The sequence below is a fragment of the Melanaphis sacchari genome, unplaced genomic scaffold (assembly GCF_002803265.2).
Source record: "Melanaphis sacchari strain LSU unplaced genomic scaffold, SCAv2.0 Contig1_pilon_pilon, whole genome shotgun sequence".
NCBI lineage: Eukaryota > Metazoa > Arthropoda > Insecta > Hemiptera > Aphididae > Melanaphis > Melanaphis sacchari.
In genome coordinates, this window is record NW_020270976.1 from 5,962,932 (window position 1) to 6,035,020 (window position 72,089).

Genomic DNA, 72,089 nt, shown 5'->3' on the forward strand with positions numbered 1-72,089 from the left:
TATATATATATATAAATATTTTAATAAAGTTACTCGCTTCACTTAACACGCGCCGTCACTTTTCTATGCTCTGCAAATTAAAATACTTTGAAAAAAAACTTTTTGTTGTAAGATATAATATTTACATTTTTAAGTTGGATGGTGTTATAAGTTATAGTCAATTATGAATCTAATTCCTTACAACTGTTTTCTATTCTTCATATAACTATATTTAACCATTATATTATGAAAATTAAAATTCACATGTGTATAGCACAATTTATGCATAGAAACGACAAAAAATTTTTTTTTAAACAAATTTATTTTTACTGAATACAAGGTTTTCAATTTAAAATTGTTAACACAACATGCGATGACTATTAACTATCAAATTTAGTTTAGATTGACTTCGGATTTGAAAATATAAAATAAAATTATTGTTGAAAATATAGACAGATTCATAAATTCTATAACAAATTATACACTCTCAATATAAATGTAAATTGTAATTCCTCATTTTATTTTAATATTATCATTTGTGTTGACTATTGAGACAATTGAGTTTGCCTAAAGCTAATAATTTCAGCTGTTTTATAACTAAAGACAACAGGTGTAATAATCATATAATACAATATTAATTAATGCATTATTTAATTTTTACTACGCGTTCTATAGGTAGATAGGTACATTCATTAAAATAATATTATGTAAAAATTATTATTTGTTTCTTATAGATACAATATACAGTTATTATTTTTTTAACTAGTAAACAGAAAATTAATATTTCAATTCAAAAACAAAAACTTAAATTCGATCGAAATAAAAATGTATTACCTACACTTATTACATGATAATGTATTATATATTTATATATTATATGAAAATAATTATATTTGTATTTATTTATAAATGTTTACTTACTAGTATATAATTATTCACTCCAACTATGACTAGGTCTTATTATTTTTATAGTTTATTATTTTTCAACCTAACGTCTTAGCATTATGAAAAAATTGAGTAAATTCAATGTTTATTAACTATATTTTTGTTTCTAATCAAATAACCGTTACAATTAAATGATGTATATAGATGATTATTTTTATTTCATTTAAATAAATTATTTAAAACAAAACGCATATCAGAGATTAAATGTAAATAGTTATTTGAAAAACTTGTATTGTTTACACGTGTAAAATTACAATAATAAATTATTTGAATAATAATGCATTATTGAAAATTAAGTATTTATGAAATAAACTAAAAGCAACAAAGATTTCATAAAAAATAACGAATTTACACTCATTTTTCAAACAAAAATCAAACACATTTAGATTAGGCATGTATAAATAAATAAACATATAATTTTAAACACAAAGTGTAAAAAAACAATTACTTTTATAGTAACTTTAATATAATCTAATTAAAATTACAAGTAAAACAAATGTATATACGTATCACATATGATATTAATATTTAGCTGTGCGCATATTGAATTTATATTGTATAAATTACATATTTCTTATTATATATTTCAACTTTCAAGTGAAGGTATCTATACCATTTCAAAATACAATTCTGCATAAAATATTTTATTCTATAATTTAATACTAACTGTCTTTGACGTTTAAAATTTAAATATGTTTATCATTTAATAATTTAAATAAATTGCTATATTAAATTTGTTTTCCATATTTTGGAATATTCTTGGTCGGATAAAATGAAAGGATTGTAAATATTCCGTTGTTATTTTTTCATTATTATTTTTATATTTTTAATTTTGAATAATTTATACTGTAATAAAAACCGTATATTAATGTAAACGACCCGATCGTTGAACTCCAAACATGATATAAAACCATGGCAATATTTCGTTACTTTATGTTTTATAACAGTTTACTAGTGTCCTCTAAATAAAACTATATCTTTAGATTTTATTTAATATTATGTTATCATATTTTAAGTAAAAAAATAACATTACGACAATCGAAGTCAATATTTTAAAAACATTTTTGGGGTGGACAGTTTTAAAATTTTTTCATGTATTTTATTTATATATTAAAACTAATAATAATAATATATGGGGATGGTTAGTATGCCATTAAATAATACATAATTCATAATATTATATAATATTCAAAATGTTATTATTGTTGTATAGATTAAATCTTAAAATATACATAATAATACCATGCGTTGTCAGATAATGTGCTTAATAATATATATAGTATGTAATTATTATTTCATTTTGAATGATACAAGCAACTCACAAACAAAAATATAAAAAAATATCTGAGGTTGCATTTACAGAAACCAAATACCTACATATATTTTTTCCGGACACGGTATTATTGAGGTGTGTTGTATCCATTTATTATAATATTGAAATTTCAAATGATTAAAATTTAAATTCAAAAAAAAGATTTTGAATGGAGCTTATAAAAGTTACGACTTGTAATGAATTAATGAGTAAACATTTTTAAATTAATTAATAAATACCCAAAATATTATAAGTAATTAGTATTTAGTAATTCATTACAATAAAATATGTAGAACAAGTTATTAATATTAGTTATTGTATACTTTTAATAATCAGTAAGTTGTTTAAAAACTTTAAATATCATTTTATTTCATGAAAATGGTTCAAATTATAAAATTATTCAAAATTAATTTAAATCTTGAATTTTAAGCCAAAGTTAAAAATTAGAATATTTATAATTACTTTAAATTAAATACATATATAATTGTAACATATAATCTATTAATACAACTTTGAGCCTGAAAGTAAAAATTCAGTGTGTGATACCTTTAAAATGCATTTCTGCTATCTAAAATAGAAAAAAATTATTAGAGTAAAACCAATAAATTTTGTATGACATTTCTCTTTTTTTTTTTTTTTGGTTCACTCGGAATCTAAAATAATATAAATATTATTATAATGAGTAATCAAATAAATGACAATGGCATTAGTATGTAATATATAAAAAACCGTTATAAATGTTCTTAAGTCATATATATATATATAAAAATATATTAAATTTATCATTAAAATTAAAAAGGGAAATTTAATATACATACTAATAATTTATATAAATTAAATACCTGATGCATTTATAACAGTTTAATTAATAAAGTATGTATATTCTGAATATTCATATAGATTAGGTATACGTATGAATAAATGTTATAAATAGCAAACATTCAGATGAGTCATCTTATAGAGTCTTATTTTATATTTAATATTTATATACTCATAAAAACCACTTAAAAATTGAAATATCGTAAAAATCCAATATAAAAATAATGCACCTATATACTTTCTAAAGTTTAATAATAGGTTAATTCACTCCAATTTTGTAGCTAACAACAAAAGTTCGTTCTATTGAAAGAAAATTATTATATTGTAAGTTTGTTAGATGGAGATACGCGTCATGCCGGTGTGGCATCATTTTAATAAAATAATTTTTTCACCAAACCAATTAGTTTAAAACAAAAAAAATTAATTGAGACAATCAGACACAAAATTTCATCATATACACACCAAATACCATATATGCATTAGTACGCCTACATAAAAACTAAAGTGTAGTCATTGTAAGTATACATAATATATTTGTTAGGTGATGTATAATATATTATGTACTTGAAGATACAGTAATATATATTCATATATAAAATACGATCTTTCAGTTCGATCGTACTTATCAATCTCCCTAACATAAATCAGGTGATATCGAAATATTCAATCTCATTTTTACACAAAATTATTAATATCCAGAATTATTTTCCAATCGGCGTAAACAATTTAAATTATTTATTTTCACTGTCTGGGTTTTGGATTAGATAAGCGAGTACGAATTCAGTTCAATTTAAATCAAAGAAGGAAATTAGAATCAAGGGGAGGGACGTATACGTTGATCAAAAAATACAGTTTTGGGGTATGGAAACCGTCCAATGATGGCACAGGTTTATTGGAAATATGTAACCTCATCTTAACGTTGCAGGGAATTTTCCCTGTAGGAAAATAAACAATTTTTACACGGAAGTTCACGCATTACTTGTCGTTGCATTTCCTTTCTCATACCAAGAGAAAATTGAAAATATTTATGATTTTTAATTAAATACTAGCATAGCTTACACACAATTTCATTATAAACACATTATTATATGAATGTATTCGTATATACGTTCAAATACAGGATAACAATTATTTAATAACGTGCTAAATTTTTTTTAACTTCTATAAATTATAATTTTAACTACTATTTATAATCTTAGCTTTAATAATAAATTATTGGCAATATAATTTTAGTTATATTTATTATTTTTTAGTTTATTACATTTATTATTCAATGTTTTTAATTATTAATAAACTGAAAATAATTAAATTTCATGAAGCACGCGACTCATGGAAGACCTATTATTTTATAAAAGATACAACTTTTATTTTAAGAAATAGTTTTAAATTAGCTAGGTATAAACTATAAATATTAAAAATATTATAATTAAAACCATAATAATAAATAAAAGAATAATGTATGAACATAGATAATTATTCAACCAAAAATATAAATACAGAACCTTTCAACATTAATAAATTATAATATTTAATATTATCGATTTCACGAATAAAAATATCATTTATATCCTTTAATATAATATCAAGATAACATATATTTATTGGTATTCAATGAATTATGTCTTCATATTTTAAAAATAGTATAAACAATCCAAAATAAAAAATGTGATACAAAAGTTAGGTGGATTATTGAAGCAGATATTTTCAAAATGCAATTATAAATTATTATATTCAAAAAACAAATATCAATAGGATTTATTTAAAATTTGTCAAAATATATAATAATATTTATTAATAAATATTATTTTTTTTACTAATATAAATAAATTAAACAGATAATTTTAAATTAAACATGAGCAATCAATCCCAAATTTCAATACCCTCAATGATTGAAACAAATAAATTATACTAATGCAGCTATCAATAATATGAAAATAATATATTGATACTTACGTATTTCAAAAATGAAACATTTCTATTTAATCAATTAAACTAACAATAGATAAAAATATTAACCAAATATAAAAAACTGTACGCAATCGTTTTCAATAATTTTTTCATTTAATACTCTTTTATGGTCAATAGGTAATTAGTATGAAATATTATTTTAATAGATGCAAAAAATAAATGATAACAATTGTCTGTTTAAATTTAATTAGTATGAAATACATAATATTATAAGCCTAAAAAAATTACAAGACATTATTATTTTAAGTAAATTAATGTTTATGTACCATACATTATACATATTGTAACTATACCCACAGATATAAACATGCATTTTTAAAGTTTATATGTATACAAAATACATACAAATTACTAATTGGACATGAAGTAAATACTATATAGGTACCTACTTGCATGTATAACACGTGAAAAACTGACAGCGATGCTATAACCATATTTGTTAATTATTAAGAAGATGTCACACCAAAATTTGTTATTTTAATCTCTCAGGGGCCCTATATTCTTGTAAACATACCTACACTATATACGAATATACGTTCGCCATTTATATTTATACTTCAAGGTTCATATACGAATATTGTTTCTATGGTTTTCACGAATAAAGGATCATGGGTGTATTACATATATACTAACAGAATCGTTCTACACGTCTACAACACATTTATATAAATTACAATTTATTGACCTATTATAATAATTAACACCGATAAAAAAATGTTATCATAGTATCATTGAATTTTTTGTTACTAGAACACGCAAGTTGAATCTTGAATAATATAAAATGTCTGGTATCAAATAGTCGTTTATAAAATACTAAGATTATTAGATTTAAGATGTGTTCTGTTTCAATATCGTATAGTATTAAACTCATCGCAGAAGTCTAATTTTAAAGTTTATATGTATATAAAATATATAAAAATTACAAATAGAACATAAATAAAATACTATATACCTATTTACACATTTAATACGTGAAAATTAACAACAATGTTGTATCCATATATTTTGTTAATATCATTAAGAAACATAATATTAAATAAACACAAATGTTTCGATTTTAAAATTTATAAAAAAAAATTTTTATATCTGTTACTGGCAATTATCTTATTCAATACATGATAAAAAAAACTATTTTAACTAAAATGATAAAAAAAATTAATAAATCGTGAGACTCATTTCTAATATTTATTTTTTTTTATCTTCCAACTTACTCACATTTTTTATTTGTTTATAACTGTTAAGCAGTTATTAATTTACAATAAAGTTATTCAATTATTTTTATTTTGGTTTCCATTCAGTAAAGCTCAATATAAATAAAACACTTATTTCTTAAAACACAATATTTGTGTAACTATTATTCTATTATTAAATTTTGCTGAGAATTTACCACAACCCAACGGTGAATGACTTGAAAAATTGTAATTACATTTTAATTGCATTTATTTTTATAACATTCTGTAGAATATAGATCATCACATCGTGAACATTCCATGTTTATACTTGGGTAATGTAAAAGCTCTGATTTTCGAACAATAAATCTCGTTTTGTTAGTCTCGTGCGACTTGAGAGGACCTCTAATGCTTTGTATTCTATTTATAAATCTCGATTTAATGCTATTATCAAATCAGAGTCCAGCCAGTCTAGAATTATTGGATTGTGTTTTATGCAAAGTTTTTTTTTGTCAAACTTCTGACAACGCTTTTGGATTACTATACAACGTATCATTATTCATTATAGCTTGTTCCGTGGTTTATGTAATCTTACAACTACAAAAATAATATTTTCGTATCACGAAATTAAGATATTACTAATTATTATTTATTACCTGTATAGCGTATTAGATGTCAAAGTAATACTTTTTTGATGATGGGCTGATGATATGTTATTTCATAGATTATTATTTAGCAGTAGATTTATAATTAAATAGGTATTAATAAGCTATACAAAAAAATATAGATACATTTAAAAAACACATTTTATTTTAAATAAATCTATTATAGGTAAGTAGATAATCTATATTTAAAGTAAAATTAATTTAAATATCCTTAAAACAAAATAAACGCGTAATTATAATAGTAAAATCTTATATTTTAAAATTGTCTTTAAATTAATTGTGTACATTGTTATATTATTATGACTTAAACCAATATATTATGTATTATATAGGTATAAGTATAAGTATGAAAAATGTAAATAGATAATCGGAATTTAATGTAAATAATTTAATTACTAGTTAATAACTATGTAGCTGATGCCTTAAATAATTTTCATGTTACATGAGTACATGACGTTATATAAACCAATAAAAACAAATAAATAAATGATATGACTTATGAACTACCTTTAGTTGTAGTCAGTTTACAGGACAACTCTTAAGTCACAAACTATGTTTTAAGTGCTATTTGATCTTATACATTTGTGTTATGCATTATTATGTATTTTTTTTTAATAGTTTACAATACTTGATTTTTTATACGAATTTTTTTATTTATTTTATGTGTAACACACCTTTCAAATACTAGTAGATAAGTAAAATTAATTTTGATTTCAAATTGTATAATACCTATCTATTTTTTGAGTATAGAAAAATAGCCAATATTTAAAAAAGGTATACACATAACTCATTATAAAGAATAGAAAAAAATTTAAAATACTATACTGAAGTATTATTTTATTTTATTTATCTTTTATTTATTTTAAACACGACATTCATCAAGGGTTAAAACTTTTTGGTTGAATACAATTTTAAATTATACAGTCTTAATAACTACAAATACTATAGATAGGTTAATGCGTATGTTTTCGGTGCTGAGTTTATTGATCATTTCGTTATGACTTAAAGAATGTCACTGATGTCAGTAATCAAGACAGTTAAAAAAAACCCTTTGTTTTTTTTTTTGCTGATGAATTGATTGAAATTGGTTAAGATTCATGATACTCCATATAATTTTGTTGTATACAAAGACCAAAGTCTGAAATGTTTATGAGTTTTAATGTGTTTCTTCGATAAGTAGTAAATTTTTCATTAGATACTTGATTTTTCAACAAAATGTATAATAATTTTAATTAAAGTAAAATGTTTCATTTACAGTTTTTTCAATTGATTTTTTTCATATATACTGATTATGCTATTCAATTTTCAGGTAGGTTAGATCATAAAATACTTTAACAATGTGTTGTCTTTTTTTTATCGTATCTATTATAATAAACTGTTGATTGTATTATGCTTTTAGTCGTCACTTGTTTTCATATTTAGTAACACCTACCTTGGTTTACTTTGAATAACAACAAAAAACAAAAATTGCAACGCCACTAACATAACAATTTTTTTAAATACATGTATGTTGTACAAGTTGATTATTTGTTAGCTATTATAATTAGTTTCTTAAAGGATTAAATTTGTAAATTGTTGTCACTAGTTATTTTTAATGCGTCCATTTGTGCGACAAATATATAGATTTCAAAGAATTATTTATTATCGACATGATAATTGCTGAATAATAATGACAGTAATTTTAATTTTGTATTATATAAGGAGTTTTTTTGAATAAATTTTATATTTATTAATATATTATGGTTAATTTAATCGATCAGTTTTAATAATTTGATTATATTATTTAGATATTGTAGTCTAATTACTAATTAGTTATACATTTAAGAAGACATTTGTAGATTAATAGAAATGAATAACCAAAGTGATTTGGAGATATTTTTTTTATTTATTTTGTTTTTATTTTAGGTATTTTTTTAAAATTTTAAACACTTAATAATTCCTTATATTCTACGAATTAAAAAAAAAAAATGCGATGAACACTATAGGTGCCCATAATTAGAACATAATAATATTCTTATATATTATATTTAAGCATGAAATAAGCATATTGAGCTATATAAATACACTGTTTAACTTAAAATATTGTAAAAATAACAAAATAGTATTATTCAAGTAATATTTCATTCAAAATGTATGAACTGTGACATGTCATATTCTACAGGTAAGTCAAAAAATTATATTTTGAAAATAATAATCATAAATTAATTTAATTCAGGTTCAATATTGTTTTATATTTGTCTAATCAATAACCATACAATACAAGACGAATATGACCGGACGACTAACCAAAGTATGTATAGGTATAATATTTTACACACTATTTCAGAATAATTATAATAATTTTAATTTTACATATGGGTATTAGGCAGATGTTATTTGTATTAATATTCGTATACCATTGTACATTTCTATCGTCTATCTATTTAATATATAAATAAATAATATTGCTAGTAATTGAAGTATATAAATTATTCATAATTTATAATTTATGTTTATATTCCGTATTCGTATTAATTAAACTGTTCATATTAGTATTTAAATGCAGTTTCATAGTAATTTATAATAATATAACGTAAACTATACCTATTACCTACCGACTAGGAATGTTAATAAAAGTTACATCGTTCTCGATGTCACATACTTGGTAATAAAAATAATATGTATTTCTTGCTATACTGTCGAATACTGTTTTACTGTTTTAATAACAGTAATAATAATAAACTGCAATAGGAAATTTAAATAAATAGCAATGAGGTTTTAAAATAAAATGACTAATGAATTGATGAAAAACAAATGTGAATAATAACAGTTATGAGTTTATGACTAACACATCTAATATGTACATTTATAATTATAATTATTCTTGGAAAATAACTCGTAAAATATTACACGTAAATGTAATTAAATTATAAAATTGTTAAACAGTAGGTAGTTGTAAATTGTAACTAGTAAAAACTAAGAACATTAATTTTGTCTTTTTTTTCAATTTTCAACCTGCTTAAAATACATTTTTAGTTTATTCATTCATAATACGAAATATCATTAATTGGTTTAAAAGTTAAACTTGCACAGTTGCACGTGTTAAAATAAACAAAAACATAATTATTCCTTCGGTTCGTAAAATGGTTATGCCAAGATTATGTTTTTGATTATTTGCCCAATAAAACTCATTTAGCTATTATATAAGTAGAATTATAATAATTACATTTACTTCCAAGTGCTGTATATATTTTATAAATAACTCTGAAACATAACATTTTGGTATGTAAGTGTATAACAGCCGTAGGTCTGAAACACTCGAATTCATCATCAAGCAGGCGAAATAATATACAAGATTAAAATAACTACTGATATTAGGTTGCCATCTTACTTATGAAACGAAATTGCATATTGTTATTTGTTGCAGTAACATACTTACCAACCTACCTTACATAATGCACATGCCACGTACCACAATGAATATATTTTTTATTAAAAATATAATCAATACAATATCTAAATTTAACTACCGTATAAACGATATGTCTATGTACAAGTTATTATCAAAACTAACACAAATAGAGAAAATGGTGTGTATCAAACATTCTAATATTTATTGAAAATTTCAAAAAAGTCAGAAGAATTTTTATTTCTTATTAAAATACTTATCATACAATATTATTGCTTAGGTTAAATTAAGCAAATATTTCATTCTTGCTTATACATTCAAAAAAAAAAAAAAAAATCAATTGAAAACATTTATAGTTGTAATACAATAAATTGTTACTTTTAAATTTATTTTTATTAGCTTTTATAATAATAATTATTATAGCTCAACTATTAATAATGAAAAAAAAAAAAATTATTCTAACTGTAAAATAAAACTGCCTACTTGTACACCAATAAATTTAATATTTTTACACACTACACAATATTATAAATTGATGTGGACGTATACCTAATGTTAATTAAGTAACAACTCGATGCTTTTACAATGTTCACTATCAATACAATCAATAATAAAATTATAATACGAAGAAGGTAGTAAGACCTTAAAACCGTAATCTACCGTGTGATTATTTTTAATACTAGACTAACAATTAACGGAACAACCCTACACGTAGGTATCACCACTTAGATCCACTTAACTAACCTTTAAATATTTACAAAACTAATTAACTACTATTTGAAAACTTTATTTTTATAAATCAAAATTCCGAGAAAGTATTCTGCTTCAAAATAAGAAACTGAAAAAAAAACAAGAAAGTTACTCTACTGTATAATAAGACAGTATCGAGTAAGAGATGCATCCATTGATTAGGTCATCGTCGTGATGGATGTGGTTAATTTGAGTTCAATTATAAAAATTATTTTGCATACGAAAAACGATTCTGAACGGTGTAGGTGTATCATCCTATATACTTCAGAGGATATTTCATAATATATGTATATTTATATTGCTATCAGTAATTTATTTTTCTATAGTAGTAATAATATAGCTACTGGGTAGATTTAACGAGTTATTGCCATAAACAAATCGTTATACGATTTGTATTATAAATTATAACATACTAAATATTAAAATATCATTAGTTATTTATAATAGTATTACTAGTTGTTCTTAACAAATAATTCAATACCAATTCCAGTTGTAGTCTGGTATAAATAGGTGTGTGGTAGAAATAGCTTAAAAAGAATCTAAATATTTTTTAAATGGCATTGTGTTAAGTTTCTATACGTACTTGCAAAAAGTTCCTACGAATAATTTTTTTAACTACAAGGAAATAATTATTTATTATTACATCTTATTTCATTAAAATTTAAAAATTCAAATGTTTATAATATATATATATATATATATATATATATATATATATATATATATATATGTGTGTGTGTGTATATTAGTTTTAGTATATGAACTACTTTTGAAAAATCTTATATTAAATTTCCAAGCCTTAGCTATAAAAATTAAACATTTTATAAATGTTTACTACAAAACAATTTAAAAATAAAATTTTATTTTCAAATACTTACATATAAAAAAAAAATGTGAATACCTAAATACTTTAAATATTTTTTGAATGCTATAAAAACACTTGTCTTAAAATTTCAAGTTTTTGAATAAGATAAAAACTTATAGAAAAACACTAAAAATAATCGTAAATTTTAAATGCTCATAAATAGTTTAAAATTTGTCTAAATTATTTTTAAATTTTCATTATGTATTAAAAATGACATTTATTGAAGTAAGGAAATATTTCAAATTTTTATTATTTATATTTTTAAATAATATCAAAATAACAAAAAAAATTTGAAGATAAATCATTATAATACAATTGAATATTCAATGTTGTCAAAATTTGAACTACAATCACCCATTAAAAACGCTCAACATTATATTTGAATAGTAAAAAGAAGTTATTAAAAAAACTCATAATTTTCATTAACAATATATTTTCAAGTCTTAACTAGGCGTCCGAACTATAGGCCTTCGGGCCTACTCCCGGACACATACGCCATACGAAAAAAAAAAAAAAAAGTCTTAACTGTTCAAATTAAAATTTTTATGAATTTTAATTCTAAATTTCTAACTATGAAATAGTTTATATTTTTTCTAATTTTGACAAAATTCATAAAAATTTAACTTAAAATTATTTATTTTTTAAAGTTTAATTTTATAATTTTGATCTTTTTAAGAAAAATTTATGAGTTATAACTCATGAGGAATCTTGTATTAAATTTTCAATCTTTTTAAATAAAAATAAAAATATTGTTCATATTTAAACAAAAAGTAAAAATGTAGAGAATAATATCAATTTTTTTTAAATTTAAGTTTTATAATTTATTAACTACATGTTTCAAATAATATCTTCAAAACTTTTAGACATTTTTCTATTGCTAAAAGAATCATCCTGTATAATAAACGTTTTACATTTTACCTTGATCATTACTTCATAAAATATATTTTATACATTTAGTTGAATTTCATTACACAAGTGTTTTTTATTTAAAAAAATTTGATACTAAAATTCAATGTGTAACCTACTTTACGTTTATATTATCTATGAATATTTCAACTTAGAAGACGTATAAAACAAATTACATAATTATTGCACTACTTCTCAAACAAAAAAACATGCCTTTTTGTAGAAGTAATTATAATAAATCATAGCTTTCAAAAATTTGATGGAATATCTTATAAAAGTACTTTAATATGTCCGATATTGTTTTTATATGAGACAATACCTAATACTATAATAATTATTACTGTTATTAAGACAAAACAAATATTTATTTATTCTTTTTGGGTTAAATAATTTAATTATACATGTAAATTTATTAAATTTTTCAGAATCAAACTATAAAAAAAATTATTTATGAGAAATTGTAAAAATAATACATTCGTGTAGCACAAACGCTTAAATATAAATACCAGCTCCTATGTTTAAATTATAAACAATTTTAACTTGTGTGCTAAACTTCTAATATTAAATTCATTCGAGTTGTCGTCTCATTTTGTAGAATAATATATGTTGGGTATTAACCTATGTTTTAAATTCACGTACGATGCACTATTACGTCAAATAGTATTTGCAATAACGTACCTACGCTGAATATCTAAACATTAAACAAACAAAATCCTTGTCATAAAAAACTGAAAAATATAACTGACATAACACTGTTTACTTTTGGTTATACTAGTTCGTTAGTATGTTTATTTTAGTTTGATAAACACATTTTTAAATTAAATCACATCTTCAGAGTTCTTCAACTCTTTATAAAAAGTTAAATAGGTACTATATTATATCGTTTCTCCGAATTGTTGTTTTATATGATTTGTAATTTAAAATACATATTTATTATTCAGGTACCTAATACAAATCTACCTTATTTATATTTATGAATAAATTTTAAAACAAATATACATAGAATGTACATCAATCTATAAAAATCGTTTATATTTTTAGATTTTGATCAGAGCTATAAATGTATTGATTTTAATGGTACGTGTGTGTTTTATTTCATGACGTTATGAATCATTCGTGGTAGTTTAAAAGTAGTCTATATATTGTTAAAATTGCATTGTATATTGAGAATAATAACTTATTAAATATCAAAAAGGGTTCAAGTTCCTATAATATAACTATATAAGTACAGCTTATGAGAGAGGAACCTAGTTTTAAAATTTGAAAATGTTCAACTACAAAATAATTTATAAATCGTAATTTTGACAGATGTTGTTAAAATTCTAACTTCAAATACTAATAAATAAATTTACGATCATTAAAAAACAAAAAAAAAAAACACATACAATGCAAATAATACTTAAGATAAATACACGTATATAAATAATTTAAATCTTCTTCTCGTGTCAACTCAAATACTAAGAGAAGAACTTAAATAAAACTGATTAGAATAAACAGATATAAAATGAATGCACGAAAATTGTAAATTTACTTATAGGATGCTTTCACGATGCAATGATGGTAACACGTTACCATCATTACCATCATTTTATTACCAACGTACATTTATTGAGTATACTATTACACATAATATAAAAAGACATGATATGACGTTATAAATTATAATGCTGTAGTTTGAAGACTCCTTACACGCTTTTTAAGCGTGAGTCCTTAGCTGTCAACATTTAGCACAACGGTATTATGTGATGGGTAAGACATGCCATTGATATAAATGAGGTAAGTCCGTGTCCTGTGATAACAATGGTGATCAACTATGATGAATATATTATATCAATATAAATCCTAATTATCTACTATTTAGTTACCATGATGCTAGTTTTATTGATAACCTGATTAACCTAACCGCGGTCGAGCTTCGGCACTTTTATTACCCTAGCACTACCACACTACAAACGTGAAACATGGATACGAAAATATAAATTATGAACATGTCTCTGCTATAAGAAACAAAATTTTTTTAAATTATCACAATCGAACATCGGGATATCATCTCAAACGATTAACGAGAAATAAACACTTACATAGTTACATAATACCGTATCAATAAATACACGATTCAGTGGAGACTTCAGATTGCTAAGTATTAACATAAAAATTTAAAAAAAGTATGATACAGGCTAACCGGGTAAGTACCTACATTTTTTTTTCAATTTCAAAAATCCAAACATCGTAATATTATACAAAATTACATGCACAATTGGTCACTATACAAGATATTATATTCGAAATTTTCCATCACTTTTAATATTATTAATTTTCGAACATCTAAACATAAAACCTATACGGACAATAAGCGTATTATAATACATACAAATTATATGGTTATTGGTTTATAATAATTATCAAGTGTGATTTCCTACCGCCAGAGACATACGTCGCCATGGAAACGCAACGTCAGTAAACTATAATTGTGTTCTTGTCACCGCTAGATAGCAGTGTATATTATATAATTTTCAAATAACATAGTTTTGTATACAATTACAATATTCATAGGTAGTTGATTTATTATGTTATTGGTATTTTGAATTTTCATTTCAAGCCGTCTTCTCAAACGTCAATATTTTGGCATTTCCTCTTAAGCCTGAAATAAGCCCTCTTAAGCGACCTATATTTTGAACATACATCAATTCATAATTTATTAATATTATTATAAATATTATTTTAATTTATTCCGAAATTGAAGTCGACCGGGTTAAATATAATATATTATGTAAAACTGTATATAATTTATGTATAGTGGGATCAACGACTCTAAACACGCATAATTATTCAGTTCAAATATTATTATTTTGTAGAAACAAAATATCCTATATTCAGTCCCACATAAATAATATCTAATTCTTTAATAGATAAATAGGTATACCCTTCAATATTGGATTCTGAGCAAATCCAATAAATATTATTTTACTATTGTTATAATATTGGTTTTACAATTGTGTGTATGTTGTTACATTTTTTTATTCTCTATAGATAGTTAATAGACAACAGGTATTATACCATCTTTCTACAAATCAGCTATCACATTTTAAACTAAATGTAGTTTTTCATGATTAAGATTAGTAATTAATTATGTTAGTTGCTTTGTACAATTATACCTATTTTGTAGCATCCCCGTCTGCAGTTTAATATGCAGCAATAACATTTAGTATTTTTTATTTTCAATTTTGAAAATAAAATAAACCTATGATAATTGCATAATAATATAGTAAAAATGTATGAGGCCTAAAACCTATACCTATATTTATAAAGGTATCTAGAACTATAATAATCTTATTTGAATAAAATAGCTCAAAATCTAATAACAAATGTTGTACTAACTACAGTAACTGAGGTAATAAAATATCTAACATATTTTTATATCACTATGTTAATGTACACATTCAGTCAGTCTCAATTTTCAGTTTAATATAACAATATTGGTACGGTTGATAACATGAATCGTGATTATTATAAGCGATATCCATTGTATTTACTCAATCACATGTTAGGTTGAAGGAGAGAAAATGTAATATCATTCTCCCTCGCCCTAAACGTGACTCTGAACAACATTAGCCCCAAACGATAAATTTTTATTGAGCCTACTCTACTAGCAATTTCAGTGTCGACAAAATGTTTCCTTCGCCATTTTTTTTTTTTTTTTTATTGTCAATAAAATATAAAAATGTTATTTTTATGGTATACAATTTATAGTGTTGTATTTTATACGTATAATATATAATATTAATTTATAATGTTTATAATTAGTTTGTTAAACATAAATATTAACCAATAAAATATACATGTGGGAGACATGTAATAAAATATAGTTTTACTTAATTAACACTATTAAATAATTATTAATTTAATAGGTTCTTCGAGTTTTTATCATCAACAATACAATATGCATTGACAATAATTATATTAAAATAATGTTTTATTAGTTATTATATTTTTATTGTATTTTTATTTTTATTTATATACTTATTAATACAAATTACTTTATTTTATAGTTAGTAGCTATACTAACTAATAAGTAGTAGGATAGTAAATATCTAATAGCTAAAATTAATTAATTTCGGTTTCGTAGTATGAAAAAATGCATGTTCTATATAAATATGATAAAGTGAAGGTTTATTAAAAAAAAAATAATCTATAACTATTAACTAGATACCTAATAAAGAAAAATATATTAAATTACAAAAATTAATTTTGGAAAACTAAACATATGTTAATCATTATAGCAATGTAGTACCTAGTTAGCATAATTCATTTAAAAATCCAAAAGGTGTTATAATTGAGTAAATACAGTACAAAATACAATAATATTATAACCGTACATATTACACGAATATCTACTAATCTTATAATTTGCATTGTAATCATTATATTATTATTTATTATCGTCTTTATAAAAAATAAAGTAATGTATGAAAGTGTATTGAATCTTTTTAAATTTTAGTAATATTTGGAAACATGAAATTAATGATTGTGATATAATTATTAAATAACATCAAAATGTATAGTTAGATTATTTTTGATTGACAAAATTAGATAAAGTTCCTATGCTATAAAATCATAAAAAAAGACATAAAATTATACATTAAATTAGCCTTTTCATTTTGTCAATAATTATAAATCATTAGTTTGATCTTTTACATAAAACCACACATGATTCAATGTCTCGTTTTATTCTGGAATAGTAGATTATACATTTCCTGTATGTTTCTCGATAAGTTTTCTTCGATAATAAAACTCCAATGTGGTAATACTCGTAATATTTAGTTCTCAAACTGAAATTTTAAATTATTATTTTATGTATAATATTGTTTAAAATTACGGAATTCAAAATATAACACTTGTAAAAACAATAGATATAAAATATGATAGAACATTTAAACAAATAGTTAGGCATTATAAAAAAATTCAGAATTATATTTAAGTTTAAGCTTTGAAAAACATACTGTGCAATTATTTATTTATTTCAAAAAAGTGTTTAATAAGATAGATAATTTAGATGCCCTATATTTTTAAAATGTTAACCTATACATTCATAAGAATAAAACTAATATATTTTACAATTTATTTCTATTAAAGAAAAGTTTTGTTTGTTGGTTTCGTAACTATGTATATATAAAATAATGAATAACTATGTACAAATTAAGATATTGCATTTGTTTATGGTAAATACAAAATGATTAATGTAAACAAAACATTAAGTAATTATTGGCTATTTTTATTATCAACTTACTAACTTTACCAATTTTTTGACAAAGTGACTTTATAAATACATTTAATAATTTTAAATGGTTGAACAGTTCAAAGTGACATAATTCTAAAAATTATTTATTGATTGCTGAAAGCTTTTACATTAATGCAAACAGTACCTATAAGTATGACTTAAATAATTTTTACTCTACATAAATAGATTATATTAGTCCAGAAATCCCTGTTTAAAAAAAAAATCTGCTGGGTGCAAAGTTATAACACTTTGTTTGAGAAATAGAATAGTTTTTAAAGCTAAATACTTCTTAAATTTGTAGATACTTACAACAAATATACATTTTTATAAAGATTCTGTACTGGATATAGTTAATGAACAATGCATTTGCTAATATATTTTTTTTGGAGAAAATAAGAATCATTTAACTGATAAAATTAGATAAATTCTTACACATTACTGACTAACGAAAATTAATTTCAAACATTTACCAATGTTATCTTGTTGTCTACGTAGATTTTTCTATACCTACCTAATTAGTATAACTATATCTACATAATTGTGTTAAAAATACATAACATATTATTTCTACTAATTTATAAATATTATTTCTTGTGGGAAATAAAAACAATACATACTTAAATGTATAATATATTAATAATGAATAATAAATAATATAGTTATGTATTTTTGAAATAGAAATGTTTAAATGGTATAAATGATATACTTAATATCTAAATGATTGGAACTATTTTAATAATAATATCGTAATAACTATAAAATATATATGTTATAATAATTCTTTATAAAAAATAGTCTTATAAGATTAAGCAGATTGAGAGTAACCCTTGTGATTGTGCATATATATTTTAAGTATTTTTAGGCTTATATTTTTGGACGTAGTATAAAATACAATATAATACTGAGCTACTAAATTCCAACACGTGACAACTGTTTTCTATACACTCGAAACACCGCTCCGACATCTGGTTCTAACAAATAATAATAATCCTTATAGAGGCCATATATTTTTCGTAGTAAGAAAAAAAGATTAAAATGCATCACGAAAAGGGACAGATAAATGGAACATATTTTATATTCGAGAACCAGTATTTTGCAAATTTATAGTTAATAGTACCTATACAATAATGCCCAGTTTACACTTTCTGCACTTTCTGTACTAAACTAGCCTTGAATTATTGATCAACTGTAAACATTTGAATGAACCTCAATAACTACCCTTATTCTGTGGTTTGAAAAGTGAAAGGAGTAATGAACTCTAACAATAATTAATTCACAATATTTCACGATAACATTATTGAAATACTGTTGTAATTGAATTTGAATTGTCTGTTTGGTATTTTTATCGTAATTAATTATATCAACAGAATAATATTGATTATACATATCAATATATTATGTTATATATTATTATAGTCACGTTATATTTTTTATAAAATGTAGATATTCTTTGATCTTATTGAAATACCTTATAGGCCGTTTGTAAAAATTAAAATATTCTTTAAACAACTATTAGACAATTTTACTGTTCACTATGTAGTCAAAATAAGTTTTATTTTTCGGAAGATCATATGGAGACCAAATGTTTGTAAATAATATTTACGGAGGTCGTATTTTGGGGCAAGTGCTTCTCAAACAGTCTCATCTGGAGTAGGGTAAACCTTAAACCGAGTTAACAAGTCGGTTTCGCTGCACATATGTTTTACACGATTAATTCCGACCACGGAAATGTCTAACAATTATAATAAATATATATATATACATGCATATTTATCGATTTTCTTTTGTAAAGTTATCCTGTCTCAAATAGTCGACAGCGAAAAACATAATGTACCAAAAATCTATAAAACGGAAATGTGTTCCTATTTCGCGTTTTTAATATATTATACACACACACACACACACACACACATATATATATATTCATAACCTTTACATATTATAATGCTATACACGGCGGTATATAATACGCACGAACAGTAGTTACAAGATAAAAAAAGTGCGCCTGTAGATGAGGTGACGTCGGATGACGGGTAGGAGGACGACGTGGGTGACGGGAGGGGGAGAGGCCGTCGGGTTTAGGGACCACTGGCCGTCGGCGGCGGTCATGCCATGAGACATGTGTTCCGATGATCGAGAGCACGCACGAGGGATGAGTGCCGGATTATTATTATCATCACCGCACCGGTCGGTGCAGCATCACCGCGCGCAATATTCACAATAATACTATGCTATACAGCCGCCGCAGTACACGTCCGTTCACGCAATACGTCTAGCCGATAGTAGTCACGTCCGTCACCCGTCACGTAACGCAGTCCGTCGACACGCACAGCCCGGCGATGCATGCGATCGCCGTCGGCGCTTTATGGGCCCTAGTGGCGCTGCAGCTGGCCCGCCCGGTCCGGCCGGAGGTGCTGACGCCGCCGTACTTCAACTTGGCCGAGGGCCGCCGAATCACCGCCACCGCGACTTGTGGCGAGGGCCTGCAGGGCCCCGAGCTCTACTGCAAGCTGGTCGGAGCCAACTCGGAGCGCAACGTCGACTACGAGGGCAATCTCGTCATACAGGGACAGGTGAGCGGATATGAGATGAGATGAGACGAGACGAGACGAGACGACGGAAGTGAGAGTGTGGCGCGGCGGACGCGATCGAATGATGAGAATCAGACGTACCGGCGCCGTCTGTCGTAAAATTTTCACGATCTCGTCCGTCCGGAAAACCGCCCCGTCACCCATTAATACGCATATATATATATATGTGTGTATGTGTGTGTGTGTGTGTGTGTGTGTGTATACTATATAGTGACGCACTTGGGTGTACATATTTTTATTTTTATTATTTTTTTTTATATATTGGGGGGGGGGGGGGGGGGGAGAAGAGTTAAACATAGAAATTGAGTGATTTTAACTAACCGACGAAATTAACAATGAAAAATTCTGGGAAAATGTTCACATCTATAAACATTATCGGGTGCGGGGCGAGTTGTTTCACCCACTCCTCCTTCCCCCGTTATACGCCTATTTTCCGTTACACGTTGTTATTTACTGTTACGGTTAGATAAACCTAACTTAATAACGATTGTAACCTGCAATAGCATTACAATTTATAGGTTCTCAAAAAATTAACTAATCAAAATGATAAAGTCAATAATATACCTTTACAGTACTCTCAAAATATCAGTCTCAGCATCTAAAATATTTGAATAAGAGTTTCGGTGAATTCCGGTTTCAATATTTTCAAAGAATTCTAGTACTAAAATCCATTATTTGGTATATGATTGGTTTGGTGTACCAAACCAAGGTGTAATTATTTTTTACATCTAATGATGATCTTGAACAAAATCTATATACTAATTATTGTGGTGAATTTTAAGATTTCAATTTGTTTGATGGAAACGAGACTTAACTTATAATAATATATAATATAAAGTTTCGAAGATTAAATAGCGTTTAAGTGGTAGGTAGTTTGCAAATTTGATTCTAACTTTTCGACCAACGTATACATCTTTAACTCATATTTCGAAGTCTATATACAATATACATACCCCTAAACCGTTAACCGGGTCTATCAATAAATTTTTAACATTTCCTAGATAAGTCATCTGTATTATAACATAGTTAACAATTTAATTGAAAAAATTATGCATGTAAAAAAAAGTTTAATCTCAAATAAATAAATATTTAAATTTTATTTCAGTCAATCTCTCAAATATCTATAATTTTATCCATATAAACTCGACATTACTCGTATAATATATATCTATTTATAATATAAGTTCTTAATTATTAGTACAAAATCTCTAACAAATTGATTTTTAAATAATGTGTAATCTGAATTGGAAATCTTAAGATTATTAACATAATTATTTATAAAATAAATGCGAGTCTTCAGCATTGTGTGTTAAAAGTAACTTAAACCCAAATCTAGTTAAAAACTTTGAACAAACTGTTAATCAAATTAATTATTCACTTTCAAAATTTCAAGTTTTCCAAACTTCAGCAAATACGTGTTTTACATCTTTTGGGCATTGTCCTATAATGTCTATTTTAATGTTTTCAATTATCATAAATAATTTTATTTATGTATTTAATAAATTTAAAATATTGCTGGCCTTATCTTTAAACTTTTAATTTTATAAAATCTATAAAATCTTTAAAATTAAATACTAACTATACTAAATACAAATCTTACATCAGTATTTCTAGTAAATTATCTCGAGAAGAACATTCTTTAATTATTTAAAATTCTAATTCAAATTAAATTCTAACACTGTAAAATATCAGACTGCATACCTTGGAATTTCAACCTAAAAATTAAGTTTTTACTAAAGTTTTGCAATTCATTTAAGTTTAATAATATTTAAAATAATAATAAATACAATAGTTAAAATTTTAATTCAATTATTTATAATATATTAGTTTGTAGAATACAAAAAAATTGATTTTTTTTTCTTTATATAATGTTAAAAAAAGGAAAAAACACTATTTATTAATTAAATAATATGGTATACAATTTACTGAAATTTTATTTTATAGTTCATTGTTTTATTTTTATTAGAAAACCAAAATAATAGTCATTATGTATTTCTAGGTAATTATAATTATCATAGATAGATGCAACTGTTAACTTTCAAAGATACAAATAATCGAATAACTATTTAATTATAATCTTTGAATTATCAATGAGTACATCATTATTTAGCAGTTTACACAGTATAATTACCTACTAAGTTTGTTTAGAAAATTTGTTTAAGCACAATTTTACAACTTTATTAAAAGTATATTTTAAAATTGTACAAAAAATAGAGTCTTAATCATCAATAACTGTATACTTTTTATTATAAAATATAGCGTGACCAAAAAAAAAAAAGTTAAAACTATCTATAGTAATTTATTAATATCATGGAATTATAGCCATAGAGTCATTAATTATCGTGTAACATAATTGTATAGTCTTTCTAATTTTACCATGAATATAAGAACATTTTGATACCCTTTTTATTTAAACATGTGACTACCAACTAACTACCCTTGATGTATATAATATTATGTATTATAACCTGTGTTTAAAACCAATATTTACAAAAATAATTACCCTTTAAAAAAAAATACTATTATACTCTTACAACTATAATTTCATCAAAAATTTCAATAATAACGCATATAAATTAAATAAGTTTACACAAAAAAAGCTATTTTCACTAGATTTTATGCAAATTATTAAATATTGATTATAATTATGAAAATTCAGAGTAAATATTATGAATTATAGAAATAACAATTATTATATCAAGTCATATAATTAATGACAAATGCGCAATTTTACGCATGTCTTTTATATTGTAGAACAAATTTATGCCTAATGAAGTTTTGTTTAAACTTTACTGGTATACCCGTCAATTGTGGTAAACTTTTACTTTCATCTCATAAAATTATTAACCCAGCGAAAGTTAAACATTTCGCGGGAGTCATAATGGGATAGCGAGTAGAAGGTAAACAATTATATTTCAATGCTTTGTATTACAAATTAACGTTGTTCTACTATTTCAAATTTGATTCAATTAAAAAGGCTGCTTTCTGTATATAGTTGATCAAACTCGATATGATGCATTCACACCGGAAGAAGTACCTAAAACCGTGTAACCTGACTTATTAAAATTTAAATAATTTACAATTGAATATGTATTAAAATTCGAAAGGCAAAGGATTTTAACTCATAATTATATTCACAACTCAGAACAATAGAACGAGTATTATATTACTTATTGTTGTTACTGTGGCCAGAAACAGTTATAGATTTCATACATATTATAACGGCAATACTTATATTTAATATTAACATGACATCGTATTATACATATCATTGCTCATAATAAGAGATGTTTTGACCTTAAATTTTTGGTTAGGCTTTTTTTTTTTACTTCAACACTTCTTGGACATTGTTCTGTATACATTTATTGTTAGTTATAAACACATTTTGTGTTCAACTTTTGCAAGGCCATAATGTGATCTAAAAAAAACAAATCGAAATAGGTACCTAATTAATTTTACACAAATATAATATTTACTGTTTAGTCATTACTGTTAGATTATAAATCTTACTGAACTTAATAATTTAAGCTTATAAAATGAATGAGATCAAACAAAATATAAACTTATAAATCAATGATTTGGACATTTATTAATACAGTCAATATAATGTTTAATTCGGTTAATAATAAATATTTTATAAAATATCTCGCGGGAAAAAATAATAAAAATGTTATTATTATCAATTTATTTATTTATAACAATAGTTTTTAGTATGTTGTTATTATGTATACTTAGTGGTTGTACTTAAAAAACATTAGATACATTTTCAGTATACGATATGAATTTTCAATAATAAATAAAATAAATTGTAATTTTTGATACAATCATTAAGCTATTAGGTTTTAACATTTTATGATTCATTCAAATACAATCGATATTAACTCAAGTATGAAATTACTTAAATTTTACATTTTTTTTTAATAAATTAATAGTCATGAAAATTATATATCCATGAATTCAGTCTTATAGTTACTTATATTAATGTACTATAATAATTATTCATATTAAAATATATATGGTTTTTTTAATAGAAAATATTTTTTATTTCTGGTTTTGTCCAGTCAAAAATAAATTAATTCCTATCATGAATAAATAATTAAGTTAGCAAAATGTTACTACACCAGTACACCACTTCATTTGAAGTCTTTGTTGAGGGTTTTCTGGCAATATTATATAGAATGATCATATGTTAGGAATTAGAATTATTTTAAAGTCAACTATAAAAATACGTACAGAATATGTGTGCTTCATAAATAGTTTTAAAAGCAAAATCATTAGAAAGCGATAGGTTAATTACAAATAGTAGTCTGAAAATATTCACTAGAATTAAATTTTTTGTAAAGTTTGAATTTTGTTTAAATTTGATGTTTTTGTTACATTTCAGAGCTGTAATCCGTAAGTCTAATAGGTTTAAATATGTTTAAGAGAGCTCTGATTTAAAAATAGTATATGACATGTATTCTGTAATAACAAGAAATTTAAATTAATATAAAAATCGTTTTCCAGTTTGTTTTCTGTTATGCAATATAGTTACAGTAATGATATTTTATGTTGTTAAATATACATTCTATTATTTCTGAACTAGTAGCGTTAGTAGTCAATATATATACATATGTATATTACTATTATTACTCATTAACTATTGTTACTTAATTAGTCGTAAAAAACTTTAGGTATTTTATCCATTACTTCTGTTAATCATTAATACGTTTTTGTATGAACCTATGTATTTATTCCATTGGATAGATATTAAAAGAATTTATGAAAATTACTTCAAAAAATACAATTGTATTTTAAGGATACTAAATATCATATCAAATTGTTTGATATGCATGTTTACCAAGTGAAAATTAATCTAAGTTATTAACACTATACATTATTAATAAAAATTATGCACGTTAAAATTTATTCAATTGAAAAATATATCTCAAAACTAATTTAAAGGTTTAAAACAAACAAAAAATTAGTTTATACCTATCGAAAAATAAAGTAATTAAATTCACAAAATACTCAACTAAATATGCCTAGAGTTAATAAAAAATATAATTGCATTATTTTTGTTCATTTATATAAATCTATTATAAAAAAAGGTTAAGAATCATCAACTTCAGAATAAGGTTTAATTTTAATCCAACACATTTTCTGAAATTAAATATTTTAACACGTTGGATTTGCGTCTCGTGTCAAGCAAACGAATGCACTATAAATTATAAATACAAATTGTAATTTTCAATTTTAATGTTTGATACAACATATAAATTAGTAATTATATTTTAATATTAGTACTTTAAAATTTCTATAGAAATACTTAATAAATAAAACATAATTGTTTCTCTCTTAGCATTCAGCCTTTGTACGCGTATTTTATTTTCTAAATGCATTTGTAAAAAGTACATCTAAATTTTAAAATTAGCAAGGGTTGTTTTTATATTTCAGATAAAATGAAAAAATATATTTTATTAGTTAAAAAAAATTAATCTAACGTGATACTTATGTTATAATTTATAAATGATATATTACTTAAAAAGCAATAAATGAAATCTGTAATTATATTATTTTAATCAAAAATATTTTTCTTTATTTTTTATACCTATATTAATTCTTTAGGTTTTTATTAATCAAAATGTATAAAATTATATTTTAATTTTTGATTAGGAGCTATTTGTTTTTTAAATGTTTTATTGTTTATTTTATTTAATGTGTAAATGTTTTAGGTGTGCGATCATTGTGACGAAAGTCGTCCAGACAAATCTCATCCGCCCGAATATGCAGTCGATGGACAAGAAACATGGTGGCAAAGTCCACCTTTATCTAGAGGCATGAAATACAACGAGATTAATTTAACGATCGATTTAGGCCAAGTATGTTTGTCTATAAGTGAACAAATAAATATTGATTTAATTTAATGTTAACTTATGCCTTGTGGCAACTTAATTTCAAATTATACTATTTCACAAAATATGTATAATCAATTGATAAAAATTAAAAACATTATTTCATTTATCATTTATCAAACGATGTATAATAAAATTACAAAAGCTAAGAAATAATAATTGCATTCCCAAGTAATTTGAGAAAATGTATTTTATCAATTCAGAATCAGGTAATAGGAGTATTAGATTCAATATGTTTTTTATTGTTTCATTCAGACATAATAATTTAAAGTGATTATTATTACAGTTATTAACTCGGTGTTGCTTATACAGTTATACATACATTATATACTATTATATTGTGATGAACAATCAACAAGGCCGTCAAATGTGCATAGTTTTTGACATTTCGAACTTTTATATAACGATTTCTTAGGAAGTAGATAAAGTTATACCATTATATTAATATACAGATATATATATATATATTTAAAAACAAGGTCGTGAATATTTTCTAATTTGCTCGAGAGCAAAATTTAAAGCCTATGCATCAAATGTCCAGGTATACCTACTATGTGCAAGCGTACAAACTGTAAAAGGTCGTTTGTGGTTATCACACTTGCCACGCTCATGCGGTTCAATATCCCAGGAACCAGATAAGTACGACCTACATGTCCGATAAATTGATTCGAGTTCAGTTTGAACACTAGTTTTTTGGAACACTACGACAATATTTTCCTTATGCATGAACTTATAATGTTATGCCCAAGTAACATTATTAAGTAAATTATTACTGTTATAGTAATATACTGCCAACTACTTAAAAAAAATTTCCGTTGTAAAAAACAAAATCGCAGTAAAAAATAATTGCAATTTCATTAACTATTTCTTAATATTATAAACGCTGTATTGCAGCGACTTGATATACGAGTTTATAATATAATAAAAAATATTTATATTACAACGAAATTTTGTTTTACAATACCTATCTAACGTTCTTGATATGCTTTTTTATTATCAAAATCACTTCCGCCGGACGATTAATAGACTAGCAAATAGATAATATTTTTATGAATACTAACTATTTAAACTCATTAAACAACAACTAAAAAATATCGTTGTATTAATAAACTAAATAATAGATTTTATTCAAATTTAGGTGCTATACAGAGTGATACTATTGGTAGTCATTTCTAATTAAATTTGATTTGATGCATATATCAATAATTGGTCAACTGTAAAAAATTAATATGCCTATAATATTCAAGTTTATAAATAAATTAAGACAGATATAAATATAACTACCTATGTACTCCCGACTACATGTAATTAATGATAATCAAACACTTATACGAATAATATTTATTATAAAAATAATATTCATATAAACTTGAAAATAATTTTAATACAACATTGTATACAATAATAATAATATGATAATATTAAATTAAAACGATTCAATTACATAATTGTAAAATATCCCATGCAAAATAATTTTTACTTCAAATATGTATTATGTATTGATATCATATTATATTTATATTGGTTATTATGTAATTTTAGTATTATACTATATAATATTTTATAATATTTCTTTAGGAATTCCATGTCGCTTATGTTGTTGTTAAAATGGGTAACTCTCCTAGACCGGGTGTTTGGGTACTTGAAAGATCAGCAGATCACGGACAAACATACCATCCGTGGCAATATTTCGCTGACACTGTTGCGTAAGTAATATTATAGGTGGTTATTATAAAAATTGAATATTTATCATTATCTATATATTTTTAGGGATTGTGAATCATATTTTGGAAAGGAAAGCATTAAACCCATTTCGGCTGATGATTCGGTTATTTGTGACACATCAGTTTCAAAAATTGTTCCATTAGAAAACGGCGAAGTAAGTATTCATAATTTATATGGGTACTTACCTATTTTAAAATACAATTAATTAAAATTAAATTGTTGATTATAATACAAATATACTAGTAAACTGAATCGGTGGAACCAGTGGCGTCAACTCTGTGAGGGGGAGGCAATCAATAGTAAAACTAAAAGTGTGTTAGTAAATTAATAAATAATACTTAATAACACAACATTTTTTTTTATTTTACATTATAAAGCTGATAAAAAAATATAAAACTCAACAAAAATTATTAAAAATTATACGTATTACACTATTACATACTATTGATATTAATTTATTTAAACACAAATCGACGACTACGAATGGATGCACCTTCATCAAATTCGTCAATTATACTTGATCAATGTTAACTTGTTTATCTCTTTCATTATAAAGCATTCAAAACGATAAATTTATTATTACTTATGCTGTTTTATTTTTCTATGATAAAGTATAAATTGAATAATAATTTTTAAAAAAGGAAGGGCAAAACGATACTATTGCCCCTTTTCCCCCTCAGATTACGCCTATGGGTGGAACCTATTGGATTGATGCAGGGTGAATAGCTAAGACACTAATTTGTATTTCTACGAAATAGAATACCATGTCTAGATACTTTTTAAATTTTAATTTGTATAAACTAATTTTGTATTATATTATATAAGATTAAGTATTAAGTACTAACACATTCAAATATTCATAAAGTATTATTTAACTACGTATGATTTACATGTTTACAGATATTTGTGAAACTTTTATCTAATAGACCTTCAGCAAACAACTTTTTTAATTCTTTTGCATTACAAGAGTTTACCAGAGCTACTAACGTACGGTTTAGATTGCTCAGGGTAAAAAATCTCCTTGGTCATCTCATGTCAGTGGCCAGACAAGACCCCACTACTACTAGACGAGTAAGTAAACAATTTCACAATTAATATTTTATTCGTGCAATTAATTTGCGAATGTTTGTTTTATTTTTAGTACTTTTACTCGATAAAAGACGTGAGTATTGGTGGTAGATGTCGTTGCAACGGTCACGCAGATCTCTGCGATATAACTGATCCTACAGACTCATATAAACTCATATGTCGTTGTCAACATAACACATGTGGACACAATTGCGAAAGATGTTGTCCCGGTTTCGAACAGAAAGCTTGGAGTCAATCTAAATACGATAAATTATTTGAGTGTGAACGTAAGATAATGAATTATAAAAATTTAAAATAACTTAAAATTGTATAAATAATAATAACGCATCAACTGGTTAATTCCATGTCAGCATGCAATTGTTATGGTCATTCGGAGACTTGTATTTACGACAACGCAACAGACGCGTCACATTTGTCTATTGATATTCACGGAAAATACGAAGGAGGTGGCGTGTGTCAAAATTGCCGAGATCATACAACAGGTATCAACTGTGATAAATGCGTTTTCGGTTATTACAGGCCCGTTGGAAAGTTGTTAAATGAAACGGATGTGTGCCAACGTAAGTTGCTTAAAATTATTACAATATTACGGATTATGATTAATTTTAATTAACCCTTAATTCTTTAATTTTTCTTTTAATTTTAGCTTGTGATTGTGACTATTTCTATTCGACTGGAAATTGTTCGGAAGGTTTTGGTAAGTGTGAATGTAAGGCCGCTTATGCTGCCCCAAATTGTGACCGATGTAGTGAAGGATACTACGGATATCCGGATTGCAAACCTTGCGAATGCTTCTTGGATGGAACTAGAGGAAGACAATGTGAAAATACAGGCGGACAATGCCCCTGCAAACAAAATTTCAGTGGGAAATTTTGTTATCAGTGTGCTGACGGCTTTTATAACTTCCCGGAATGCAAATGTAAATAAATATTTCTAATTTTTATACCTACGTGTAAATACGCAAAGATTAATTTGAAAAAAAAAATGTATAAAATTTTTCATTATTAATCATTTACACAGCTTGCGAGTGCAATGAAATTGGATCTAGAAATTCGATATGTGACCAAAATACTGGTCAGTGCTCGTGTCATAGCAGTTACGGAAATCTTTCGTGTGATCAGTGTAACCATGGCTACTATGGATTTCCCACGTGCTCTTGTAATTATTTTTACATAATATGATAGCATATATTAGTATATTACTATAATTTACATTTTTTTACAGATTGCAATTGTGATTTAATTGGCTCATTACCTGAAGTATGCAATAAAACAAACGGGCAGTGTATGTGTAAAGAGGGATATGCAGGTCCTAGATGTGATAAATGCTTACATAGTTATAACGGATACCCTGACTGTAAGCCATGTGGTTGTTCAGAACGGGGAAGTGCATCATCTATTTGTGATGCATCAGGAAAATGTCCTTGTTTACCAAGTTTTGCTGGAAGAACATGTGAACAATGTAGTCCAGGATACTATCAGTATCCTGAATGCAAGTGTAAGTGCATATATATCATGTATAATTTTCTATTTTAATTAAAATATTTACTTGATTATTATTTCAGTCTGTGATTGTAATAGTCAAGGATCGATTGGAGTATCATGTGATAATGATGGTAAATGCAAATGTAAACCAAACTTTACAGGAACTAGGTGTGATAAATGTAAGGAAGGTTTATACAATTTCCCAATATGTGAAGGTAAAAATTATTAATTTTCACAAGCCATAATACATTTTTTAACTTATATTTAATTTAATCTTTCATATATTTTTATAGAGTGTAATTGTAATCCTGCTGGTGTTTTATCAACATTTGTTGGATGTGGATCATTGCCGCTGGGTGAATTATGCCAATGTAAACCTAGAGTCACTGGTAGAATATGTGATGAATGTCGAGAACTTTATTGGAACTTACAACCCACAAATCCGGATGGTTGTCAAGGTATAATTAAAAACATGAACTAAACATGCAGATATAAATTACAATATTAAATAACCCAATATTTTATTTCAGAATGTGATTGTTTCATGCCTGGGGTACTTAGTGGTGTTGGTGTTTGTAACCCAAAATCTGGTCAATGTGTTTGTAAACCATCTGCTACTTCCAGAAGATGTGATGAATGTTCTGAAGGATTTTATAGTTTAAATGAAAATAGTTTGTTTGGATGTACAGGTACCTATTGAATATTGACAAAATATTGTAGCATTTAAAAATTGAACACAAATTAAAACAACAAATTTTTGTTTAGAATGTGGTTGTAATGTTGGTGGCTCAATTAATGAAAAATGTGATAAGAATAGTGGACAATGTTTGTGTCAACCTAGAATTGTCGGAAGAGCTTGTACTGAACCAATGCAAGCACATTATTTCCCAACTTTACATCAATTTATATATGAAGCTGAAGATGGTAGAACTCCAGCATATACCCCAGTCAGATATGGGTTTGATGAAAAATTCTTTCCAGAATATTCTTGGAAAGGTTATGCTGTTTTCTCTCAACTTCAGGTAAATTATTTAATTAGTTTTTAGAAATATTAATTTTTTTGTAATTGTTTGTGATTTGTATGAAATAGAGTGAAATTGTTCAAGAACTAAATATAGAGAAACCATCAATTTATCGAATAGTGTTGAGATATGTGAATCTAAATAATGAAACCATATTGGGTTTAGTATCTGTAACACCTGAAACACCAAATAACATCAATATTGAACAAAAATTCACAGTAAATAAATAATTTATATTTATTATTTATATAATAACTGCTTATTAATAGTTAATTTTATTTTAAGGTACAACTAAAACCTACAAAAACTCCAACTTTTGTGACAGTATCTGGAGCTACTGGAAATATTCCATCACCATTTGTTATGAATCCTGGACGATGGGCTGTTACTATAAAAATCGAACAGAATTTGTTTGTGGTTAGTTTTAAAGCTTATGAATTACATAAGTATATATTTGTTTAAAAAAAATATTAAGTGAGTAATTTATTTTTAGGATTACTTTGTGATTTTGCCTGCTGAGTACTATGAAGGAGATATACTGGTCGACAAGGTATTGAATCCTTGTGTTATTGATAACATTGAAGTTGGTCTATGCAGACATTTTGACTATCCAAGTACTTCTAAATTTGATCAAGTCAAAAGTACTTCTGCATTGACTTTTGATGGCGAAGAACCAATTAATTTCATAGACGATTTAAAAGTAAAAAATAAATGTACTTAAAGTTTTTAACTATGAACAAATAATTATATTTTTATTTTTAGCAATTGGAAATCTTAGGTGTCTCAAAACTACCAGTTATTAGTGAAGTACAACCAGAACTAAAACTAGAATTATCAATTAAAAATCCTGGACCTTATGTTATCTTAATTAATTACATGACACCATCTTCTATTCAAACAAAAGCAGTAATTGAAATTGAAGTAGACGAAAAGATGAATTCTGGTAAAGCAATATTATACGCATGTCATCATACTACTCTATGTCGACAAGCTGCAGTGGATGCCACTGGAAAAGTGGCTTTATTTGATATAAATAAACCAGTTACCAAAGTAATACTAAAAGGAGGAAAAGATCTTTCAAGAGTTGGGATAGAATCAATAGTCGCTTTACCATTAGACAAGTGGTCTCTAGACTATATAAACCCAAATCCATCATGTGTAAAGAAAGATGGAAAATGTATTCAATCCTTTTATCCAACACCTCCTGACACAAAAAAAGTAGAATTTAAAACTGGAAATGAGGCTCGTCTCTCTACAACAGCACCTAAAGATATATTTGACAACACTACAGCTTTGATTATCCTTGATCACGAAGACAGTATTGTAGATTTGGCTGGAAAAGTTCCTAGTCCAGGAGCTTATGTTTTCATTGTTCATTTTTATCAACCTGATTTTCCAGGTACCTAATTTATTATTACATATTTTATAATTGCCATTATAAAAATATTAAAATAAATATGTTAACACGATAAATTTATTTCACATTGTTTAGCTTTTGAAATGAATGCATTAATACACAATGGTCAAACATATGAAGCAGTTTTGCCAATAAAACATTGTCCATCAAACTCTGGATGTCGTTCTGTAGTAAAACAAGCTAATGGAAACATAAATTTCCAACTGACAGAAAACTTTTTACTAAGTTTAAAGGTAACTGTTATAAATTTATTTTACAGAAAAAAGTAGTGACTGATGAAATCAAATATTCATTAAGTGGCTTTGAGAGTACCTAATTAATTACCTACTATGTTATTTAGTTATTTCATAAATTAAATAAATAATTAAAGACTATCAATAAATACATATAATCAAAATATACATTAATTAAAAAAAAAATAATACATTGTTGATAAAAATGAAATATAATTTAAATTTAAAATGTATTTAATGTTTATACATAATAAAAATAACTATTTCACATGATTTTAACATAATTTTAGGAGCCAAATCATAAAAGCGTTTGGTTAGAGTATGTTTTGGTTGTCCCAGCTCAAGAATATAGTGATTCTATTACATTAGAACAACCGTTCGACTATACTGGCTTATTCATATCAAATTGTGGAAGCAATCATTTTTACATCAATACTTCTACTACAGGTATTATTTCCATACATTTGATTTTATATTTTATTTATAAATTATAATCAATTATTAACAATTTTATGTGTTTATGGCTATATTTATTGTAATATATCTTGCTAAAACCTCTTAGTCCTTATCTTGTTTACACATATTATAAAATTATATAAATAATATATAATTCCAATACTCAATTGTTAGATTTATAATTTAACATGATAACTTTATTTTATTGGATTTTTGTTTGTCTATAACTATATTATATTTATTTTCTATTTTAACCACCAAATAATTTGAAATATTGAAAAAGAAATTAAATACATAATTATGTTTTATTATGTTACAACGTTGATAAATTTATAAATTTAAAAATATTATATTATAAGTATATATGTACTTTCAATTAATTAATTCTAAGTTATTAATATGAATAGAATTTATACTCCTTACATCAACTTATAATTTTTCAATAAATTTATTAATTACGGACATTTATTTTAGGTTTTTGTAAAGAAGCCACATTTTCATTAACGACTGCATACAATAGTGGAGCACTACCTTGTAATTGTAACTCTGATGGTTCATTAAGTTATGTGTGTGATCCTTATGGTGGTCAATGTCAGTGTAAACCTAATGTAATTGGTAGACGATGTGAAGCTTGCAAGACAGGGTATTTTGGATTTCCGGATTGCAAATCATGTAACTGTCCATCAGCCGCTACATGTGAAACTACAACAGGAGAATGTATTTGTCCTCCACGTGTAGTTGGAAAAAACTGTGATCAATGTGAACCAATGACATACGGCTTTGATCCAATAATTGGATGTGAAGAGTGCAACTGTAACTTTTTTGGTGTGGAGGATAAAAATCGACAATGTGACTTATTTAATGGATCTTGCGAGTAATTATTAAAATTTTTTTTATTATAGATATTTACTTGTTATTTATAAATCTTAATATGTTAACAGTTAATATTTTTATATTTTTGTATTATTTGTATTTAGTTACTATTAATTTATTTCATATTCTGAGCAGACCAATGAATGTATTCATTTTACAATTATCTATTTTTTTATTTTCTATCACGTTTTGAAACATTAATAATGCTTTCATTTTCAATTTTGGGTGTGATTTCTGATAGCAAATTAGTTCTAGTTGATACTATGAGAGCGTAAAAGTACAAAATTCCCATTTCTTTTCAAAATAACTAAGATAAATGAAAAAAAATTTAGAAAAAACAGGAATTTAAACGAGAACGAGTAATCAAATTAATCATGTTTTTTTGGTGTATTTACAAAACAGGTAACCTAAAAAAGCAAATAATTGAAATTTTTATGAAATGTTTTTGTTTGTATTTCCTGTATATAATATAATTTTCTAAATATTTTGACTTTTGTTTATTTATAGATATTTTCAATAATTTTTCTTTATATGGTGATAAGAAATTATTTGCCAAGTCAAAATACTTGAAAATTTAATTCAAGATCCCACATAAGTAATTCATACTGTAACCAAAAAATCTAAAAACTATATAACTACAATTATTATATTTTATCGATATTTAAAGTTCAAATTTGGACAAATTATATATTTTAATAATGATTAAATAAATGTATTGATGTTTTTAAAACATGTTGATTAATTTTAAAATGTAATATCTTAATAGGTTTATTACAGAACTTGTTCTTACTGTTTTACAGTAATGTGGTATTGACTTAAAAATTAATAAAAATAATAAAATATACCGTTATGGTATAAATATATATTATTATAATAATTAAATATTAATTATGGAATAAATTAAATCAATCTGCCATAATATTAACAGTAAAATAAATTAGTCAAGTAGCAATATCAATAAACATATCTTGAAAGTTAGTTAGTAATTTAAGTTGAAAAATCATCTCGACTTAGAATCATTTTTTATATGTAATAAATAATAATATATCATCAAATTTAAGTTTAACATATCCATCACAGTGATTCACTTAACATCTACTGTAGAGCTAAATGGTACCCACTGGCTCACCTTTTTTTCATTAATAATATTCACTGTTTAATTTGCAAGTTCTACTATTATTGTTATATATTATAAAGATAATTTAAAATATCTATAATATGTATGATAATTATTTTTAATTAATAAATCATTATATTTTATAACTTAGGTGCAAGCAAAACATTGTTGGTCGTTCTTGTGATCATTGCCGTTCTGGACATTGGTCTTTCCCTCGTTGTTATTTGTGCAATTGTGATTACAGAGGTACAACTTCTGAAATTTGTAATCAGGTTTGTTTTTCATTATACATTTAAAAGATTAAATTGTAAACTATACAGATTTATAATTTTATATTATATTTATTTTTTACAATTTTTCAAGAACAACTCAGAATGTTTTTGTAAATCTAATGTTTATGGTCAAGCGTGTGATTTATGCAAAGACGGGACATTTAATATTCAAGAAAAGAATGATGAAGGATGTTCAAAATGTTTCTGTTTTGGTAAGACTACCCGGTGTCAAAGCTCCAATCTTTACAGAACAGAGGTATTTATTAAAATAATACTATATTTTTAAAAATATTATGTTAATTAAAATTGGATTTTAGATAAATGATATGGAAAATTGGTTGTTAAAAACTGTCAATGTAACAACTAAACCAATTATAACTGAAGATGTAGAATTTGTACTTGAAAAAATAGAAGATGGTGAACTTGGAATTGATTTAACACCTAAAGAGCTTCAAGGAAAAATTACATATTTCTTTGCTCCAAAAACTTATTTGGGAAACCAAATTAAATCATATGGAGGCTTTTTAAACTATTCCATTCAATATACTTCAAATCTTTTTGGAAGTGCTATTGGTGGTCCCGATGTTATTTTATATGGCCACGATACTTATTTATTTTATTTTTCATTGGAACAACCAGCATCAAATACTTTATTCCCAAATTTTGTTGAACTTGTAGAACAAAATTTCATACTAGCTAATGGATTACCGACGACTAGAGAACAAATAATGCAAGTTTTACAAAATTTGCATGGAATTTACATTCGCGCTACTTACTGGGAACCAACAGTAACAACTAGGTATTTAATTAAACATTTTGATAAACATTTTTTACACAATATTTAAATTAAAAATCTACATTATTTTAATACTTATATTAATATGTAAAACAATTAAATAAGTAATTATATTATTCAGGGTATCAAGTATATCATTAGAAACTGCTCAAGAAGAATATATTCAATCAAAAGAAATTGCATTGTCTGTGGAACAATGTCAATGTCCTGCCAACTATGTTGGATTATCATGTGAAGAATGTGCTGATGGTTTCTATAGAGCACAAACGGGACCTTATGGAGGTTTTTGTGTCCCTTGTCAGTGTAATGGACATTCTAATACTTGTGACAAGGCTACTGGAATATGCAATGTAATCTCATTAATTATTTATACCTTCTTACATAATTAATATTTAATTTACATGAAATGTCTTATGGTTATTCCCAACCTATTTCTTCAAAATAAATCATCTAAATAGCATAAGAACACTGTTTTAATATAAATTATAAATATTACTGTACTATAATAGTTAAATAAGTTTTAAACCATTTACATTTTTCTTAAAGGATAAAATCAGACTTAATTATTGATATTTATATAACTAATTAACTAATATATATTGATAGTAATTAAATAATTAAATAAGTTTATTTATTTAATAATCTAATATTTATTTTGTGTTAGAATTGCAAGCATAACACTACAGGTGACCATTGTGAAAAATGTATCGTAGGTTACCATGGAAATGCATCTGTTGGCACTCCTTATGACTGTCTCATATGTGCTTGTCCACTACCAATAGCTTCAAACAAGTAAGACAATATCTTATTCATTTAGTCAATTTCATATGTATTATTTTAATATAAAATAAATAATTCAATATGAAAACATGTCATAAGAAAATCAAAATTAATTGCATTGGTAGATAATATATATTTTATTTTTAGTTTTGCAACTGGTTGTGAAGTCAGCCCAGATGGTAATAAAATCAGTTGTGATTGCTTACCTGGCTATTTTGGAGCAAGATGTGAGTCTTGCAATGCTGGTTATTATGGTAGTCCTGAAACTCCAGGTATACACTTTTTTCAAAGTTTAAGTTACCTACTCAATTTAACTAATTTAAACTTTTCTGCAATAATCATTATTAATTTAATAATTATATATTATTTAATTATTCAAATTCTAATTTTTAGTAAGACTAGAGACCATATTTTCAATTATTTATGACTTTTATACTAATTAAGGAGTATCCTTTAGTATTACAAACTTAATTTTTCTATTAGAACTATATTTTTTTATTGTAATTAGTTTATTTATATATATATATATATATATTGATAAATCTAAATTTAAAAAAAAATTATTTCTAAGCACTTATAGACCTAATTATAATAATTTTCAAAAATCAGAATTTGTATTTAATAAATTACTATTAGAAAAAATGGGATGAATATAATTGGTGGATCATCCTATATATAATTATTTTGATACAAAATTTATTTTAATTTTAAAATACATATTAATTAATTTAACACATTCATAATTCCTAAATGGGATTTCTCTGTTTATTTATGATTATTTATTATTTAATGTAAATACGGCAAATATAATATGATATGAATTAATCGGTATTTATAGGAGAAATATGTAAAGAATGTCAGTGTTCTGGTAACATAAACAAGGAAGATCCAGGTTCATGTGACTCAATTACTGGAAAATGTACACGCTGTTTAAACAGTACGTTTGGCGAATCATGTCAATATTGTAGGCCTGGATATTTTGGAGACGCTGTAAATTTGAAGGACTGTCAAGCATGTGATTGTGATAAATGTGGAATGGAAAAATGTGATAATTATAATGGTCTATGTGTCTGTCATCCAAATGTAGAAGGAGTAAAATGTGATAGATGTGCTGTAAATCATTATGGTTTTGAAACTTGTAAGGTAAACTTTATAAATTATCAAATATAATTAAATATCAAATTTAGTTTAATTGGCAAGTATTTAATATGTAATATTTACCTGATAATTTATAAATATGCTATTAAACACAACATATAATTTTAAATTTGAATCAAAATTTCTCGCTTTTGAAACAAAATCATTCTATAGGGATTAGTTTACTATTTAACGAAATATAACATTAGAATGTATTATGAATTATATAGTTTTTGAATCCAATATATCATATAGGGTTGGACACTATTTTTTGTGTTAGACTTACAGAAAAACTAAAATACATTAATATTATATTTAAATTACTATATATGGATAATATTGATGTATTTTAAATAAAATATCCCAAAACAAAAAAAAATGAATATCTAATTTAAAAAAACTAAAAATTACTAATTTGTAAATGTAATTCATAAACTGCATATTATGATTACAATTTTGAGCTAACATAATAAAATCATTTATTTTCTCAATTTTATATAGGGTTGCAAGCCGTGTGAGTGTGCTTTAGCTAGTGAAAGTTCTCAGTGTGATGAGAATACAGGATTGTGTAGATGTAAGCCTGGTGTTGCTGGTAGAACCTGTGATCGGTGTAAACCCGGATATTGGAATTATACTGAAGAAGGATGCATATGTAATAAAACCTATTTTTTAACTATAATAATTTATTAAATAGTTCAATATATTATATTATATTTACAGCATGTGGTTGTAACTCAGAATACAGTGTTGGCGTTAGTTGCAATCCTCGAACAGGTCAGTGTGAATGTTTGCCAGGTGTAATTGGAGATAAATGTGACCATTGTCCTCACCGTTGGGTATTAATACAACCCGAGCCAAATATGGATCAAATGACAGGAGTTGGATGCTTTGAATGTGATACTTGTACACATTCTCTTTTAGATGTAACAGATAGCTTATTTACCAAACTATATTATGTCTCCAATGAATTTAAGGTATAAGAAAGAATCTAATAGAAAAATGTCTATATTAATAATTTAATGTTACGATTTTCTAGAATGCGGAAAATGGATACTTCACTGCACAACGTCTATTATATTTAAATGATACTGTATCAAAATTAAAACCAAATTTAACTAACCTTATATCAAGTAGTACTGATTTGTTTCCACTTAACAAAAATTTGACTGATTTCCAGAAAGAAATCACAAACCTAAATAGAAAAGTAATTTTTATTCAATAATACAAATAACCATTTTAATTATTTAATATAAAAAATATGTATTGTTTAGTCAAAGTCAGCTTTATCAGATGCGTTAGTATTAGAATCAAAAGGTGATATCACAAATAAAATCACAGTTGAAATGGGTTTAGCATTGGATGAAGCAGTGTCGCAATCATCTAAAGCTGTCAATGAAGTAACCAATTTAGCACAGAGTCTTCAAGATGGTGCAGGGCCACAAATTGATACGGCATTAAATGAAGCACAAATTTTGTTAAAAGACATAAAAAAATCACTTCCTGATATGACAAATAAAAATAATGAGTCAGAAACTTTACTTACTAAATCAATTGATATTCATGACAAAATGATACAATTTGCATTGCCATTAGAAACACCTTCTCAATCAATAAAATCTTTAAAAAATAAAAAAATAAAGTTCTTTGATGACATTATGGATATTAATAACTATACGAGTATTGCTAAAGATAAAGCAATGCAAACTGGTTTGATAAATGATGCAAATCGGTTAGTCAAAAATAACTATTGTTTAACCTTATAAAAAAAAGTTTAAATTATAATACTAATATATTTTGTCAATTTCAGAGAATCGTTAACAAAAGAAAATGATCGAATAAATTCATTGACGAAACTAAAGGATTTAGCAAATGATGGTATGGAAATGTTAATGAAAACAGTAAAAGAAGCTGTTGATGACATAAAACAATCTAAGGATGCATTTGCTAAACTTGGTGCAGAAAATGAATCAATGAAAGCCACTAAATTTAAAGTAGAAACTGCAAATGAAAAAGAAACACGAGTACTGGAAGAATTACAAAGAGGTTTAGATAAAGCAAAACAACATTCCGATAAACTCAAAGAACAGGTATTTTAATTTTGTTTTGTATGGTAGTGTGCGATGGTATATATAATATAATAATTTATTTTTACATTGACTAATTCACCAACTGATACACAAGGGGATAGTGATAATAATTTAATTACTATCTATTACTTGGCATTGATTAAATGCATTATGTATGTTTGGACAAATTTCTATCTAATAGATTTATTTTTTTATTTATTTAAAAACATAAATTTATTCCAAAATATAGAATATTGATTAAACATTAAATCTCAATTATAAAATAATGAAATTTAAACTGAATAAAATTATAAAAGAAAGTAGGGATATTCCCTATTCATACTTAAATATCCCACTGTTATTCAATTATAATAACTTTAATTATAAAATATTATATATTATACAAATTAAATATAATATTGTACTAATATATCTATTACAACATAAATAATAACTTTGTCTTATGCCAAAGGCTGAATTGATGGAGTCTTTAGTTAAAAATTCAACCTCTGCATCTGAAACAGCAATTGTAGCTGCAAATTCATATAAAAATATAGTAGCAGAAATAGAAAAGTCATTAAATGCTGCTAAAAATGCAAGTACTGCAGCCAAAGAAACTATTAATAAGGTAAATATCATGTTTAATTGCATAATCAAGATAAATTCTAAAATTGTTTTTCTTATTATTTTTATCATGTTCTTATACATTTATAAAAACTGTTTTAGTCAAAAGGACTTGACGAAAGAGTTGCTATAGCTGACCAAAATTCAACAAAATTACTACAGGACGTTAGAATGGCTTTAGAACAAGTACAGGGAGGCTTGGAAGAATCCTTAAAAGATGCTAAAGATAAATCATCAATAGTTTCAAATTCAAAAAATCAATATGACCAAAGAATAGATGAAATACTTAAGTTAGTTACATTATTTACTCAATTCATATAATTGTTATACATACTATCAATATTAAGCAAATACAGTTATAAATAAATTTTTTTTAGTATATTATATACATTTTATTTTTTAGCACATATTTATAAAAAAATTAAAATTGCTTATTTTATATTTTACATATTTTGTTATTTTTAGCTCTTACAGCTTCTGAACCCTAATAGCTTATTATGATTCAAAGTATTTTAAGTTTATTTTTTTTTTTTTTAATAGACAGTTAGAACAGATTGCAACCGAAACTCCAAAATCGAAAAATAACATGGAAACTGTTATGGCCAATGATCAAAAGTCTCGAGAATTAATCAATAGTCTTGATAGTGTTGTTAAATCATTACCAGATTATCTTATCGCAGCCCAACAACTCAATAAAGACACAGACAAAGCTAATAAAGATGTCATACAGTCAAATAAGCAATGTAAGATTGTTTAAATAATATAATAGCATTCAGTACTTAGTTAAAAATATGGTAATTTTTTAATTTAGTGGATAATGCACTATTACTTTTACCTAATGCAACTGATTCTGCAATTCGTCTGAAAAATAAACCAGAAATACTTCAAAAAGAAATAGAAAAGTTGAAATCTAATGTAAAAACACTTCAAACCAAGGTTATGACTTGCAGAAATATGGTGAATAGGTATGTTCTCAACATAATTAACTTTACTTTATTAATAATTTTGTAATTTTCTGTAATAAAAACATATATTATTTAGGATTAAAGTAGGTGTAAATTTATCAAAGAATTCAACGCTTGAGCTTCGAAATCCTGAAAATTTAGCACAACAAAGTATAAGTACTCTCGCATCGATATATATTAAAACAGATCAGCCTACAGGTCTCATATTGTATCTTGGAAATGAAGTTGGTACTAGTCGAAGAATGAGAAGATTTAAAACTGTAATGATATTATCATTTTTAATTTAATATAATTGGAAATAATTTACTAATAATTTATTTATTTTACAAATTCATAGGATGATTTCATGGCATTACAAGTTAATAATGGTTATTTAGAATTGTTAATGGATATTGGTTCGGGTACTACAACACTTTCAAGTGATAAATTAGTATCGGATAACAAGTGGTATAAAGTTGTTGTTGAAAGGTACCTAATTTAATGCAACTATTACTAAAATAAAATTCATATAACACTTTGAATATTTTTTTAGAACTGGTAAAACAGTGAAATTGGTTGTACATGAAGATATAGGAAAAGGTTCAAACTCTAATGAAGTAACTTACTCCAAAGAAACAATTCTTCCAGGAAATTCTTCTAGTTTGAATTTAGATAAAGATCACTCAAAGTTATTTGTAGGAGGTTTACCTGCTACATTCCAAGCGCAAAATGACATAGTAGATCAATCGTTAGAAGGTCGTGTTGAAGATCTAATGCTTGGAAATACATTTATTGGTCTTTGGAATTTTGTAGATTCTTCAGGTGTAAATAGTGGATCAATTGAAAGGTATTTAAAAATGCATAATTGTTTATAGATAAAATTTTACAAATATTTATTTTATTTTAAGGAATAAATTTATGAACACATCTAGTTCTGGGCTTCGTATGAATGGTGAAGGATATGTTGTTATAGAATCTCTTTATTACCAAATGAAATCTAAATCATCTATTCTGTTAAGTATAAAAACCACATCTACTGATGGATTGATATTTTTAGCTTTCAAAGACAATACTTTTATGTCTATTGAATTAGTAGAAGGAAGTATTGTTTTTAGAGTAAGTATTTTATAATAATCATGTAAAATATGAGATTTTTATTAAATTTATGAAATTAAAACAGCTGAATTTGGGTGGCGATACCACAACATTTACTTCTCCCCTTTCATATAATGATGATAAATGGCACACAATTGATGCAACTAGAGTAAATAAAGAAGCTATACTGAAGGTTGATGATAAAATCATAGAAACAGGAGTATGCAATGGAATAGGCACTGATCTTCAGGTATGTATCACAATAATTAGATTTATTGTAATTTATTTATATATTGTGTATAGTTTCATATCATAATGTTTTAATATGTTCAATATATTTTGAATAATTAAGTAAAAATGTTTAATATAACTTATTTATATTATATATTTGAAAAAAAATTTAGATTACTGTATAAATTAAATTTAAAACAATTAAAAATATTACCCATGTAGGTTTCTGAACATTTGTACATTGGTGGTTATCCAAAAGACCATGGACTAAGAGAAGTAACTAAATTCAAATATGACGGATGTATAGACAATGTACAAATTAGTACAGTACAAGTTAATCTCAACAAGTATGTTGATGCCCAGGGTATTATTTCTGGATGTCCGGAAAAGGTAAAATGAAAGTATTCAATTCACATAAGACTTATTTAATAATATTGAGTTGAATTTTTAGATTACCAGCCTTGTATCATTTACGGCAGGCAGTAGAGGCTATGTCAGATCACCAAATTTATTTGTATTAGATAATTTAATTGAATTAATATTAAGATTTAAAACGTCTCAATCTAATGGTTTATTAGTTTATGGTAAAGATGGGTCATCTGTTTTTTCATTACGTTTAAAATCTGGAATCTTAACATTTACAAGTGGAGGAATTCATGTTTCTTCTACACAATCTACAAGATATGATGATGATCAGTGGCATGATGTATTTGTTGCGCACACAAATCAAGAACTTGTGCTACGTGTTGATGATTATGATAATTTCCAGTATGTATCAATATTTTTAAATATTCTGATATTTAAAGTGTTAAAATTAAACTAATTTATTTAGATCTGAAAATTCTCCGTCGCCAGTGCGGTTCCTATACTCTGACTTTTTCTTTGGAGGTGTACCATCAGATATCGATGCTGAAACTTCAATGTCAGACTCATTTGTTGGTTGTATTAGTGATGTAACATTTAATGGGAAAATAATTAATTTTGCTCAGCTTACTGATGCACCAAGAGCTATAATAGGAAGATGTACAGATGTATCACTATCTGGATTTAATGTACCAGAATTCAATAACACAAGTAGCTTAATATAATTAAATAAAATCATGTAAATAGGTTTTTTATAATTATAATAATTCTGATATAGTGAAACCAAAACCTCCGCTAAGAGATGAAATAGACATGAGCATGCAGGCACCCATTCAACAAACTACCTCTTCTACACTTGCTCCGGATGAAATAACCACTAAACCTTCTGCCCCGGTAGGATTATGTGCACTATCAGTAATTCCACAAATAGATACTGATGTAAATAAAAATAGTGGATTTAGATTTGGTATGATAATTTATTTGTAATATTGAGTTGTATACTTCATAATAATAATAATAATTATTATTATTATTATTAGGAAATCAAGTGGGAAGCCGGTTTGAATATGATTCAACAATGATAAAAACTAAAAATGATAGAAATGAGATTTCACTTGACATAAAAACTTCTAGCACAGATGGAGTTATATTTTTTGCCTATCAATCTGAAGGCACAGACTTTATGGCTGTTTATTTGAATGAAGGAAAAGTAATATAACCATTTATTACAAATAGTGTCAAAAATATTTTATTGATCAATAATATTTATACATTTTAGGTTAACTATCAATTGAGCTGTAACTCTATACCTATGACAATCAAAGCTCAATTGCCCGTTAATGACAGAAATTGGCATTCTATTAATTGGATCAGGTCTAATACAAATGCTGAATTATTTGTAGATAATATACCAGTTGGATCCAGTCTTATATCAGACTGCAAAAACATGAATTCCATATACTATTTAGGAGGCGTTCATCCAACAGCTTATCAAAAAGTTATTGAGTATATAGTAAGGACAAAATACTTGATTAATACTAAATATAATAATAATTTATTCTATAATAATTTTTCTTTAACTAAAAAACTGTTATTTAAAACATGTCTCTCACAACATTTAAAAAATATTTTTAAATGCATAACTTAGATAAAATTATTTTCAGGGAATGAATGAAACATTTATAGGTTGTTTACGCAATTTCAAAGTAAACTCTAAAGATGTTGGAAGTCCTAGTCGTAAACATGGTGTAACCAAATGCTCTGAAAAAGTTGAAGAAGGAGCATTTTTCCACGGAAATGGCGGTTACATCAGATTATGTAAACTAATAATATTAATTTTATGGTTATTAAAATTACAAATTTTATTTTACATTAAACAAACATTTTATTTTAGTGGAAAAATTTGTCGTTGGTAAAGAATTTGAGATTTCAATGAATATAAAACCAAGAAGTGTTAATGGAATTTTAATGTCAGCTCAATCATCAAAAAAGAATTTATTAATGTTGAAAATGATAAATGGAACAATATCATTTTCTGTGAACACTGGTAAAGGTCAAATTTCTGCTTCTTTTACACCAGCATCTCCTTACTACTTATGTGATGGCATGTGGCATACAATTAAAGGTTAGTTTTAATTATTTTATTTGGTTTTTGAATAAATTAATTGGATAGGTGAATGGGTCTTGGTTGGTTAGAATCAAACCACCTTGTTTAACTGAACTTGGCATCACTGATATTGATTTAATTTTTAACATCAACTAAAATTTTCCAATTCATTAAATGTAGCTTTTCAATAAGTTATTATTATTAATTATTTTTGTTAAATTCTTTTACAGCCGCGAAGCATAAAAATATTGTACGATTGGGTGTTGATAATATGTTTACAACTCCAGACCAATATGGTAAAGTAGGAACAACCAACAATACATTGACTGAATCATTGTATCTTGGTGGTAATCCGATATTCAACAATCGTCAAGTCAACGGATACTTAGGATGTATACAAAATGTTGAGATAGTTAACGTTAATATACATGACAAAATTATATTTAAGAAGTTTCCAACTCAAATAGTGCATGGCAATGTGACATTAAGTGTTTGTCCAACAATTTAGAGTTACTATTCCAATATACTGTATTGATAAAAAAAACAAATATCATACATAAATTATTTTTAAATTTTATTTTATATTTTTGTAAATAATATTTTTACTTCATGATAATTAATAATAATAACTTGGTCATTTTTATATTGTATAATGTAAAAACATAGCCGATTAAAATGAAAAAAGTAATTGTACAAACTATGAGTACTTACTTTTAAAGCCAGTAAGACTTTAAATTCCGTAAAGTTAATAGTATAACAATTAGTAAAAAAAATATATAATAACATATTATATTACTTACAATATATTATATTATATAGTACAAAAGTGTATTGCACACTGTATATAAAAATTCATATATAATACATATTTTAATATATAAAACATTTTTTTTCTTATTTTCCTGTATTATATACGAGCTAAGATTTAATAGACAGTTTAATATTTTATTATTTTAATACTATTATTATTATGTGGTTATAACCAGTTGTATTTTTTGTATGCAGTGCACCTCAAAAACTGCTCAAATTGTATGAATGCCAAACATGCATATTATTGTACATAACTAAAGGGTGTCCTCAAAAGAATGATGATTTTTTTTAATTGGCTAGAAAAACACTTTATTTTTCAAACTAACACAAAATAAAAAAAGGATATGAATATTTCAGTATGATTTCTGGTTTAAGTATGAAAAATAATATTATTCAAATTACCTCCCCTGGCTTGCTGACGATTATCGATTAGCAATTAGCAATAACCGCTTCATAATTCTCTCTGGTGAGTTTTGTAATCACACTTCGAATTTCTTCTTTTAAATTGCTTATGGTTTTCGATTCTGTTGTGTAACTCTGAGATTTGATAAAACCTTAAAAGAAAAATCATAATGAATGAGATCACATGACCTAATTAATCAGTTTACATCACTCCAAAGTGCAATTAGGTGATTTGAAAACTTCCCATGCAGCGTGGCGCACCATCGTGCTGAAATCACAACTCTGTGAAGCCCATGTGTCAAGATTAAATCATAAAAAATCAATGATCATGTTGCGGTACTGTTCATCATAAAAAAGCGTTATTTTTGGGAAACTCTTTATAATAATATATTGTTATGTATTTATTAAATCCTATAAAGACTCATCAAATTATGATTAATGTTTGAGCCCCGAATCCTGAACTGTAAAATTTTAATCTTGGTACAAAAACAGAAGTACTTGTGCCTATCGACATATCTACTTATGGAATGAAGATATTTAGGGAGGGATCAGAAGGGCAATTGCATTGAATGCCAAATTCTGAGGCCCATAAAGAGGCGTTGGTATTTTTATTATTACTATATTATGTTACATTAATTATTTTAAAATTAACAAGTATTAATAAAATAAAATATATGAAGTATCTAAGTGCCAAAAGTAAAATTTTGGTTGCATACAAGTGGCGTCTCGTGGGTAATTACGAAAAAGGTCTAATCCGAATTACAAACTATAGCCCAGGTTTTTAAACATAACTAGGCAAAAGTTGATGCATTTTGCATTTTTTTTTTTTTTTTTTTTTTGAAACTTATTAGACGATTCTCTCCTGACCACAAATGTGTTTCATAAGCATGTTAATCTAAATAACTAATTTTTATTTTGCATTTTTTGGCTATTTTTACTTTTTAAGTCATTTTTTGTCATTTTTAGGTCCTATTTTCATTTTTAGTTCAATTTCTTGTATTAATAACTAGATTTTTATTAATATTAGACACGCACAGTTTTTGTTGTACACAGACAGTATGTAAGTACCTACATCAAAATATTTATATCTTATAAAATAATATTTTACACAAGCTATATACGAGTAAGGTAAAGATAAAGATTTGATAAAAAAATGTAATTGCTAGCTGTCATTTTTACTTTTGATAATATTAACTATACTTTAATAGTACAATGTAATAATTTTGAGTATAATTTTTATTATTATTACTATTCTTTTTTTAAAAATAAATGTATTTTTACTAATTTTAAACAAATATTTATAATTTTTTTGGTCATTTATCATATATTTTATTTACGTCATCTTTTAATGTCTCTAAGGTCATCAACTTCTGAATTATAATTATAAATATCTCAGACTAATTAATATTTATCATCTTAAGAAGCATTTATAACGTCTAATAACTACCTAACAACTGTCTCCAAATTTATCCTAAAACATATTAATACGTTACATAACACAGTATAACGTTAGTACCTGCCTACTTAGTCTAATCGTTGGAAAATAAAAATTAAAGAAACCAAACCAGCCGCACTTTCTTATAATTTTCACTTTACACCCAAAAGTATGTTTTCTAATCAAACTAAATAATAATATTTCTACTGTCTCTGAAGTTTAGTATTAAGTTTTATATTTTTAGGCTTAACTTTTAACAAACCTCTCACGCCAGATCAAAACGAAAAGTAACAAATTATATAGACTTCAAATGTTTCGTCCTCTTTTCTGACCCAAAGTCGCATACTTAAAATTAATAAAAACTGCAAAACGAACATATTTTTAACTTAGCTGTAGTTGTAATAACGATTATTTTAATACCACGACAATTGGACAAATCCTTCCCCTCCTCACAATGATGTAAAATAACAATATTAAATAATAATATGTACGTGTTTCGCTTCGTCTCATTACACTGTTTGGAAATTGAAAACGAAAAAGGGTTTATTACAATAATATGTTATTTACGTATTGAACATTGATCGACAGAAGTACCTATAGCAGTTGCATACGGTTATCGCATAAGAGTACCTAATAGGTAACATTTTCGTCGTCCAGTGGAAACAACGAGTCTAAAACGTACACTGTACACCGATACGCATTGATTGAAAATTGAACTGTTGTGAACGGACGTGACGGTAGGTAAAAATATCTATTTTACACTGACGCGGCTACCACCGTATTACCGTATTCCGTGTAACCCGTGTGGTCAACACATAACCATGATAGGGTTTATACCAAAATAATTTAATACATAATTATTATTCATAATTCATCTACCTATAGATACGTCTTCTCCGTATTGAGTATTCTTATTTCTTGGGCGTATACGGTTGTGCGCAGTTTATTAGCGTGTCATGACTTTAGTGATAATGTTTTTTTTATCCAAACGAACAACATACCTATAATAATTATTAAGCAGGTAATGTAACTGGCGATGGACAACGATGAACGCGAAAGTACGACGCGCGTTAAAACAATAATAAAAAATAATAAATAATGATTCGTCGTCGTCGTCGTCTGCAGCAGTGATCAGACTCGGCGGCGGTCATTCGCACGAAATCCGAGCTGGGCCGTCGATGGGCGAACGGCAAGTGGAGGCGGCGTTTGTTTTGCTGCGAGGCCGGCCTGTTGTACGGTATTATAATATATTATGTATATTAAATACGTTCAGCAGCTCTTACAGCAGTCGTGTAGGTATATGCACGCATTATTGGCAACGCGTCAATACCGCAATCGCAATGGCGGCGGTGAAGGACGCGTAAGGGTACCCTCGTATACCCGCGCGTAACTCAGTGCCATTTCGTCCATCAAATCCGCAGTGGAAAACTACGTTTTTGCTAGATAGGTAACCGTCACGCAATACACACGTCGCCGCACTGCAGCACGCCTATCCCGACGGCTTTCGTCACGAGGTGAGTCCATCAACTGCAGTACAACACGGTACCTACCTTATTTATAATGATATATCATATACTATAATATTATTGTTGTTATAATATAACATTGAATATCGTGCAGCGTCCTTTTCCTGTACGAGTCGGGGCCTGCGGTCCGGACGAAACCGTTCGGTTCCCGGACGCGCTCCAATATCGTTCCTATACGTGATATCTATATTGCAATATACCGCGGTCATTCGGAAGCGGTTTAAAAGTCTTATTATAACATTATTGTGTAGGAGGTGTATTTGATGGTGTGCGATTTCACGCAGACAACACCGCACCACTCCGTCAGTGAAATGTATGATAAAAGTACCTGCCTAGTCGTTGATATTCTGTTTAACTGATAACTTGAAGTGAATTTCGACCCTGATTTTCATTTCCCCTACAAAAATCCCTAGACACCACCGTTTATATCATTGAAAATTGTAATTATACCATCGCTGCAGTTAGCAAATACGTATACAAAAACCTACAACCGCCCCCTCTTCTACTGCCCATAGTAAAAATACAAATTGTGTATCCAAATCATATCTGTTATTATACCACAAAATAATTGTACAGTATGTACTTACTTTGTATAGGTATATCATAAAATATTGTATCTTGTTCGTGACGCTTTTCTTATTTCTCGCAGCGCTTCTATACAGGTGCGACATTGATTTATTCTTGCCATATACTATTACTATAATAATATACATTACATAAAACGTCGGTTATGTCTTCAAATTTTAATTCCGTAAATACGTCCCTTGAACGTCTTAACAATAATTTGAGATTTGCAGACGTAGAAAAACGAGTTCAGCAGTGTGTGTGTCACCGTGTCCTCTACGGTTTTGCCACCGCTGAAATACGAATATATTTTTTTAACCATATCGGTGTATTACGTATGATGTGTATAAAATATGCGCATATATCACCCGGGTATGGTGTGGTCTGCACCGCACCGGGGTAGAGGATGTTGTTTTATTTTTTTTTATATATATCGTCGCGTATAAATAGCATTTTGGATACTCGTGTACACGCCGCCACTACTGACTGTTATAAATTCAGTCTCGCGCGCGAATTTGGCAAACTTTCCGGGTCATGTCGTAGCTGCGCAGCCTCGTCGTTTTAAAACCAAAACTATTCGACTCCTCGAACCCACAGTATAATACTTCGAAATAATACAGTGAAATTTCCCTTAACGAACACCTCTAAATAATGGGCATTTTTTCGAAAATGGGAAAATTTTCATTATTTATCTATAGAAAAACTTCTAAACACGAGACACTCTAAATAACGATCACCTTTATGGCTAGATTTTGATAATTATTATCCAAGTTTATCACAATGTACATTTTACACATTATTATAGTTTATTTTATACATCGTAGAAAATAACTGTATCATTTGGAAACTGATTTTGTTTTAAATAATAAACAATAATACTTAGATATATAAAAATAATATAAATATACATATGTGTACATAACATTCATTTTTCATTCCCCCCTTTTATAATTTACGGATTAAATTTCGGTTACGGTATTTAGAAATTTTACCGTATTATAACATTATTTTACACCTCCTACCGGCGACCTGTGGGTACATTCACACTGCTGTAGCGCCCCATAACCTTTTTTATTATGTGCAGCAAGATGTTATATACTTCTATATTTTTACTCGCCAATCGCTTTTAAAGATTTTTCCTAGTCCATAATTTTGTTACCTTAATATTTAAATATACCATATAGTCTACAGAGCTAACAATAAAATTAAATACCTAACACAAAAAAAAATTTGTTAATCTGCTTTAGCTTGCGATAGTCAAATTAATTAGTTTCAGTTAACCCAAGCACATGAAAATTTTTTAATGACTTTTATGCAATGCTAATCTAATGAAATATTCATAACAATAATATCACATATACATTACAACTGTAATATTCAAATGTTAGAGTTATAATCAACATTTATGATTTAAAACTAAATTAATTATTAATAACATATTTATTAATTGTGATCAATATGTCGACTTGGTAATCACAAGCTACTTGAATTAGGAATTTAAAACGTCTTTAAAACCGGGCTCATACACAATAGAGATTTTAGGGGTTGACTTCTCTCTAGTCACCAAAAAAAAATTTCTGATAAATTATAAAGAATGATTATATTGAATAGAAGTGTTTTGAGTCAATGAACTTCTTATAATATAAGTATGAAAATATACAACTTTAACCTCCCCCCCCCCAAAAAAATAATATTTTTCATATACACACCTGATTAGAACAGAGTCTGCTATTAAATTTTTTTAATTATCGCTGAAAAATGTAATAGCTTTTACACCTATATTATTAGTAGGGCTCGGATTTCAATGAATTTGCATCTTTTTTTTGGGATATCTTACTCGATGCTTTTCAAGTTACAAATATGTTTCAGGTACTCCGTGTTCTAACCACAAACATTTTTCGGGACATTTTTTGCATTTTTTTGCATTTTTAGCGGATTTTATACTTTAAAGAGCATTTTTTGACGTTTTAAATGCATTTTTTTAAATTTAAGGACATTTTTTACCTATTTCTCGTATTATTACTATTATTAACTTAAAAGAAATACTAATTGTACAGTGCAATTCAAATATGTAATTTAATTTTTAATTAATTTTTGATTTTAATATTTTTTTATTTTTTTTATTTTTTTTTTGTTGTGTAGTATAAATGAAATTTCATTTTTACTCATTTTTTTATAATAATTTGAATTTATTTAATAAATAATGCATTTTTTAAAAAGGCATTTTTTGATATTTTTAGGGCATTTTTTAAAGTTTTTATGTCATAAATGCATTTTTGAAAGGGCATTTTTTTGATATTTTTAGGGCATTTAAATCCGAGCCCTAATTATTAGTGTTGAGTGCCACTGATTTTGCAGTATGTATTGTGTTTTATTTATAGGGTCCCACGTCAGCCATGCGACTATATTATATACATACTATTATGTGGTATTGTATATAAATATAAAACACGAATCATTTGACGACAATTAATTATAACCGATGCATATATAATATATTATGTAACGCGTCATAGACTGTATAATATTATTATCGTCACTCAGTCACTGTTTAATGCTTTGATACCAGCTTCTAAAATAATTATTGTTCAATAAGAATTTAATACATAATACCGCGTATAATGGATGTTTATAAATTATTATGCATCAGAAAATATTGAATTGAAAATCATTAGTCATTACTCATTAATATAGTATTAGGTTGGATTGATTTAAGAGTTACACGAATATGTATTGTTTCCGTCCTAGATAAAACGTACTACATAGCAAATTTTACGTCTACAATAATCTATTTTACTTAGTTATTTCTAAAATTAGAGTTGACCGATTATAAATGTTGAGGGTAAGATTATTATTTAGAACATCTCGAAGAATTTTATTAATATTTAAAATATAAAGTAAGTTATAAAAATTTTAAAACTGTATACTTTTTGTAAATTCAAAATTAAAGTATCAAAAGCATTTGAGATGCCTTAAATAATGTTACTTTTAACTTTTATAATAAAACAATTCATCCAATTCTTATTTTAAAAATAACAGAGTAAAATGAATTATTGTTTACGTACAATTTGTTATTTTGTAAGTTTGAACAACAGCGACAACGTTTGTGTCTCTGGCTCAACCATTATTTTAAATTACTAGCATACACATTTTCGAAGCTTGTTTACAATACAGACGGTTTATCCCAAGCCTACGATGGCATAATTATTTTTTATACCTCTTATTTTAGAAGTGGTATTCTTTGAGTCTTGTCAAAGTCTAAAAACATCATCGGTCTTGGGTATTTTACGTTGAATTTATTTTTCAAATTTCCTGTTTGAGAAGACAAAAAAAAACCCTATCAGAAAAATTAAGGCAATTTAAGATCTAGGTTATAAGTGTAAAATTACTTGTTTATAGAATACTCGTAAATTTTGATTTGATTTTAATTTAATATAGATGAAAATAATTAGGTCAATTAGGGAAACGATAATATTTTACTAAAATTTATAATTTATTAAAATGTAATCTAATCATTTAATATGTGCTTATTTTTTTTTTAAATAATACATTTTGATTAGTTTTGTGTGAGTATGAATTTTAGAAATAGTATCGATTTTTTTCTCGAATTTTGTTTATTTGTATTTTAATTTTAATGCAAATATATTGTTGTCTGTTGATTCCAACATATTTAAATTGTTCTAATACATTTTAAAAACTTAAAATAAACTTAATTTTCATGACTTCAACTTGTAAGATTTTTAACAGACATCAACGTTTTTGAATTTGTTAACATCATTTGAAATTGATTTCCATACAGGTTGGATATTGGTTTGACATTGCTTTTGAATATATACATTGTGCCAATCTTGGTGTAGATATAATCCCTAAAGTATCTGAACATTTGATTTTTATTATTATTAAATTCAAATATGAATTTTGTTTATCATTTTTGAATACTCTACAACAAAATTATGTTTTTATAGTATTTTACTTTGATAATATTTTCTACTTATTTATTATATTATATATAACGTCTCGTTTAAAGATAATCTATTTTGATTATTTTTCTTCCACGAGTTTACTAATTTTATAACAGCAACATGTTTATTATATCTAATACTTATGTATAAACATATAGGGTAAAATACTAGGGTCTAGAATGTTTAAAAATTAATAACCATTAACGTTCCTATTAAATTATTTACTATTGTTTACGTCCTTTTGAAATCGTGTTTCACGTGTGAATTTCATACTTCATTTAATACACAGTAAAATGGCATTTTAGAACTGTCGTGATAAATCTCAAGTAGGTTTTTAATCATATTATTATAATATAAGATATACATTTTATAATATGTGATACTTTATTATAAATCTTATAAAGTTCATAATTTATAAATTTATGAGGTTTTTTAAATATCATATAATAAAAATGTGAAATAAAAAGTTGTTTTAATTTTTTTAATAATTTTTTTAAAACTTCATAATTAATCAGGGACTTTATTTATCAATACATATTAATTTATGATATTTAATACATTTTTATAGTGAATATTCCAAAGTAAATATGTATTTAAACTTTGAAATAAAATATTAAGAATATAATAGCGGTAATAAAATAAAACATATCATTCTAAATACTATAAGAATAAAAATATACGGTTACAAACCTAAATTACAATGAAAAGTTACTAAATTTACTAGTATAATACAATTAATTAGAAACTAGTTTTTCTGTATTGGAGAGAAAAACTGGGGTTGTTAATAGTTCGTATTAGAATATTAGACGAATAATATAAAAATAATTCAAAAAGATTTTATGGAACATGGACATGGGACGAAGCGGAACGTGATGGTACTAAGAAATAAAATATAAGTATACAGGATAATTGAATTTACCAGATATCAGTGAGGATATTGTGTATGAATGGAAAATAAGCCACATGTCTTCTGTAATAACTAATAAGTAAAGTTTAAAGAAATATTAAACTGCTGAAGGTGCGTGTAGTTATTGGGAAAACAAGGGATATTGATTTTTGATACTTAAAGTTTTCTATATTTATTATTAAAGTATCTAATATCTATACTGTAGTAATTAATTTGTCAAATCATAGTTATATTATTTTTTATAAATTCCTAAAGCGTAATCCATTTAATTTTTACTTCCTTTTCTTAATAGAGTTGTACCTACAACTATTTTGTCTAGCATAAATTTACAATTTATTTTCTTTTACCAAGTTGTACACATTCTCTACAACCACCTTATCTCACTCCCATCTCATGAGATAAATTTTTCTTCGCAACATAAAATTGTTAGTAGGTTATAACTACTTACTACATAGATACTATGAATTATAATTAGAAATTAATTAATTATACTGTAAATTATCTTCTAATAATAATTTTAAAATAAAAACACGTTGTATTATTATAAATATATAGGTGTAGTTACTATGTATGTACATTTTTATATATAAACATATATAGTAATAATATACATAATTTAGAAACTATTTAAATTATTTGTTTACAATAGTTAATATCCCTAATATTAAAAAAAAAGTATATAGGTACATTTTGAAAAATATCCTCAAATTTATTATATAATTGTATAATAAATATACAAAAGACTTTTGAACTTCCCAATCCATAACTTTTTATTTAATTATATAATCATGTATGGTTAAAAGTCATTACTCATTATTAATGTTGAATAGTTTTATCACTTAATTTCTGGGCCAAAAAAACACAAAAATAATAATTAAATCTAAAAGATTTTATAGTATATAATAAAAGTCTTTTTATTTTAGAAAGATAATTAAATATAGAATTTCAATGAACAAAATAATAAATTAAAATGTTAACTGACATACGGCTTGTAATAAAGTGATATTGGTATAAGTATAAAGTTTGAAGTTATACTTCTTATACCATTGATTATATTATAATCTATTCTATAGTCAATGCTTATACGTTTCACCGAAACTCAACGTGACATTTATAGCTTTTGTTACTCTGCAGTCTGCTCTATCGCAGTTAATCTTTCGAAATAACTGGAATAAAAAACCAACACACAATTTATATTAGTGTGCTATGTAATTAATTTTATTTTAACTGCATAAAATTGCCAAGTAATTAATTGAATGGTAATTGATAAGTTATTTTAACTGTTTGATCAATAAAATTGAATAAATTAAAACATAAAATTCTAACCGTTCAAAAAAAAAAAAAGTTATAGCTTATATAATAATAATATATGGCTATGCATTTTTATTATGAGTCAATTAGTTTCAGAATATGTCAATTAAATTTATTAAAAATATATAGAACATCAAGTATAACCGTAAACATTAAAAAATGTATAAATTACTTTTTTCTTAACGAAATAAACTTATTAATGACACCTTTACAAAAACGTATTGATATAATGCATAAGCTATGTGTACTCAGAATCAATTCTAATGATCTAAATAAATTTGATTTGTAATATACACAAATTATAATTTTATCATATAATTAAGCATACTTAACTAATTCTAGAATATATTTTATAATTACCTTCTGATTTTATCACCTATTATTTATTAACATTAAAACAAATTTTATCTCATTAAAACAGAGAATTTGTACATTAATCTTTTCTAATTAAGTAATGTATTTAATGATTAATTAGTTGTTAGTTCTATTACTATTTTAAAATGGTATTTAATTTAGTATAGTCGCTTAAACAACAAATAGTTATTTATATTCAAAATAATAAAGTATAATAGATAAGTATCTAACTATTTATTTTATATTAAATTTATGTTAAAATCACTATCACTAGATACCTTATTTGACCCAGTACCCACTCTCACTACTAAAGATCTTTTTATTCTGTTTGTATAAAAAATTGTAAATTTATTAAAATAAAAAATAAATATATTGTAATTAATCGGCAATTACATATCATTTTAACGAGTTCATCGTGATTATTCTCGCATAAATGTAAATTTGAATCCATTTCAGAACAAATATCTAATTTTTTTTTTTTAATATTAATTTATATAAAAGCGTAATAGTCTATAGATATCCAAATCATGTAGTATACATACATATTACTGCATACTTCATAACTATTAAAAAATATTTTTATCGTGTTTTTTAATAATTAATTTTTTTTTTAACTTGTATATTATAATTATAAAAAATAAATTCATTATATATTTATTATTTAGGCAGTAACTTACATACATCAGCATGTCAGAAAGACGGACACTTTTGAGCCGTCCCCGAACCCGGGTGTACGATTGCAATTATAACATCGGCGAGGGTTACTATAAGCCAATGATGGACCACCTGGACCGCAAATACTACGGTTCTTCGACCACACCAGCCGCAGCCAAACCAACTAGCGGATTCTTCGACTCTAGCCCCAAAAGCCTATTTGGTACATCTGGCACTTCGGCTTTTGACGAGTACAGATCTTCATCACCAGTGCGGTCCCGGCGCAGCGGATCCGACTCCAGATTATCACTGCCCGACGACGAATTCGAACAAGAGGTAAATTCTTTCGATAAAATTTTAGATATAGATCAATAAATCACTATAATTTAAAAATGATTATTTTATGCATTAAATCTATGGTGTTGACCACATTTAGTGCATGAGGGATGTAGAAGATTTATAAAATATATACTATATATTATGTAAGATGAAAAAAGTTATTTAAGTACTACATATACTCAGCCTAAATACCTTAAAAAGTATACATAACATATTCAAATATGTTAATGCTTTTTGTCTTAACATTATTTGCAGAGTAGTTTGAATAGATACTTTATTAGCAATACATTTGTAAACGATCTAAAATATATTATTATTTATGATTATTATTAATCAACGTCTTATCCACGAGCTTGGGGTTAAGACACAGATAATATATATTAATTTAATTATTAAACGATGAACTAACGATGATACTGGCATGTTATCCTACAGGTGGGTAAAGGGGTAGATAACCTGCACCTGCAGTGTTTCGATGTAGTTTTTTTGTATTTTATCAACATTAACTTGTCCGTTTTGACGATTAATATGTATATATTTTTAATAAATGACTACATTGCACAGATAATACGTAATTGTGTTGTTTTTAGGGTAATTTTAATTTTTGACAATCCATCTATTAAAAAACGTACACAACGGTGTTTCCAAAAAAGAAACACGTATACAAATGTGATGTATGTAAAAGAAGCTCAATTATATTTTAGTTAATAATTAATATAATATCTATAATTAAATATATAATGTTTATTTTTATATTATCTTCAATGGTATATAATCAATAACTTGATAGGAGAGTGGCCAGATAATTTTAAATGTGAGTAATTCAAGAGAAAGGATAATCATTGCTGAAAATTGTTTATATATATTTTGTATATTACACACATAATATTAATATACAAGTGTATTTACACTATAATGCAACTGATGTATTTATATTATATGCCAGTGCGTCAAGTAACGCGAAGTAACAATTGCCACTGAAACTTGAATCAATTTTTAATAATATTATTGAATAAAAAGTACGTGCTATACGTCTTGTATATAATATTAAAATAATATAACATCATTTGTATTGATAGTAAGAATAAGAATATTTTTTAACAACATTTCCATTAAAAATGTTTTATTATATAATTTAGTGGATATTATATAGTATAAACTAACCATTATTTGTTTGAAGGGAACGTATACTTCAAAAACAGTAAACATACCACCTTGAATATTTTATTCTTACCTTTACTCTGAGTTATAGTAAAATAATTAAATTTCAATGGCGTTTTATTATTTATTTTTATTTCATTTTGCTTTTAATTGCTTAGTAAAATAAAAAAAAATAATAGGATTATTTAATAAATTCAAACAAGACTCATAATTGATCGACCTAATCCTTCCAGAAATATTTTAAAATAATTAAAAATATAACATAATCAAATATTTGAATGAAATTTTTATTTTTTGAATTTTTCTAATAAAAAAATATGAATATTGATAGTCGAAATCAATTTAATAATAATAATTTATATGATTCATTATTACCTATATGTTATGTATTAATAATTGGCCCACTAGTGAAATTTGGTAACTGGAATTCATGTATTGACGTATCGTGATCTTATACCTAAATTATAAGAAAAAATCCTTTAGATTTTTTAAAATATAAATAGCTTAGTAAACATTGGCCTGTAAAAAAATAGTAAACTGATAATAAAATCAGATAATTTAACTGTATAATATGTGTATTGTATATATTACACACACAATGATATAGCTATCGTATAATTTACACTTTGGAGTTATTCCAAAATTAAAGGATGTCAAAGTGTATGAAAATCTGATATGTATTTTTAACATCTATTTTTGGCATTGTATTTTTTTTCAAACATTTAATTAAGACTAAAAATAATCAAATAATGGCTTACACTGTAATACATTAGATATAATTAAAAAATATATTTTTATATATTGTATATTTGTGTATAATATGTAACCATATAGGTACCATATTGGTTATATATAAACACTTCCTATAGAATGTTGGATATTATTCTTAGTAATACCTATTAATATTATTTTCTTTGTTATTTTAATGAATAATACAGATGTCTGTTTACTAGGTAAATAAATATTTTTTCATCAATTATTTTTCCATAGATATTAACTAAATTATTTTAAATTTTAATGCTATAATAATATCGTATTTAATGACTGTTTTTGAATATAATTAATAAATGTTGATATCTACATGAAACACGCGTTCGTAATAATACTATAAAATTACCGTTGTTATGATCAGATTCAATATTATTTAACTAAAAAGACCAAAGTCATTTAATCCATAAATATCTAACTCATGTCGACCATATAAAATAATTGTTTATATAATAGCCAATATAGGTAGGTCAAGAAGGAGTTTTTTCGGTTTTCAGGAATTTGTTTAGCTCTTGCAATGTCAAGTTGTTAACTAATATCTGGGTGACTGAGTGACCGTTTTGTAAATACGTATATATCAATAATTTTTTTATTAATATTATATTATTTTTATAAAATATTGAATTATCATGTTAAGAAAAATTTTAATGACATTTTTCCATTTTTTATTATATGGTTTTGAAACTAATGATACCTATTTTTTGGCGAGTCCCCTTTTTATCAAAACCATAGCAAAATAAAATTTAATAAGTATGTAAAGAATACTCTTGGTCACATTTTTATATAAGTAAGCCAAGAATATCGACTTAACTAATTTGGCTGAAATTTTAGATTTTGTTTTCTAACTAGAAGAAATATATCAGTCACAGGGACCCATTTACTCCTCATTAATCATTATTAACTCATAATTTAATTCATCACTTACATTTTTATTTAAATATAATTCGATGTTATAAATATCTGTTTCAAACATATTTATAAATCTTGAAATATTTTTTGGTTTATTAGAACTTGGAGGTATGTTAACATTTTTTTTTTTTTTTTTTTGTTTTTTTTCAGTATATTTACTTTAGATATCTTACACAGTTACACACAACATTTAATAATTTAATTTGTCTTTTAGTCATTTTATTTGAAAAAACACACGACATGCACTATGTTACTATCATTATTATCGCCTATACGATAAGATTAAATACTTTAGAATGTAAGTAATAAATATTAAAATACAGTGTATTATATAGTGTAAATATAGTGTATTAATATACACTTTAATTATTTGAGCTACAATGCTAAATTATTAATATTGGTTAAATAATAAAAAAAAAAAACTCATGTTAAATTTCTAAGCTACTCTTAACCTTTCCACAAGTAAGAATTTGATTTAAATCAATTATTATATGATGTTAGTTAATATCCTTAAAAATAAAGGCTGACAGGTGTATCTGTTCGTTTGTCATATGGTATGATTTAGTATTAAATTTAAATTCAACACACCTATTACAGTACCTACTCAATGACAAGTTATACTCGAAACTGGTACTATACATTAGAACGACTTAACTGTTTTTTTTTTTTTATATTTTATATTTTTATTAAGATGTTCGTCAATTTTTATATTTTGAGTATCTATATAATATAATATGAAGGGTTTTATGATTTATTAAATAACTCACTAATTTAAGCGACCATTGTAATTATCGAGTTACAAAATGTATTGTCTCTTTTCACTTGATTAACTAATATTAATAAATTATTAACGATAAAATAAATATAATAAGGCGTTCATATATTATTTAGTCATATAAATCTGATAAATAGACACTGGTTATTTTCACTAATTACTCATTAATTTTACTATGTATATGTATAACCTAACAAATATAACAAACATAGTTATTATTCTTATCATCATTATTTAAATCTAACACATACCTACACATCGTGTCTATATAACGACATTAAAATATCGAACTGTTATTTAAACATCCAATTACCAATAAACCCACAGGAAAAAAAAATGTAATCTTGTATAAGTATCGTGTAATACTTTAATTATACATTTTATTATTAAATACATTAATGTCCATTCTCCAGGACACAATAATATAGTTTATGAAAAATAAAAAATAAAATATGAATAATACTGATAGTATATTATACACATTTAGTGTACACCAGGGGTCACTAAATGGCGGTCCGCGAACAAATTTTATCCGACCCGCAGACAAAGAATAATAATAATTAATAACATATTACAACAAAATTACGAGTATATTTGTTATTGTTGTGCATTTTTTCAAATATTCTTAATATCACTAAACAATTTCCTATTTTCATTGTATTTATAATTTATTTTTATTTTTTCAATTGTTTGTAATATTAATTATGTTCTTAATGTTTATATACAATAGCAAATAATAAATAAAAAAATAATGTTCTCATTACATCCAACTTTGAAATATAATACCTATTATATGTTAATAATATATATTTACAATTTTGATGGTCCGCAAAAAATTTTCTAATTTCTATTGTGGCTCTTCAAAAATATTAATTGGTGTCCCCTGGTGTACACTAAGCAGTTCATAGATAACTCAAAGATTGATGCGGTGCAAGGGGTTTAATACATTCATTGTTTAAAAACAATCATATTGTTAATACGTAAAAGTTACAAACTTATATTTATATTATTGCGTTTCCGATGTTTATGTTAAAACCTTACTCCCAGATGTTTGAAACGGTCTCGGGGTCAAGTGTTTGGGAATAAACGAGTCTCCTTATATTACGCAATATTTGTATAAAATATAAAAACATGTATATTGGTTTCTCATAAAGACACAAATAATTGGATCTAATTACCAATAATTGGTACTTGAACTAAAATTGATTTTATAAGTTTGTAAAAGTAAATAACCGTGGATTCTTAACATTTTCAATAAATGTTTATTTTTTTTTTAAATAGGTAACTTATAACAACTTTTTTTTGGACTTTTTAAATTCTAATTTTGACAAAATTTGATATTTAATCAAAAAATTACGATATTTCCTATAACAATTAAATTTATTTTTATTATGTGTTGTGATTAAAAATATATTTATAAATCATAGAAACTTGAAACTTTTCTCTTTTACCAATCCATATATTATTTTTTTAGAGATTTTTATCAAATAAATAGGTTAGGTTTGTATAGATATAATATTGATACTTTAAGACAAAATAAGATTCATGATTCATATTCGAATGCGCGTAAATGCATTATTGACATATGACTGTACTTGGGCCTGAATAGCGCTTCGCTATTAGTTTCAGTCACGCACACAAATTATCACTGACTAAGCACATACATCAACACGATGATAAATACGTATACTGTCTGTAACGAATCCCATTAAGCTAAATATTTATTTAAAGTTATAAGATTAGCGTAGTGAAATCAGACCTGCGAGAGAGTTATCCTATATACAAAATGTTGGTCTATACTCTATACCATTCCACTCGTTTATAAATTTTAAAAATACTTTCAATTACTAGTACCTATCTATATAGTAGTAAGTCAGAACGAATTATAAATTCATTTGAAAGTTTCAAATTGCAACTATACGGTTCCGCATGTATATATACCGATGTGTGATAGCATATTTTCCCTATACTATGATCTAATTTAACTATGTATAATGACGGACGTGTATCGGTCGTGCTTCAGGTAGCCGCACTGCGCCGAGCTCGGGCTGCCAAGGCAGCAGCCGCCCGGACGGCGTCGCTGGAAAAGGAATTTGAGTCGGCGTTCAACGGGTTTGCGTCGGACGGCAAGCCGAGGGCGCGGCTCAACTACACCGAGAAGCTGTTGGACACGGTCGGGCTGAACAGCAAGTCGCAGGAGGCGTTGGAGGAAGAGATCCACAAGAAGCGGACAAAGTCCTTCTTCCAGGACGCGGAGGACGTGGTGGCCACAGCCGAAATGCACGCCAACAACCGACGGTCGGCCGCGTTCAAGGCGCAGCTACAGGATGCGGCTGACGAGCTATCCGCCGATCAGTTGTCGGCCGCGGCTCGGGCGCGCAAGTCCAAGGCCCGCTTGTTGGACATACAAAACGAATTGGACGGCATCGCCGAGCGGGACGCCGCCCGCCAAAAGCGCTCGGCCGACTTGAGGGCACTGTTCGCTGACAACGAAGCGCTCACAGAATCGGTCAGCACTTTCAAGAAGAAGTCGTCGAAAAAAGTGTCGTTTTAATGGACTTTAACGTCTTTAATAATATTTTTATTGATACAATTAATATAACGTATTAACAGAGAGAAAGAGAGTAAGATAAAGAGGGCCATGACGTAGATTGGTACTGAAACAGATCAGACGATACGACCGCTCGCTATATCATCTCTCATCATTACATGTGTTCCCTCTTTTTTCCTCTCCATCTCTCTTCTCCTCTCCTATCTCTTTCACACCGGTCTTATTCTCATCTCCTGACTCATTTTCTTTCTTTTCATCATTTTTTTGTCTTACGATTTTTTTCTTCTCTGTGATAAAATTTAATTTGTCACTCACTAGCAATTTTAATAATAATAATAATAATAATATGTTTAATCTGGTGTCGGGGTTTTTTTTTTTTTTTGTTGTTATTGTATAGATATCATAGAAATATACATAGAACATAACTTTTTTGTTCGTCGGTTTTGTAGGTACCTACTCGAGCAGGATAGAATGAAATTTTATCAAATTTCTCTTTACTTAGTCTAAAACGATTTACGTTCAAATGTTGTTCGATATTTATTTATTTTGTTGCATTTTTGTGTCATACATTTTACGAACAACTGAATAAGTATTATAATATGTATTACCTTTAACGATTGGTTATATTTACCCATATCGTTCAAATGTATACCATATAATAATATACATTCAAATCACAAATAATTTTGTTTTTTAAATACCATACCTGTTTATTTCAATTTTCCTAGTGTATTGTTTTCATGAAAATTAAAACGATTGAATATTAGACAAGAAACTAATTCGACGAATCAAAAACTGTTATGAGTTGTTGTGTTGAATAGTTGAAATAATAATATTGAATTTCAAAACATTATTTGGATAACGACTCAAAAATATATTCAACTGGAGCTGCTCGGATATAAATTATAACGATTCGTCGTTTTGTCATTATTTGATATGGCGTGCACGACTACCTATATCCTACTGGTATATCTACAAATTATTATTACTACTCTGTCATGGACGTGAATTGAAGAATATAGGAAGACTTAACCCTTTCTGGGCCATCTAAAGTCTTAAATTAAGGTATTATTTTAATAAATATGTTTTATTGCCTTTATGCAAATATAAAATAGATAAAATCATAAATGTACTTATTTAATAAAATTATTAATTATTGCGGTTAAAATATACCTAAGAGGTATTTATCAAAATTATACGTCAATATGTTTCGATGCTGCCATATTGGTAAATAGAATAATTATTTTCGTTGTATAATATGCCCAACGGCAAACACAGTTAAATTTACTGTCATATTAAATTTAAAAAATTAAATCCTATTATGATTTATATTATTTCCTGTGTCGGTCTAGCTCTTATGATTGGCCCCAAAGCGCCCACTTTTCAACTTTAAAAAAATTAACTACCTTTTGATATATCTTAATTAAAAAATAATTACTTTTAAATTATTTAATATGTATTATTGTGGTTGTTAAAAATAATATAACCAACAACGCTTTACATATCTTTTTTACATTTTTACACATAAAATACAAAATAATTCTTTATTAATAAATCTTTTTGAAAAAAAATGACATAAATATAAATAATTTAATTTATGTTAATAAAATGAATGCGATTTCTTCTCAAAAAAACACACACAAGTTAAAGGATCTAAATATTTTTAGTTTATCGAGATCTATGTTTGACTTTAATTTGTAAGCTTTTAAAATACTCGTTCACTAATGTTTACACGGAAGTATAAGCATATATATGAATACAATATATAAATATTTATTATTTACAATATGTTGAATTAATCAGACTTTGTCATTAATTCAAAATAAATGTTCAACATCTGAGTCATGCACAGAAGTGAATTAATATACAAGTTTTTTTACTTGGCTATGAGCCCTCAATCTTGAAAAATATCCAAGGGCTGGGTTCACTAGATCGACACTGTTTTTGCCCGTACACTAATAACTAAGGCGACGACTAATGACTGATAAAATACAATTGTTTTAAATAAATTTTAATTAAATATTATAAATTACATTAATATAGTTCACAAATAACGGTACAGTCAATACGTTTAAATAATACCTTTGAAAGACATACTATATTGGTTCATGTCCGATAGATGGGGGGGGGAGTCAGGGTCCCATCAATTAGTCTCTGTTAATTATACTGATTCACAACAGGCGTCTACGCCAAATAATTTTATTTTACGCACAAAGCGCATTTCATTCACGAGTAGGCAAATATTAGTTTCCCGTTTTAAACTGGTAATTTCCAAATCAGTTTTGAGTATAATAGCTTTAATAGGACGCGGACCAGTAGCACCTACAACGAAATTTGTATTTTAAAAAGTCAGTGTTATACAGTATTTCGCTTGCCTCTTGGCTTAACCGCCACGAATAATATGATATGTTTTTGTCCTATTTACATCTATGTAAATTTACTTAAAATTCAAGAACCATTACAATTGTTACTTTACCAACATATATTAAATACCTATAGAGATTTATTTGTAAATTTTATGCAGAATAATTGTGGTAATACGTGGATATGGTATTAGCATTGATTTGATGATATATTAATAAATCAATGTTGTCGGACAACGCTGCATTATTTAGTTTATCGATTTTACAACCGTTATAGGTGTACAATATTATTATCTTTGAATTTTTTATTGATTATATAACTTTTAAAAATATGATTCCTATATATGTACATTCCCAAGTGCCATCAATGGCATCTTCACTCACCGACCATATCAATATAGTATCAACCCAACACTTATCGCACGGCACCTGAACTTATTGTAAATAATTATTTTATATATACTGTGTAGGTAGATAAAAATAAGTAAATATAAATATATATTATATATATAATATATAAAATGACAATATCAAAATATTTTTTTAAATTTTTATTATTCATAGCATATATTAATGATTAACATAAGGTTGTAGACTTCATTGTTCATAGTGGTAGGTAACCTATGTTTAATGTATAGGTACATAATATGTTTAAAAAATAAAAATAATGTAGAAATTCAGTTTTATTGGTTGATGGTTCTATAATACATAATATGTATGTTATACGGCAGAATTTGTTGTGAGTCTAATTTGTCTGCAGCATTCAAAATAATAAATTTAGATATTTTGAGCATGTAATCGGTCTTTGATTGTTGGCCGCGGTACATTCAACATATTGGGATTACGTCCTAATGTTGTCAACGTAACCCTGAAATATGAAAATAAATAAAATCAATTCTCTCAATAATAAACAATTATTAAGTATAAAAACAAATTGTATGATTTCGTTTGGATTTCCATGAAATTCTAAAACATATAAACTCGTGATAAAGTTATTGAAATATGGTTGGTATGTTTATGTTGACGATTTCTGATCGAAACTTAAAAAATAAATCCTGACATAAAGAATTAAGACATATACTGTAGATGAATACTTTTTTCTGATTTGATCGTTAAAAATATTTGATTGCAAAGAAGTAGGTACAATAATGAATATATGATTATTATTATTTATTAAATTTGGAAAAAATCCTTAATTTTGTGAAATTATTTATGAGTACCTAACTGGTGTATACTGAACTAGGTGTATAATTAATTCAATCGCTGAAATAAATTACGGATAAATGAACGACCTATAATTCGATGAATTTAGTATGTATTATACTCTTACATACACGCATGGGCACTGCACCTGACTTACATTTTGCGGACTAGTAAAATAAAAGAATACAAATATTCAATTGTCATGAAAATATTTTCGTATATCGTCTTCTCCGGTGGCAAAACAATCATAATAATATAATCGTTTTTGTGCATACGTCATGGACTATATACCTTCTTCTGTACAAGTATAAATCACTCTAGCAGTGCATTAAATATGACCGCGACTTACCAAGGTGTACCGATGAGCTGGTCGTAGTACTGTCTGTAGTAGTAATGCTTGTCGTGGTCAGCCCGGCAAACGGATGGTATTGTCACGTAGTCGTTGAGCTTGGACTTGACCAGCGGGAAGTCGGACGACGACAGACGGCGACCATCTTTGGTGCACGTCCTGAGCACGCGTTCCTCCCACGTCTGCGGCACGGGGACCGGGTCGTACAGTCCCCTCTGTCGCCTGTCCATGTACCTTATGTAGTCGTCGTAGTAATTACTTTGGTAGTCGTACAAGATTTGATACTGAAGCCTGGTCGGTCGGGCCCAGTGTCTGAAAATCTTGCGCCTGTCTTTCTCCTCGATCTACACAACCGACACCGCGATCAATATCGATATTGTGTATACAGCATGGACACGCATAGATAATATGCATAATGTGTATTATTGGTTAAGGTACTAACAGCTGGTAAATGTATACTGTATAGTAGGTATGTGTAAGAAACGTTCGATTTTGTCATGAAACTACGTAATATACACACTCATATAGTAGGGTAACCATTTTTATGCAAATAAAAAACGGGACAAGCAATTTTTTATTAATATGATAAATTTTTTTATTTTTTCCAATTACATTTGAGTTACAATTTATATTAAAAAAATAATAAAATAATTATTATAATATATTTCTCTCTTTAAAATTGTTTTATATTTTTTTACAAATATCATTTAATATTTTAATAATATGGAAATAACGGGGTTTAAACGATACCGTTTTTAAAAAACGGGATAAAAAGCATTCCGTTCGGAGTTTTTTGGGACAACGGACCATGATGATCAAAAAAGGAACAATCCCGTATTAAATGAGATGTACTATGGTTAACCTATCGCATAGGCAATATAATACACCTAGTGGCCATAAAATCTGTTATGTACATCTGAGCACATTATAAAAAAAAAAAAAAATTAATACGATAATAATAAATAAATAAAATTGTTTTAAATATGAATGCTTAGATGTAATAATAATTAAATGGATTAAATAATGCAGTATGACACGATGAAATAATTTCGAAAAATATTATTAAAATCATTATTTTAATCATTATACTGTCAATTTATATCTAAGCATTCTAAGCTGGAAAATCGTTACTTTTCTTGTAATTACCAGATAGTTTAATTCACGCGAAAATAATTCTGTTTAATTACTTACAGCAAGCTTATAAGTTTTTCTCCATTCAGCTGGTGGCTTAGGCGCTTCAGCTTTTTGGGCCGGTGCATTATTCTCTTCGACGACTTCTTCATCACCGCCGGCATTAGTAGGTTCGTCTTCGATGTCATCAAGCATCCAGGCAGGTGCATCAGGATCAGCCATGTTAGATGTGTGTAATTTGACTAAAAGAGAATAAAAATCTTAAACTTTATAAAAACTAGAATTGAATAAAAAATAAAATAAATACTGTATAGTTTGAAATAAAATATAAGTATATATAAATATATATACACACAAACCTTAACTGAATTCCAATCTAATAAAGTACCGACTGAAAGCTTAAATGAATCGATCACCCCTTTGGACCATACAACTTATAATTCGCTAGTGGCCATGAGTATGGCTCATGCCCAATATTTCAGGGATCGCAAAATGTGCCATTGAATTCTTGTATAAAGCGCCCCCAAATACATCCGGGAGTATGGTGACTGTGTGTAAATAATGTACGTATATTTCGTCTCATCGATCGCAATATTTGGAACCATTGAGAATTCAGATCAGATGTGTGTCTTTCTTGGCGCCGATACACTTTATAGATACCTCATTGTGTCCTAATTGTCATTGTCAATAGTGAACAATGCCAATATTTTGTGATGAAGAAACTTGTAACGGTTTTTGTTTCATTGAAATTGTTTTTTTTTTCTTTTTAATTTTAAATTATAAAATATTGGTTGAGAAATATTATTTTATCACCTTGTGTACATGTATTACAGTCCAGAGTATTGTGTGTAAAATGCTGTAAAACAATCTATCAAGTGTGGGGTGTATATATCAAATGCAAATAATATGTAATCAGTTCGATTAATAAAAATTAAAAATTATATAACTATGATGAAAAATTAATATTCATAGTTGGAGTACCCCAAAAGGATGTCTAAGTATAAGTAATAAACTTAAAAAGGGGACTTCCTAAACTATGGAAAGTAATTTATTATTTAAGCACTCATAAATAAATTATTATATTTTATTAATACATAATTTCCTTTACATTTGGCCAAACTAAATGTTCTTGACCCCTTTATTCATTCATTGCCATCCTGACAAAAAAAAAAAAAAAAATTGGCCCCGGTGGTCAATCTTATACAAAATTGTTTTAAAAATAAGCTGTTTGAAAACAATAAAATGGAAAATATGAAACTAAAGTTTTTGATTTAGGTACTTAGTTAAATTTAGCATTTAATCTATCTTTCTTTTTAGATTGTTCAACATTATACAGAATGTTTAATAATGTAGTTTTGACCGTTGTGTTTTTAATTGCAAATGCAATATTTATTATTAATGATAGATTTATTTAAAATTACTTAGGTTAATTGTACAAACATTTAAGTCAAATTTTCTGATAATAAAATTTAAAAAAAAAAAATAAAATAACGATTTTATTAAGTATTATAGATTGAATTGTAGAATCTTGAAATAATACGTTTTAGGAAACTGATATAGGAGCACATGAGTTGCATACTGTAAAAAAGGTATGCAGGTATACCGTATACGAATAGCTTCCCACAACATTAGATAATAGATGGTAGAATATTTTTTCGTTTTCGGGGTTTTCCATAGCAAATAAAAAAGGGCCAAAGGGGCCCTGGGCTTTGATATTATTTATCGATAATGTAAATATGTATTATGTACGTATAAATATACATATATATTTTAATGTTATAATTGATAAATTATATTAAATTATTCTTTGAATGTAATTCAAGAATTCAACGATGAACGCATAATATAATTTAATAATTATTTTTATTCAAATTTTAGGTATAAATAAAAAATCCTTAACAGTTCACCGCAACTCGCTAGTGAATAATACTTATTTCCTTTATGGTGAAATTGTTATAATGTTATAAGCAAATCATAATTGTAATAACCACTAGAGTCTAGATAATAGGTTCATATATTTACTAGTAAAATTTAAGAACGATCAAAGAACTAATAAAAAAATAAGAAACTGATTTATGTATAGAGTTAATGGAAATAAAAGTCACAAATGTATGAAATAAATAAAAATAATATTTTGTCATTATATACTAACTCATCATTTTAACATGCAGATTTGTAAAGATCAAAAATCTAAATAATTTTTAAATCTAAAATTTTGTGACATTAATTGATAAATTAAAAAAGGTATTTCAAAA

The 72,089-nt window shown here is 26.0% G+C and overlaps 3 protein-coding genes across 4 annotated transcripts; 2 read left to right on the forward strand and 1 right to left on the reverse strand.

Annotated features, from left to right (window-relative positions):
* The first annotated feature begins 20,219 nt into the window (after positions 1-20,219).
* On the forward strand, positions 20,220-46,963 carry LOC112593156 (laminin subunit alpha). Its single transcript, XM_025337484.1, has 51 exons — positions 20,220-20,617; positions 26,350-26,496; positions 28,108-28,235; positions 28,300-28,408; positions 29,155-29,325; positions 29,396-29,609; positions 29,694-29,903; positions 29,990-30,262; positions 30,364-30,501; positions 30,568-30,840; positions 30,908-31,042; positions 31,121-31,285; positions 31,358-31,516; positions 31,593-31,849; positions 31,918-32,067; positions 32,135-32,266; positions 32,343-32,549; positions 32,612-33,248; positions 33,342-33,499; positions 33,790-33,946; positions 34,430-34,829; positions 36,097-36,217; positions 36,309-36,473; positions 36,535-37,016; positions 37,135-37,363; positions 37,678-37,805; positions 37,941-38,065; positions 38,632-38,936; positions 39,432-39,582; positions 39,651-39,904; positions 39,967-40,134; positions 40,202-40,659; positions 40,738-41,017; positions 41,469-41,624; positions 41,723-41,910; positions 42,161-42,363; positions 42,432-42,585; positions 42,662-42,845; positions 42,923-43,053; positions 43,118-43,411; positions 43,473-43,680; positions 43,745-43,909; positions 44,113-44,280; positions 44,342-44,658; positions 44,723-44,964; positions 45,032-45,220; positions 45,294-45,463; positions 45,533-45,766; positions 45,918-46,071; positions 46,148-46,378; positions 46,591-46,963. The coding sequence occupies exons 1-51, from the start codon at positions 20,384-20,386 to the stop codon at positions 46,866-46,868; spliced, it is 10,986 nt and encodes a 3,661-aa protein (XP_025193269.1). The 5' UTR covers positions 20,220-20,383; the 3' UTR covers positions 46,869-46,963.
* Positions 46,964-50,336: 3,373 nt separating this feature from the next.
* Positions 50,337-65,107, forward strand: LOC112593290. Of its 2 annotated transcripts, none has more exons than XM_025337657.1 (3): positions 50,337-50,549; positions 58,297-58,621; positions 64,261-65,107. In XM_025337657.1, exons 2-3 carry the CDS (start codon positions 58,319-58,321, stop codon positions 64,789-64,791), a joined length of 834 nt encoding a protein of 277 aa, XP_025193442.1. In that variant the 5' UTR covers positions 50,337-50,549; positions 58,297-58,318; the 3' UTR covers positions 64,792-65,107. The 2 variants fall into 2 exon arrangements, with proteins under 2 accessions (XP_025193442.1, XP_025193440.1); XM_025337655.1 differs by having other exon boundaries at positions 50,339-50,521.
* A 2,709-nt stretch (positions 65,108-67,816) lies between these two features.
* On the reverse strand, positions 67,817-70,302 carry LOC112593227 (flightin). Its single transcript, XM_025337581.1, has 4 exons — positions 70,194-70,302; positions 69,895-70,076; positions 68,704-69,047; positions 67,817-68,019 (listed from the first exon to the last, which is right to left on the reverse strand). Exons 2-4 carry the CDS (start codon positions 70,054-70,056, stop codon positions 67,929-67,931), a joined length of 597 nt encoding a protein of 198 aa, XP_025193366.1. The 5' UTR covers positions 70,057-70,076; positions 70,194-70,302; the 3' UTR covers positions 67,817-67,928.
* Positions 70,303-72,089: the final 1,787 nt, after the last annotated feature.

Coding starts and splice junctions, on each gene's coding strand:
- LOC112593156 (XM_025337484.1), top strand. CDS start 20,384: ATGCATGCGATCGCCGTCGGCGCTTTATGGGCCCTAGTGGCGCTGCAG. Junction 39,905..39,966: donor ATGTCTCCAATGAATTTAAG/GTATAAGAAAGA, acceptor ACGATTTTCTAG/AATGCGGAAAATGGATACTT. Junction 40,660..40,737: donor TTGATAAATGATGCAAATCG/GTTAGTCAAAAA, acceptor TGTCAATTTCAG/AGAATCGTTAACAAAAGAAA.
- LOC112593227 (XM_025337581.1), bottom strand. CDS start 70,056: ATGGCTGATCCTGATGCACCTGCCTGGATGCTTGATGACATCGAAGAC. Junction 69,048..69,894: donor GAAAAACTTATAAGCTTGCT/GTAAGTAATTAA, acceptor TCGGTTGTGTAG/ATCGAGGAGAAAGACAGGCG. Junction 68,020..68,703: donor CAGCTCATCGGTACACCTTG/GTAAGTCGCGGT, acceptor TTCATATTTCAG/GGTTACGTTGACAACATTAG.
- LOC112593290 (XM_025337657.1), top strand. CDS start 58,319: ATGTCAGAAAGACGGACACTTTTGAGCCGTCCCCGAACCCGGGTGTAC. Junction 58,622..64,260: donor ACGACGAATTCGAACAAGAG/GTAAATTCTTTC, acceptor GTCGTGCTTCAG/GTAGCCGCACTGCGCCGAGC.